Below are 71,762 nucleotides of genomic sequence, written 5' to 3' on the forward strand. Positions count from 1 at the left end.
GGAAGTGTTTACAAAGCTGAGCTACCAACTGGAGAAATTGTTGCCGTCAAGAAATTTCATTCCCCACTTCCAGGTGAGATGGCATGTCAGCAAGAGTTCTTGAATGAAGTTAATGCATTGACGAAGATACGGCATCGTAACATTGTGAAATTTTACGGCTTTTGTTCACATGCTCTTCACTCGTTTGTAGTTTATGAATATCTTGAAATGGGTAGCTTGGCCATGATCCTGAGTAATGATGCAGCAGCAGAGGAATTTGGTTGGACAAAGAGAATGAATGCGATAAAAGGTGTAGCTGATGCATTGTTATACATGCACACAAATTGCTTTCCACCAATTGTTCATCGAGACATATCGAGCAAGAATGTGCTGTTAAATTTAGAGTATGAAGCCCATGTTTCAGATTTTGGAATTTCCAAGTTTCTCAAGCTCGGCTTGTCCAATAGGACAGAACTTGCTGGCACGTTTGGATATATTGCACCAGGTTTGTACTTTATTCAAACTTGTAAATTATACGAATAAGAGATACAAGATTACCAGTTAAAAAACAAAAGTAATTCTTATCTATTTTTCTCTTCAGAGCTTGCATACACAATGAAAGTTACAGAAAAGTGCTATGTGTACAGCTTTGGAGTGTTAGCATTGGAAGTGATAAAGGGAAAGCATCCAAGAGATTTTATTTCCTCAATTTGCTCTTCATTATCTTCGAATTTGAACATAGCGCTTGATGAAATGTTGGACCCTCGACTTCCCACTCCATTGCGCAATGTTCAGGATAAATTGATTTCAATCATGGAAGTTTCCATATCATGCTTAGATGAGAGTCCAACATCTAGACCAACCATGCAGAAAGTGTCTCAATTGTTAAAGATTTAGTGCGTGCATGAATTGTTTATTTTTCTAAGTAATTGGTCTATCCCATATTTTTCGTTTCCCAACCTTTTCCATGACGAGGGATAAGGTTTCTAAACTTCATGTATCTTTTTCATTTTATGAATAAAGTCATCCTCATCTCATACGATTGTGGTTTAATTATTAACAGACTAAAGTGGTTACAATATAGAATCATGTATAAAGTGCAAAATCTTTGAATGGTGCCTTATGTATTCATTAATTGGCAAAAGAACATTCTCTGCTAATTTAAACTCTTACAATTATAAATACGAATATATCAGTGTTAGTTAATGAAGAACAATAATAAAGAAAAAGGATTTTGGCCTTACATGAATTAGAATGTACATGTATTAAAATATTCTTCAATAACTTCCTAAGTTCACAATCACCAATAGAGGATCCAAGCTTAACGTTTGTATTTGTGAAGGAATCAGGCCAAATTTATTCAATCAAACCCTAAGATCAGTTGATCATTGACCAATGTATCAAACCTAATCAAGATCACTCACAAATGAGTCTAAAGAATCAGAAGAAAGTAAAGCAAATTCAGAGCATTTTTTTAAAATTAGATGAACTTTACCAAAGCAAGGGATTTTACTAAGAAAGAAAAGAAAAGATACAATCAATTAGAGAGAGACGTAATAAATTTTAGTCCTTCATAAAGACATAGCACTCGAGAAATAGGCTCTTAAATAAGGAAAAAAAATTATAAATCAGGTCTAAGACAAAGTTAACTACTTCATGAAACAAGAATGAGCATTGTGCTCTTTCTCTCTCTCTCTCTCTTTTTCTTTCTAATTTTTAGTTACATACTTGCATTGCACCCACCCCTCCCCTACCCCAAATTAAACTTATCCCCTTAATCTTGCTTCCACTACGAGAGAAATAACCTCATAATAATTTAAGATTGGATTACAAGTTTAATTTACAAATGAGCCAATATTCACTCGTTAACTAATCACATTATACACAGCTTTAGTCGAAATTAGTCTAAGTTAGTTGAGTTAAATTTACAATCTAAACGACTCAGCAAATGAGTCCCACTGCAATGCCACGTTAACAAACTTGATAACAAGAGTTAGCGCCAAAAGACATGCGCATCTACATATCCAATTAACAATGGCCATAAAGATATGTATATTTGAAATATAATAATGTTAGGGATTCTAATATTTGAGTTCCAACTTCAGTTCCAACATTATGCGTCACTCATCTATTTAATGATAAATTTTATATCTTGTAAAATTATCTAGCCACTATCCAATAAATGAATGCCACATCAATTAGGAGTCAAATCTTTTGGATAAGAGTTTCATAAAGGTTCCATGCCGACCCTGGAATATCAACTGCACCTGTTGAAGATAAAAGAATCACTTTGCTTTATGAACACAGCCTCTGTTGATGAGCTACACATATGGGTTCTGAAGAATTCAGTCGAAAGCCTTTGGATTCTGAAACACAAGATCTCTCTTTCATCTGGTTGGTTCAATCCATGGCTGGTTGTAGAGGGTATCTGCGCTACATATATCATAGTAACTTTAAATGGTATATCTACGCTCCTATTGGTATAACTTGGAAACTGAGGAGCTGAGGCAAATTGCCCAGGATTGTAATAAATGGGAGGCCTGCTGTTTACACACTGTTTCGTTCATTGATGAGTTAGGAACAGACTTCCAAATTAAATTCACTGGATTTGTTGCTGAAAAACAGAGGCAAGAGAAGAAAAATAACAGCTTAGAGTAGAAGCTCTCTCAAGAAGGTCGTCAGAGCTACATCCGAAGGCGCCTGCATGGGGAAATACTTCCCATTGAACAAATCAAGAGAACAGTACAAAAAAAGTCAAGATGGGATGAGTACTTTTTCTTTTTAATTTAAATAATCTTGCCCATAGTTGTGATTTACATTTGAGACATTTTAGTAGTAAAAAAACTTTATTAAAATGTAAATTCCTCACCTAGTAAGAAAATATTGAATATTTTTGTATGTAATTGTCTTATCATTAAACGACGAAATATCCATATTCACATTGGAGCATATTGTTAATCACAAAACAGTCAATCAACACTATTCTTAGTGGATCGTCAAGGCCATAATCCACCAAGTAAAAGACATCACTCATGTGATGGGCGATGGTTTAAAAAGAAATCGAATTATATACCCAAAAAATTATCGTGTATTCTAAAATATGAATCAAACGGTAGTAACGGAACATAGGAAGCTATCAGCTATCAACGAGTATGTGCGGGGTGACCTCTTCCGGCACTAGCAACACATTTGTGCAATATAATATTCAGTGCACATGTTCTAATAATAACTACTAAACGTAAGGATGAAATGCTCAAGTTGAAACATGTCAAGACCATTCTAATGAACTATACCGCAGCAAGTTCAATTCCTGCACCAGATACAACTAGCTCATTACTGAAAGAGAGAAATTTATAAGCGGAGCACACGACTGGGGAGCCATGAAGTTGATATCTCTTGAAAAGCTCATATGACAAAAGCAGATATTTGTTAATTAGTTAATTCAGAGAGAATCCGTTAAAATAAGGGGAGAGGAAGGGAAAATAAATCTTAAATGCCACATGCCATAAATCTTAAATCCGTTAAAAAAAAGGGTAACGGAAACTTAGATAAGCACGTACCGGATTCAAACCCCAAGTCTATAATGGCATTTAAGTCGTACTAGACTTGTCACGTTGTTGCAACAGATTATCCAACAACTTTGAAAGTTTTTCCCTGTTAGAGTTTTAGATTCTTCAATGTCAAGGGAAAGATATCCATAACTTTTGCCACTCCATTGATAAAAGGCTTTGTTTTTACAATGTCTTTCAGTGGGGGATAGGGGATAATTTTGATAAAGAATTGATTCATGCAAACAGCTTATTCTATCTGGATTATGATTCATTGGGGATTTCTATATTTCTGATGGGGTTTCTGCATTTTTTTGGGTTATCCTCCTTTCATTCTGGATCAGTTCATTATGGGAAAACAAATATAAAAATATGAACAACGAATAACAACTAAACTTCTACCATACACTGTGTTTGAGAGGTAAAAAGTGAGCACAACCAGAGGTTGCCTCGTGCAAATCATGCTTTCCTTAGTTAAGGCACAATCGTGCTCTCCTTAGTTAAGGCACAAGGGGATTCGCTCGTGGAGAAACCTCCTCTTCTTCGTTTGCAGAAGGTCAAGCATACGTGGCCGGTTGGTTGATGCGAGGAGGAAACCTGCACCAAGTCAACTGTGAGGCTTGCTCAAAAGCCAACCCGCGATTTTTTCCAAGATATCTGGGCACGAAACCAATTCACCAACGATCATGTAGTGTATCCATGCACGATCATGTAGAACATCCACTTACTAACGTGCATCGATATTGGGGCGTTGGTTTTGGCTACTATAAAAGCCCCAACTAGGTAAGTGAGGGTTTCTTCTTTTCTTTTTTTAGCTGAACTTTCTCTCTTTCTCTATTCAACCCCTCTCCTTTCATTGTTCTCAGAGATTAAATAAAAGGCTTTCTTATTAAAAAAATCAAACAAAGTTAAGCTATGTGAGTAGTGGAAAAAGTTTTTTCCAAAGGGCCGGCAATTGATTTGAGCGTCGGAGGGTCACGCCAGAAAAACATCCGGCACCCCATCTAATTGTTTGTTGTAAACGAATGTGGATTTACTAGGAGGTGCACGTTGTCGAAACAATTAAAGCGTTGAGGTAAGGAGGTGCGAACAGGATCCGTCTTCCATCAAACTAATTCAAGCATTAAGGTGGTCATCTGGTCGTACCAGGGCTCAACCAAATTTTGCATCAACATACTGCTACTCTCTTGATGTCAAAACTTTAAAAAATTGATGTAAAAGTTGAAAATAGTCTGGAGAAACGTGTTGTCTGTGTGTGCATGTTTCCTAATTAGTTTTTTTTTTTTAATTTTCTTAAACAACAAATCTGACCATCCATTTCTCAGAACCGAATTCTCATGTGAGTGGGTTTGTTGCCATATCTCTTATTTTCAAGATAAGAGATTTTATTATCTCAATAAGATATCGCCCATCAATCTCAAAAAACCATCAATATGTTCTTATAATACCACATGTAACACACTTTTCAGTCAATATGTTCTACTAATTAGAGACGTACCCGATGAATTTGCTGGCATGCTGAATCTTTCAACGCAAGACTGAGAGCAAAACACACCTCCCAACTTTATTTATAGGCAGCTTTATTTATATTCAACTAATTAGCATTCACATCTAATTATAAGGGAGAATGATATTTTAAATCCTCTTAAAACTTACTCATAGTATTTTAAATTCTAAATAGATTTTTTATACCCTTTTAAAGATTAGCGTCTTGAACTTTCGTACGATTGTATTTAAATATTAAGGTTTTGAACTTTTTAAGGTCCGTTTGAGACTATTTTTGGGAGATTCAAAAATAATATTAAAATCTAAAAGTTAATTTTGATATTTAGTAAATTTTTTCATAACAAATTTTGAAAAGGGAAAGGAGTAGCTTTTCAAAATATGATTTTGAAAATCAATTAATGTTTTATACAATTCTATAAATTCTCATATATGTCATATAAATTCAAAATTATTCTTATTAATTAGGAAATAAAAGTATTAGCTTTAAAGAGATTATTATAATAAGATAACAAAATAAAAAAATAAATTAAGAATATAAAATATTTATTTTAGTTATCAAATATTATATGTACATAATAAAGAATATTTTATATACATGTTGTTTATAGATGTGCAAATAAATTTTATTAAACATTATATCTAATTCAGTTATTTACATTATTACATCAATTCAATAGTAAGTTTTACAAACACATATATGATTGCTTTTAAAATTTCTAACACTTTTGAAAACCAATTTTAGCAAACATGTAATTGATTCTCTTCATCATTGATAATTTTTACAGCACAACTAACACCAATTATTTTAAAAAGTTATAAATTACCAAACTGACTCGTAGATAGATTGTATTACTTCTACAGTTTTAAAATATGGAGGGAATGTTTGGACTTATGATTTTAACTTAAATCTAGACATCAAAATCTATCATTTATTAAATTTAATCTCAGGATTGAGAGAATTACTTATGTCTTATCCAAATTCTATTAAAAAAGACAATAAATGAAAATATGAACTGCATAGTTTTAGAAAAAGAAATGGAGAGTCTATTTCAAAAAAAAAAAATCCTCATACTGGCGAATCGCGTGTTTTTCCCTAAAGAAATCAAGTCAACAGATTATCTATTTCAAACCAGTATTAAAAAATAAAATATCATGCCTGCAGTTCATCTCTTCTTCGCTTTATCATTGTTATTGATCTCTTCTTCTCTTCCACTGCTTTTTAACCCCCACTCAGTTTTGGCCTTTCCGGTCTGATGGAATTTCTAGATTAATTGATTATTATTGCTGGACTTAATTTTAATAAAAAGCATTTTTAATAATTTGTTATTATTTTAAGTGAATTGTTATAGTAGCCTGAAAAAGTTTGTGCCACTACTTTGATTGATTGCTGGACTCTTTCTAGCCAAAACGCGGGGTCTTCAGTTGAACTTTGTTCAGATTCAATTATTTCATCACTGATCCATTCTTGCGCAACGAATAAGATTCTAAACTCATTCCCGCCCCCCCCCCCCCCCCTTCCTATAAAGAATGTCTAATTTTTCACGTTGGAAAGTTTTCTCTGGTTTGCATGACGTAGCATATTTTCCTGTTGAGGCCGTATCTCGTATTTCTGTTGCACTTACTCAATAAATGTAGATTGATTTTATGTAATCATGCTTCCTCCTTCAGCTCCTTGCTGTAATTATTCCTATTGTGTGTTCTGGAGCTTTTATCTGGTGGGCAAGTCGGGACATCGTTCAGGACTCTGTTGTCTTCTTTAACTTTTCGGTTCCTCGTTCCCTATTTTCTTCCACTGACTTTATGGAACCCTATAAACTAGGGGTGGACATATCGGGTTTCGGTTCGGATTGTTCGGTTTGGGTTTTAACCCGATCGGGTTAGAGAATTGAACTCAATCGTGTTGAAAATGCCAACCCAACCCGAACCGATTTAGTTCGGTTCGGTTCGGTTTGTAATTCGGATCGGATTGATTCGGGCTAGTTTGGGTTAGAACAATTCAATCTAAAAATTCAGATTAGAACAATTTAATCCATAAATTCCATCAAAAACTATTTAAAATCCAAAAATCTTAAATCCAAACATCCTTAACAACAAATATCAACTAAAATAATCCTTAACAACATTTCAACAATTTTTTTTAAAGTTAATAAAACATAAAACATGTAGTCAAAGAGATTTTTTTTTCTTATACACACACACACACACACACACACACACACATATATATATATATATTGGCTTAACAACAAACATCAACTAAAATAATCCTTAACAATATTTCAACAAATTTTTTTATGTTTTAATAAAACATAAAACATGTAGTCAAAGAGATTTTTTTTTTCTTTAATATATATATATATTATTTTTAAAAGCCAAAACTTAAAAAAAAAAATTCAATCCGAACCAAATTTTAACCTAAATAAATTGATAGTTTGAATCCATTTGTGTTACACAGTTTATCCAAATCAAACCGAACCCAAAATAAATTTTAAATTTGATTCGGTTCGAATTAACCTGATCGGAACGATGACCCCTACTATAAACCTTTTACTTTCATGTAAAAATATCATGCGTTGATACGTCACTCGCTTCAGTTTTATGCTCGGTCATCCTCTGACAAGTTCAATAAATGAAATAGTAAAATAAAATATTAACTTTTCTAGCCCGCATGACACTTATACTTCCTGTAGTGGGCTGTAGTGGATATTCACTTACGATAAACAGAAGCAGAAAATGTGGTAGCGGAAGCACAACAATAATTTACGAAATATCTCATGATAATGATAAATAGACAGATAATAACGCTTCATAGTGAGATTATGATAACACCTTACAGTAATAATGCTTTACAGCAAGATTATAATAATACCTTACAGCGAGATTAGATAATATGCTAATTCAAAGGATTATTCCACAAGAGAGATCTGGATAAATAATTTTAAAGAATTATAAAAAAGTGGTTTTTTTATTATCAAATGTTATCAAATAAATTAATCGAACAAATTACATAACCAACTCTATATATAGTTGAGCAAATCCAATAGCCTAAAAAAACTAAAATATGGAAATAGAATATTATCTAAATAATAACAAAAAAAACTTAGATAAAATAGGGTAAATGCTTGTTTAGTTCTTATAATTTGAGTTAAGTTTTCATTAAGTTCTTATATTTTAAAAAAAATATTTCTCAAGATATCTCTGCTTTTAAGCATGTTACACTCTTACCCTTGCATTTTTCTTTATTTTACAATAATACCCTAGCAATAAAATTCACGGGGATATTAATAAAAAGAAAAAAAAATTTATCAAATTAACCTTAAAAGTAACATAAAAATTTACACAAAACTTTTGTATTATTATTTTACCTTTAGGATTAAATTGGCAAATTATTTTTTTTTATATAAAATAGCTATTAGTAAGATTGTTATAAGGATATATAACATTGTTTTAAGTTGATTGATATTAATTAATTTATAAATAATTATTAGTAATATTATTGCACAAGCACAAAATTAAATATAAATTCTTACACATGATATTTATTGGTTAATTTATTAATAAATAATTATTGGTTAATTTGTTAATTAACTTTTTTATACATAAATTAATTAATTGTCAAGAACATTGTTGTACGTGTATTATTGTACAAGGAAATAAAAAGTAAGGGTAAAAATATAACATATTTAATTTTAGAGTGTTTTGAGGTAATTTTAAAAATATAGGAACTAAATGGATACTGAAGTCAAAATATAAGGATTGAACAAGTATTTATCCGATAACATGCTAAAATAGGATTATAATAAAATCTAATTAATAGAAATTAAAACACTTGCTAAAATAATTGAACTTAAAATAATTGAACTTAAAATAATTGTACTACATCACGGTTCGGCGCTGCACATGTATCTTCCATCAAAATGCTTCTATGTAAATTTTTCTTGTTTGGGAACAATTCCTTTAAGATGTCTTGAGCTAGCTTATTGATTCATGACTAACGTCCTTTCTTTTTGTTCCATCTTTTTCGCTGCATGGTATATGTACAGTGCCAATCTGTGGGATTGATTTTCAGATATATTCAAGAAAACTGTTGGCTGTTAAGTCGTGAATCGTGATGCGAATCAAAACAAGCTTCAGCAGAAACGGCATCATTTGACAGTGTCGGTTAATTTGAATTAAGAAGCACCGAAACGGCTCCCTTCAGCTGCGTTTTGACTTTGCATTTAGTCAATCAAACTCTATTCTTGGTGGAACTCCTCGCATTGTTGTTGTTCATTGAGGCTATAATCCACTAAGTAATATACATCACCTTATTTGACGGGCGATGGTTTAAGAAGAAATTGAATTATAAACCCAAAAACTTACCGTGTATGCTAAAATACGGATCAAACAGTAGCAATGGAACATAGAAAGCTATAAGCTGTGAACGAGTATGTACAGCAGGGGAACCTCTTGCCGGCACTAGCGACACATTTGTGCTATATAATATGCAGTGTACATGTTTAATAACAACTATCAAACATAAGGCTAAAATGCTCAAGTTGAAACATGTCAAGACCATTCTAATGAACCACAGCGCACCAAGTTCAATTCCTGTACTAGCTACGAGTAGCCCGCTACTGAAAAACACAAATTTGATTAGCGAAGCACGCGATTGAGGAGCTATGGAGTTGATGATATCTCTTAAAAAGCTCATACAACAAAAGCAGATAATTGCAACATATACCTCTTCTTTCTTGCCCTTCTTCCCACTTATAAAGAACTTGCACATCAAAATGGGAACGTGATTGATACTTTAGTCCATCCTGCACAACCCTATACATTCCCTTTCCCACCGGCAAACTAAAAGATGGGCGATAAAGAATTAGAAGATGCAGAAACAGAAGCGACTTTTAAATAGGACTTATCCACTGCTCAAAGTTACAAGTCCTAGTAGACCTATCATATGCCCTCGTTCGACCAGGTGGCTATGCTATGATCTCCACTTCAACTTAGTAAAGGTCATTATTTGTCTAAGTTGAGAGGCCTAATCTCCAATTTGCAAATGTAAATCTTCTCTCATCATTCTCAAACTTGGAAGTGCTATCGCCTGCTCTTTAACAGAAAGCTTACACATAGACAAGCATTTACAACCACCAAACAGATCGAATAAAAAGAAACTTATGACATTTTAGTTAAATTTTAGTATCTCGAGAAAAATATACAGATCATAGCGTTTCATATGGGGCCAGGGATCCCCCAGCGAACGATTAGGGACAGAGATGAAGAGCAAATGAACTGACTCAGCACATGCGTTTTAAACTTTTTGAGTGATTATATTTCTTAGAATGGCTTTGTATACTAATTATTCTGTGTCTGTTATATAGTTCTATGTTCTTTTTATACTCACAGAATTTGTAACGGTAAACTTGGAAGCCAATTTTACACGTAATAAAGATCTTGATAAAGTAAAGTAACTGGGCACAAGTAGGAATACTAATTAAAAATAATTATTATAATTAGAGGATGGGCAAAGCCCAAATCATTTTTCCCTTTTTTCTCCAATTTCCTACTTTCCTAAAATTCGAACTAGGGTAGCGAGTCCCTGTAAAGGTAGAAATACTAATTCAAATGGGAATATTCTTTCCTATATTATAACGGAAAATCTGATGTGTTACCGATATATAAGTGCACACAAACACAACTGCCTTCTGTGTGACGTTACCGAAAAAATAATTTCGCAGGAATGGATGAGAATGTGGAAGCAGCTCTAGTCACGGAATTGGCGCAACGGCTTAGTGTTGCTGAGATAGAAGGGCGATACTTGCCTCGTCACATTGTTCATTATATTCTGGAGCAACTTCCCCTGAAATCTCTTGCTAGATTCCAGAGTGTTTGCAGGAACTGGCGCTATATGATCTCTGACCTTGATAATAATTTTGCAATGGATGAGAATGTGGAAGCAGCTCTAGTCACAGAATTGGCGCAACGGCTTAGTGTTACTGAGATGGAAGGGCAATACTTGCCTCGAGACATTGTTCTTAATCTTCTGGCGAGACTTCCTCTGAAATCTCTAGTTAGATTCCAGAGTGTTTGCGAGAACTGGCGCGGTATGATCTATGACCTTGATGCCATCCTAGTTCAACAATCGATGTCTAAGGTGACGATTACGTATGGAAGTGCAGATGGTAGGTGCTTATTTTTCAAATTGAAAAATAACAACAGACAAGTTTGTAGTTTGAGCTTGAAAACAGAGTACATCTGGGCTAAGAAAGCCTGCAGCAACAAGTTTGTACTATTCTCGGCGGATGACAACGGTCGCAGGCTGCTATCCGTCTATAATGCCATCACCGATCAGTTTAGGCTAGTGCCGGAAATTCCATCAATATTCCAAACGACAAGATATGTCTACTCGTTAGTAAATGATGCATCCGCGGAAACATGTAAGGTAATCTTGTTTCATTGTGAAGATTTCATTCAACATTGTTGCATATATAGCTTCAATGATGATGGTCAGTGGGGATCCGGAAGTAGCGGAGATTGGAGGACGCTACAACTTCCTTGTTCACAGAAAATAATGAAGTCGCCGAATTCTGCAATAGATGTAAACGGTATATTGTATTGGGTTGCGAAACCTGATTTTGAAGATTATGGTGGTTTTATACAGCCGATGGACATTGCAGCAGAGAAGTTCAAGACGTTCATAGAGGTTCCATGCCAACCCTGGAAAAAGAATTGCCACTTGTTGAAGATAAAAGAATCGCTTTGTTTTATGAACACAGCCTGTGTTGATGAGTTACACATATGGATGCTGTTTGGGAGAAATACGTCGACGAGACTAGGCATGATGAGCAGATATCTGATGGCACAGTTCTGCGAACCGGTGTGTCCCGTAAGAGCCTGGTATCCGGGGGAGCAGGAGTAGGAATATTCTGCTCATCCACGAGCACGTCATCCGCGAGGCCAATTTCCTGTAAGAAGCATAAAGCCATTTCTGCTGTATTCCTGCTAAGTGTTGATTCGAGGAGACCCGGTCAATAACGGTTGGCGAGGCATGCTCTCCAATCCGAGAATCTAGGCACGATGGCCACGCAACCACCCATAACTACGAAAATGGGGAGTCCACGTTCGAGAGGTGGGAGGATAACGAGCGCGAATGGAGGGGAGACCCGAGCTCAGAAGTAGCCTATAAAAAGGTAGCCAACGAAGATAAAAAGGTTAGCAATTTTGAGATTATAACAGAGATTAAGGAAATTCTAAAGAAGAGAAAACTACCAAAAAGCCATAAGATTTGTGGCAAGCGTTCCCAGAGCCTTCATATCTGACTTGAGCGTCGGAGGGTTTACGCCGGGAAAACAACCGGCGTGCTCTGACTTGTTTCTGTGGACGCAGGAATACTTGGAGAAGAAAGCATACGAGGAGAGATCCTGGTCGAGGTGAGGTTGATCGAGCAGATATCCTGGTCGTAGGAAGAGCGTAACCAGAATCTCGCATCAACATTTTGGCGCCGTCTGTGGGGAGCTGAGCAAAAAGCTTCTGTTGATAGCAAGAAGATGAGGGAAGCAACCGAAAAGCAATGGAGACAGGAGGAAGTAGTGCACAAGGGGGTGATATGAGGCTTAACGATTCCGTGACGCTGAGGGAGATAGCCAGTGAAGCACGGGAAAAAGCCATGTTCGACCGGATGGAACGGATGGAAAAGCAGATGGAGACCTTGACAACCATCTTGCATGAGCTACGGAGCGAACGAAGGGTAACCCAGGAGGAAATGGTGAGAGGTAGTGGAGTGGCACCAGGTCCCGATAGTACGAGGAGAAGTCAAACCACCGGGAGATTTGGTGGTGAGAGAGGTAACATACCTCTACGGGGAGAATTTCATAGAAAGGAAGAGCAATCCCCGGCAAGACAGATTTTCGACGAGGACGATGGGGTGGCGAATGCAGAGGAAACAGAGTTGAGGCAACACTTGCATGATGTAGAGCAAGAGCGGGATCAAGTTGCAGCACGTGACCCTGGTCGTGCAATGCAGCTGGAGGAGGAAGTGCGCAGACAAGCGCAGATAATTGACGACATGCAAGGAAGGAGCAGAGCTCCTGGTTGGAGGATAATGCTGGACGGAGAATCACCGCTCGCAGCAGAGATCATGAGGGCAGTTATTCCGAGAGATTTCTGCCTCCCAGACCTTAGATATTCGGGAAGAATTGATCCGCTGGTGCACATGGAGCGCTTCAACGACATAACTGGGGTACAAGGATTATCTCAATCCTAAAGGTGCAGGGTGTTCCCACTATCCCTTGAGGGACGTGCACGAGAGTGGTACAGAAAACTTCCTCGGGGGAGCATTAAAACCTTCGAGCAGATGTGCCAGGAATTTGCAGAGCAATTTAGTGGGGCAATGACACCAGAAGATGACATGATGGAGCTGAAAAGCATGAAACAGGGGGAGCAAGAAACCCTTCGGGAATTCATCAAGAGGTTTCATCGTGCTGTCCTCGACTTGGGAGCCTTCAACCACCCTCAGGCGTTAAGAGGATTGAAAGAAGGGGTGAAGATAAGAAGGCTGTGGTACAACTTGAGAAGCCCAGTTATTCAGACGTATGCGGCCGCGTACGAGCAGGCTAAGAGAGACATCGAGATTGAAGAGGAAAAGGCAGCACGGATTAAGACAGACCAGTTGGAAGGGTTGGGTAGGAAAGAGAAGAAAGCATTACCAGGGAATGGGCCGATCAGGAGGAGGGACCACCAGGCCTCGGGTAGTGGAGCAGGAGGTCAGGTAACTGCTTACCAGCCTCATCAGAGGCCACCACAGTATCAGCACAGCAGGGCGCAACCTCCTCGTTCCCCAGCTAGGGAACCTTGGAGAAGGCATGATTCGGCATATAGTGGTCTTCATCAACACTCCCACGGTAGCAGAGGGAGCAGACCAGAAGTACTGCCACCGCCCCCAACTCAGAACGGAGCAAACAGAGAAAGAGCAGTGCACCTGATCGACCAGAACCAGGACTATGGGCAGTATACTTCCTTGAAGATGTCCCTGAATGAGGTGTATGAGGCCATAAAGGATCGAGGGTTGCTGTACCTCCCTGCCCCAATAACAAAGCTACCCAGCAGGAGGGATAGGGGACGCTATTGTAAGTTCTATGGCACTCATAGCCACACCACATCAGGTTGCAGGGATCTCAAGACCTATGTTAAAGATTTGGTGAGAAATCGGTATCTGGACGAGTTTATAGATGGGACTTTCCCGATGGTAGCCTCGACAAGTGAAGGGGAGCAGAGTGACAGGAACTTGAGGCGCGAGCAGCCTACGTTAAGGGTGATAGCTGGGGGCCCAACATTGGCTGGAGATTCCAACAGGTCGAGGAAGAATTATGCTAGATACGCCATGACCAGCAAAGAGGTGTTCTTCAACATCCCAGCAGCCAAACGTGCAAGAGTCAGGCAAGTGCCAATCATGTGGACATATGAGGATGATGAAGGGATTTTATACCCTCACGAGGATGTTTTGGTCATCAAGGCCACTGTTGCTAGCAAGAAGTTTGACAGGATACTGATTGACAAATGGAGCTCAGTTGACGTATTGTTTAAGTCAACCCTAGAGGAGATGAGGATAGCAGACCTGAAGTTGGATTACACCAATACCTCCTTGAAGGGGTTTGGAGGAGGAAAGCTCGTCCCTCTAGGCGTGGTCGAGCTGCCTATCACGATTGGGAGTTCCCCGACAGAAAGGACAATGATACTGGACTTTGTAGTAGTGGATGAGGAAGGTCCTTACCAGATGATCCTAAGCCGGCCATTTCTGAGGATGAGCAAAGCGATGCTGTCCAACCATTATCTGGCTCTCAAGTACCGGGTGAATGAGGTAGTTGGGGTGGTACGAGGAGACCAGAGAATCACAAGGGGCTGCTACTCCTCGGCAGCAAGGGAAACAATGCAGATAACATCCCTTGATACCCGAGTGGAAAATAAGAATGGCAGACAAGAACCTGTTGAGGAGCTGGAGACAGTAAGCCTGGGACCAGAGAATCCGGGAAAGACGATCAGAATCGGGTCGAGACTTAAGGAATAGCAGAAGCATGAGTTGGTGAAATGCTTACAGGCTTATGCAGATGTGTTTGCTTGGATACATAAAGACATGCCAGGGATTGATCCTGAGGTAGCATGCCACAAGCTGGCAATAAAGAAAGGTGCTCGAGCGGTAAGGCAGAAAAGGAGGTGCTTCAACCAGGAGAGGTATGAGGCTATAAATGGCGAGGTGGAGAAGCTCTTGAGAGCAGGGTTCATTCGGGAAGTCAATTACCCTGAGTGGATATCGAATGTGGTGTTGGTAAAGAAGGCAAATGGCAAGTGGAGGATGTGTGTGGATTTCACAGACCTTAATAAGGCGTGCCCAAAAGACAGTTTTCCTTTACCAAAGATCGATCAGCTAGTAGATTCAACGGTTGGACACAGTCTGTTTAGCTTCATGGACGCGTTCTCGGGATACAACCAGATCTCCATGCACGAGCAAGATGAGGAGAGCACGGCTTTCATCACTAACCAGGGTTTGTTCTGTTACAGGGTAATGCCATTTGGACTTAAAAACCCTGGGGCCACATACCAGAGGCTGGTGAACAAAGTCTTTAAGCCATTGATCGGGAGAACCATGGAGGTGTACGTGGACGACATGATAACCAAGTCGAAAATCCCGAAGGAACATGTCGGACACCTTGAGGAGACATTCGGGCTTTTGAGGAAGTATAAGATGAAACTCAACCCGGAAAAATGTGCTTTTGGGGTCAAGTCGGGGAAGTTCCTTGGATTCACGGTGAGTCATCGAGGAATCGAAGCAAATCCCGAGAAGATCCAGGTGATCGTGCAGATGAGGTCTCCTCGTAGCCTGAAGGAGATGCAGAGCCTTACGGGGAGGTTGGCGGCATTGAACCGGTTCATATCCAAGGCTACAGATAAGCGTCAGTCATTCTTTCAAGTGATAAGGAAGGAAAAGAAAACAGAGTGGACCCCGGAATGCGAGGAAGCTTTTCAGAACTTGAAGCAGTATTTACAGCAAGCCCCTCTGCTATCCACACCGAGGGATGGGGACAAGTTATTTTTGTATCTGGCGGTATCGGATCGGGCCACCAATTCTGTTCTGGTGAGAGAGGAAGAGGGAGTTCAATATCATATATACTACACCAGCAAGGCCCTGCTCGACGCTGAGACCAGATACCCACCGTTGGAGAAATGGGCACTTGCCCTTGTGGTTGCTGCTCGGAAGTTGAGGCCATATTTTTAGGCATTCCCAGTCACAGTAATAACAAACCAGCCATTGCGTCAAACTCTGCACAAGCCAGATGCTTCTGGCCGGCTCGTCAAGTGGGCTATAGAGCTGAGCGAGTTCGACGTAGACTACAAACCCCGAGCAACGATAAAGGCTCAGGCAATGGCCGATTTCGTAGCAGAATTCACAGAGCCTGAAGTATGTTTTGACCAACGAGATGCAGCAACAGACAGTGGCGAAGCTCAAGTATGGCAAATGTCTGTAGATTGGTCATCAGGGGAGTAGGGATCAGGAGCAAGGATTGTATTGGAAGGCCCGGAGGGAGAGGAGATCTCTTATGCAGTAAAGTTAGAATTCGCAGCAACAAATAGCCAGTCAGAGTATGAAGCCTTGATAGCAGGTTTGGAACTGGCTAAGGCCGTGAGAGCTGATAGAGTGAAGATCAGAATTGATTCCCAGCTGGTTGCGAATCATGTCAGTGAGAGATTCCAACCGAGAGAGGAGAAGATAGAGCAGTACCTGAAGATGGTCAGGCAGATGATGGGGAAATTCGAAGCAGTGGAGGTGGTACAAATTCCCAGGGAGCAGAATAGTCGAGCAGATATTTTGGCCAGGATGGCAGCAGTAGCCGACCCAAAAATGCCAAAGTCAGTCCCGCTGGAGGTGAAGTCCAGCCCAAGTATCGAGCAGAATTTGGGGGTGCTGCGGATAGAACAAAAATGCTCGTGGATGGACTCGATAATTTCATACCTCAGAGACGGGGTATTACCACCAGATAAGCTGCGAGCTCAGAAGGTTAGAGCCCAGGCCTCGAGATACACGATGATTGATGGGGTATTGTATCGGCGAGGATATACACTACCTTTCCTTCGATGTTTGGATGAGGACGACGCAGATTATGTACTGAGAGAAGTACATGAAGGAATTTGTGGGAATCATTCTGGTGGGAGGTCCCTGGCCCAGAAGGTTCTAAGGCAGAGATATTTCTGGCCGACAATGCACCAGGATGCACAGGAGAAGACCAGGAGCTGTGTAAGCTGCCAGAGTTTTGCAAGTTTCTCCAACCAACCACCAGAGAAGCTCACCTCTATGGCCTCCCCTTGCCATTTGCTCAATGGGGAATTGATCTGATCGGCCCGCTGCCAAAGGGACGAGGAGCAGCAGCGCATGCAATAGTTGCTATAGATTACTTCACGAAGTGGATAGAGGTCGAAGCCCTTAGCAGGATTACAGAAAAGAAAACGACAGACTTTGTGTGGAGAAACCTGGTTTGTCGATACGGGATCACTTATGCCTTGGTAACGGATAATGGCAGGCAATTCGATAATCACAGCTTCAGGGATTTCTGCTAGAATCTCGGGATAGAGCTGAAGTATTGCTCGCCTGCTCACCCTCAATCGAATGGACAAGTAAAAGCAGCCAACAAGACCATCAAGAGGCTTTTGAAAACCAGGCTTGGAGCAAAAAAGGGTGCATGGGTTGATGAGCTGTCAGGTGTTCTATGGGCATACAGGACAACCCACAAAACAGCAACTGGGGAGACACCATTCGCCTTGGCTTTCGGACATGAAGCGATCGTGCCAGCTGAGATAGGAACGACCACGCACCGGACAAATCATTTCAATGAGCAGGAGAATGACGAGCAGATATGTTTGAATCTTGATCTGCTAACGGAAAAGAGGGAGCAAGCAGCCGAGCGATCAGCCATTTACCAGCAGAGGGTTGCTCGGTATTATAACCAGAAGGTGAACATACGGCAGTTCAAGGTCGGAGATTGGGTGTTAAGGAGAGTGAATCAGAACACCAAAGACTCGACTCAAGGAGTGCTCGGTTCGAATTGGGAGGGGCCATATAGAGTCAAGCAGCTAGTTGGACCAAGAGCTTACAAGCTGGTTCGCATGGATGGCCACGAGGTGAAACGCCCATGGAACGCAGCACATCTCAGGAAATATTTCCAGTAAGAGTCGTTAATATTTTCAAGTTCTTTCTGTTCGTATTTGCTGTTATTTATTTTATGTCCAAACAATTTCGTGTAAGTTGAATCCTGCAATTAATGAAACGTCGAGGAATTTCATTCACTTGAAACTGTGAAAATTTTCTAAGGCATGCAAAGGCTCGCCAAGTCTCAAAGCCTGTTTATGGCGAGACAGAAGCCAAGCGTGCCAGGATTTGCTCGACCACGCGAAGGCGAGCAGAATCCCCAAGCATCGGAATATTTTCTAAGGCATGCAAAGGCTCGCCAAGTCTCAAAGCCTGTTTATGGTGAGACAGAAGCCAAGCATGCCAGGATCTGCTCAACCACGAGAAGGCGAGCAGAATCCCCAAGCATCGGAATATTTTTTAAGGCATGCAAAGGCTCGCCAAGTCTCAAAGGCTGTTTATGGTGAGACAGAAGCCAAGCGTGTCAGGATCTGCTCGACCACGCGAAGGCGAGCAGAATCCCCAAGCATCGGAATATTTTCTAAGGCATGCAAAGGCTCGCCAAGTCTCAAAGCCTGTTTATGGCGAGACAGAAGCCAAGCGTGCCAAGATCTGCTCGACCACGCGAAGGCGAGCAGAATCCCCAAGCATCGGAATATTTTTTAAGGCATGCAAAGGCTCGCCAAGTCTCAAAACTTGTTTATGGCGAGACAGAAGCCAAGCGTGCCAGGATCTGCTCGATCACGCGAAGGCAAGCAGAATCCCCAAGCATAAAAAAATTGTCTAAGGCATGTGGCAAAACCATATGCCAAGCCAGAACCTGCTCAACCAGACGAAGACGAACAGAATAGCAAAAGAAAAATAACTCATGATTACAACACAAGAAAGTTATAAAAAAATTTTTTTATTAATTTGTTAATAATTAACAGAGGAGATAATCTTCACAAACATTGTTCATTACAATACAAGAAATATATCAAGAAGATGGCGGATCAATAAGCCGAGCAGCATCGGCTGGCTGGACCTCCTCAAGTGCAGGGGGGGTATCACCAGTTGCGTCTGGGGGGGTGCTCGCCTCGCCAACGTTAGCAGGGACTGCACGAGGAGGAGAGTTTTCCTCCTCAATCACGATCGGCTCTACCCCTTCGGCATCTTCCTTGGCCGCCTCCTCATCTATATGTTGAGCAACACCAGCTGCAAGGTCATTCATCTTCAGATCAGAGTGCTGCTTCTTGAGGACGGCCATGATGCAACGATAGGAATGCCAAAGTCCCTGGTCGTACTGGTTGTCGGCCTCCCTCTCCAAGTTCTTGACCTGAGCTCGGTGGGAATCGCGGAGAGATTCGATCTGAGCCTCATACATAACCTTCTGTCTTTGCAGATCCTCCTTGACCTTGGTCAGCTCCTCCTCGAGGGTAATGGCTTTTGCTTGAGCAAGAGATTCTTGCTTTATCAGCTTGAGGTTCTCAACATTCAGCTCCCCTGCTTTCTTCTCGGTAACGTCAGCTCTGGTCGTCGCCGATTGAATATCCTCCTTCATCTTCCGATCGTAGCAGCTAACCTTAGCCTTGTAATAGGTGGTCATGCAGCTAAGGTGGAAAGCGCTATACTGCATGGCCCCCACCAGCTCCCCCAAGGTGCAGCCATCAAAGTCCTCTAGGTCCTTCTTGCTCACGAGTTTAGATAACTCATTGAGATAGGGGACCAAGTGTTCTGCTCGACTGTCAGGTAAGCGAGATCGAGGCCCGACAGGAGGAGAAGAGGAAGCAGGATCCGTGGCTGCTCCACTAGTTTCCCCGACTTTGGCAGGAGCAGGAGGTAAAGTCTTCAAGGGAGAGACTTGCTGCACGATGTTGGCCTGCTTTGCAGAAGGGGCGTCCTTGTTGTGGTCCCTCTTCGTGGTTTGAAGTCGAGAACATTTCATGTTCAGAGCCCTAATCACAGCGTCCTCCATCTTATGGCCAGGGAGTACCAAGCGAGACTCGAGCAAGTTGTAAACAGTTATCAGCTCTCGACTCGGGCAGGAGTTGGCTAGTACAGCCTCAACCCGTTTGAGCTGATCAGGTTGGAGCAGGAAGTGAACACCCCAAGAACTTGCAACACAAACAAACATTTGATTAGAGACAAACCAATAAAGTGCAAACAACAAGGAAGACAAGACATCTAATACGAGCAAGCAACCTGGGACCACGAAACGGGGTGGGACGCGGAAGTCCTGCTCATCAACCTGTGCAACTTGACCCCAGGGACCCCTTGCGAAAAAGAACTTCTTCTTCCAATTCCCACCACCACCAGTAGGAAGATCGGTTATGAGTTTCCTGGTCTTGGTACTTGATTGGAAGTAATACCAGCCGGCGTCTTTGGGGCTGCTTTTCAGCTGGTACAAGTGCTTCACCTCGTCGACCGTGGGCTCGCTTTGGCAACATCTGTCCCACAATATGAACAGACCAGAGAGCACTCTCCACCCGTTGGGGTTCAGCTGACCAGGAGCTAGGTTTAGCCTGTTAAGAATCCGGGCAAAGTAGAGTTGCAAGGGACACCTCAACCCGTGCCTAAAACTCTCCAAAAACAAGGTAACATATCCCCTAGGAGGCCTGCTAAGGGTATCCTTCTTTCCTGGGACTTTAAGAAGTATTTCACCAGGAATGCTATACCTAAGCCGGAGGTCAGCGAGCTCGTCAAATGTGGTCGTGCACGTCATATAATCAATAGCGTAGTCCCGCGATAGGGCTCTACCTCCTACTGTACTCCGCCCTTCTGGTGGCGACGCTCCTGATGGGGACACCTCATCAGAATCATCTCCTCGACCCTCACTCAGGGTGTTCTCCGAGCCAGAAGACTCCTCTTCATCGTTATTTCCGCTCGAGGAGGTTGTTTGGGGGGACATCCTCCTAGCGCTAGTGCCAACACTAGATCTAATGGGCTCTAAGGGGATCCCGGGGTCAAAAGCAGGATCGGTGAGCAGACTAAGCAGGAAGTCCAACTCCTCCTCGTCAACCTCAAGGACCTTCTCTTTGCCTTTCGACATTCCCTAAGCTCTAACCACAACACCACCACCAACTACTACCCAAACAAAAGAGAAGATAAATTATCTACAACTATCCGAGACCAAGGAGATAGAAGAAATACCTGAAGTAATGGTTCAGTCGGTGAAAGACAGAGATGGAGGCCTTTATGCCGGAACTTCTTTGCTGGAGAGACAGAGACGGAGACGAAGTGAATGATGAATTTGCCGTTCGAGAGGATTTGGGTTTCCTAATGGGGACTGACTCTTGGGTTGCCATCATTTAACGGCACCAAATCCCAAGGGCCTCGTAACCGTTGGTTTGAAATTCGAATAGAGGGGCAGATTTCTGCCACATCACCTCGTCCGCAATTAAATGCGACATGACTCTTGGCAGCCTTTTCCAATCCCACGCGAGCAAGTACTGTCAAGTTTCTACTGCTGGTCCACTACATTACCCAACACCAGAAACTGGGGGACCGATGTTTGGGAGAAATACGTCGACGAGACCATGCATGATGAGCAGTTATCTGATGGCAGAGTTCTGCGAACCAGTGTGTCCTGTAAGAGCTTGGTATCCGAGGGAGCAGGAGCAGGAATATCCTACTCATCCACGAGCACGTCATCCGCGAGGCCAATTTCCTGTAAGAAGCATAAAGTCATTTCTGCTGTATTCCTGCTAAGTGTTGATTCGAGGAGACCCGGTCAATGACGGTTGGCGAGGCATGCTCTCCAATCCGAGAATCTAGGCACGATGGCCACGCAACCACCCACAACTACAGAAATGGGGAGTCCACGTTCGAGAGGTGGGAGGATAACGAGTGTGAATGGAGGGGAGACCCGAGCTCAGAAGTAGCCTATAAAAAGGTAGCCAACGAAGGTAAAAGGGTTAGCAATTTTGAGATTATAACAGAGATTAAGGAAATTCTAAAGAAGAGAAAACTACCAAAAAGCCATAAGATCTGTGGTAAGCGTTCCCAGAGCCTTCATATCTGACTTAAGCGTCAGAGGGTTTACGCCGGGAAAACAACCGGCGTGCTCTGACTTGTTTCTGTGGACGCAGGAATACTTGGAGAAGAAAGCATACGAGGAGAGATCCTGGTCGAAGTGAGGTTGATCGAGCAGATATCCTGATCGTAGGAAGAGCGTAACCAGAATCTCGCATCAACAGATGCTGAAGAATTCAGACAGCCTTTGGATTCTGAATCACAAGATCTCTCTTTCATCAATGGTTGGTCGACCAATTTCTTTACGCAGCTTTCTTCACCACAACTTCAATCCGTGGCTGGTTGTGGAGGGTATCGGCACTACGTATATCATGGTAACTTTAGATGGTATATATGTGCCCTGTTGGTATAACATTGAAACAAAGGAGCTGAGGCATATTTCCATGGCTGGTAAAGATTTGCCGCCTTTCTGTGAACCTTTCATGCCGGGGCAGAGATTTGAACTGACTTTTAATATTTCAGAGGTCTTCTGTTTAAGGACTATTTCATTCATTGATGATTTACGACCAGACTTCCAAAGTAAATTCAGTGGATTTATTATTGCTGAAAAAGAGAGGCAAAGAGAGCGAGAGCAAGAGCACGAACAGCTCAGAAGCGAGGCTCTCTTGGGGAAATCATCAGAGTCTGAAACTGCCGCTCCCGCTGCACCTACCCCTGAGCGAACATCATCAGACCCTGAAACTGCCGCTCCTGCTGAGCCCGAAACTGCCACTCCTGCTGCACCTCCCCCTTGGGGAACATCATCAGAGCCCGAAACTGCCACTCCTGCTGCACCTACCCCCGGCAGCTATGTCCCCAGGCGCCTGCGTGGGAAAACTTCCAAGCCCCTGCGCGGGAAAACCAAATGTTCTTAATTGTTCAAGTAGATGATTAGGATTGCCATTGAATAAAAGTTTCCTTGGCTATTTTTGTTCTGATTGTGCTTAAATTTTTTTTTTTCCTATCATCGAAAGGAACTCATACTAAATTAACAAACCGTTCTCATATAGTTAATTCATAAATTTGGAATACGATCGATTGCTAGAATTACGCCATCAACATGGACTCTACATTGTTCCTCGATTTCTTTCGGCATTGATGGAAAATTATTTGCCGCTAGTTTGACAACTTCATACTCTGTTGTAAGGATTTGATTGATATTTCTTCATTTGTCAAGAGATACTTGCACTTCTATAAACAAAGATTGTTTTAATTTGAAGTAAGAAATTGAATGTGCATCAAACTGCTAGGGCCTTGACTAGCTTCCATCAAGATCCTTGTATTGCAATCTTCTGTGACAATAAAAAGTTAGAATGAGTAGCTATTGAAACTAATCGTCCCATTCATTATTAAGGACATACGGAATGGTGTACATGGTAATTCAAACGTTAAAACGACCACAAGAAAGAACTACAAAGTAGAAGCTGAGAATCATCATCCATCAATTTTCAGTAATGTACAACTAAAAACCACCCGCAGCTATACGGCCTCATTGCGTATCTTTATTTTGGCAGAATTTTTATGGATATGTGTCCAAGACTGCCGGAAGTCTAGTGTGATGCCTCTCCAACCTTCTGCCAAGAATTATGAGAGAAAAAGTCAGACCTGGCAAAATAATTTTCTTGCAATATTAGTGGCACGCATATTGTATCTCTTGGCCAAAACAAGAAAATATTGAATATTTCGTGTCAGTGAATCATTAAGCCAAGAAAGAGACATGTCAGCCATATTCACATTTCTGGAGCAGATAGATAATCACTAAACAGTCAAATAACCAATCAACTTTATTCTTGGCGGGAACTCCAAGCATGGTTGATGACATCCAGGCTATATTCCAAAAAATAACAGGAAATACTTGTGATGGTTTGACAAGAGATTGAAATATATACCCAAAAACTTATCGTCAAATTAAGTGTAAATAAAATCTGGGGCAAACAGTATTGATGGAACACAGAAAGCTATAAGCTGTCAAAGTGTGTGAGCAGATAAACTTCTCGCTGTGTTCAATAATCTTCTGTATACATGCTATAATAATAACTATTAAGCATAAGGCTAAAATGCTCAAGTCGAAAAATGTCAAGACCATTCTAATGAACCATGCCACATCATGTTCAATTCCTGCACTAAATAGTAAATAATAGCAGCACATTACTCAAAATAAGCAAATTTGATAAATGAAGCACGTGATTTGAGGATCTATGGAGCTGATATCCCCTAAGAAGCTCATATAACAAAAGCAGATAATTAAAAAAATACCTCTTCTTTCTTGTCCTTCTCTCCGGTGAAGAACTTGTAACCTCCATAAAAAAGTAAACCCCAGCCAGTTGCAGAGATGATCACGAACTGCAAACGACAAAAATTATAAACACCCTTGATCATATCATCTAGCAATTTAAATTATGGGTTACTTCTTGATCATGCCTGATCATGCCATATCAAAAATGCAAAAAAGCTAACTATTTCTACGTCATCACATGTGAAACTAACTGCATTAGACATAAAAATATAACAATTCAATTATATATTTATTTTTATTTTTATTTTATTTTATATATGAAACTGAAAATGTCCAACTTGTACCAATAATGAAAATGGCTCATTTACGATTTTTTTAACCCCCTTTTTCACAGACCTGCCTAATTTTCATAATTTTTCTTTGCAATGAGTGGCAGATGCTGGCCAGCATAAACCCACAAATACAAACAGATAATCCTACAATGATAAAATCATATTCAATCTCTGGCTACCTCAACTTCTTTAAATATTGAACCATGAAGATGAACTCAAAATACACCACAATAGATCATAATAAGTTCGTCTCAACTTACACAATTAAGAAATTACTAAGCTATGATTGACAAAATGAAGTACACAACATAAATATGGGAATCTTAATGAAAATTATTTCACAATGTAAACGGCGAAAGATGGCTATCTCATCATCAACCATATGATAACCATTTCATAACATACAAGACCTAGCTTACAAAAACCTTCTTACATGTTCTTCTTTCCATTTAGATGGACTCAAAGGGTCCTCCCAAAAATTCACCTTCGGAGGTCCATGATGGTCTGCAATTCAACCAAAGCATGCAAAGCAAACAACTATCAGTGAAAATGATTCATTTTCTACCGAAACGATATTACATTGTCAATAGCAATTTTTTTTGTTTTCTAAATGAAGGGCATATCTTCCACTAGATCTTTAAATATCAAAAACTAATAATTCCAGATTCCAGAAAAGAAAAAGAAATGCTTTTGAAGCAATATAATATTTTTGTTATTATATGAATCAAGCTCAATAAAAATACGCCTTTTTAGAACATAATAATGAAAATATTAAATACGAAGTAGAATTTGGCATTGATTCCCAAAAACAAAAAAAAGGTGCAAATCATTACCGCCGCCGCCGGCAAGACCGCGCCGATGGATGAGAGAAGCGGCTTGAGAAGATGATGCTGAATTGGATTTTGAGGAGGAGAGCCGAGCCAAGTTTGCGGCTTGGCGAGCCGTTGCTGTCCACGCCGACATGGAAGAAGAGAGCTTGAGACTAGAGAGAGTGTCTGTGAGTCTAGAAATTGCGAGAAGAAAGAACGACGATGAGTGAAAATGACAAAATGTAATAAAACTGAGGAATTACGAATTGTCGAGATTGCCCCCAAATGTTGCTGTTATTACATGGAAGATCTTGCAGTTCCTCGCTTGAGTAGGAACGCTTTCGGGGCGGACAAAAAATAAACCGATCCTTACCAAGGAACCGGTTTGGTTCAGTTCAATTTTTTACCTTTTCGTAAGTATTTTTAATTTTGATTCGTTTTTATGAAGAGCCTAAATTCAACATCTCAAGGATGAAACTGATTCCGACACCGGCTTTAGAATTTTTAACCCATCATTAATTTGTGATAATATTTTTATTTATTTATTTAATATTAAGTAAAAAAATAAATATAAAACCTAGAATCATTCAATAAATACATATCATGTGTTTTAAATTACTTTTCTCCATCTATTATTATTGGTCCATTTCAAAGTGTATACATCTGAAAATACTACTTGATGAACAATCGAATAATTTAATGCACCTGCCCACACCCAATATAAAATTTTCTCGTTATTTTGTACCAAGTTATCATGATTTAAAATTTTAAGCAATTGAGTTTTGTATTATGTATACAAGAAAAATAAATTATCTCACGGTTGATGTTGTTCAAAGAGTACCGGACCTATACAAAGCATTTCTATTTAAATGCACCTTATTAAGAATTTCTATTTAGAAGCACCTTATAAAGGCATTCTCACAAGCGCAAACCCAAACTAAAATTACAACATTCAAAACATACTATTCCCTTTTCTTTTGGCGATCTTTCAAGAATCACATGCTTAAATGCCTACAGCATTTTGGTCTCCATAACTTCCAGTTTTAGTTCATAGAACAAACTTGTTTATGAAACAATAAAAATAACAAAAAGTGTGAGAGAACAAAATGCAAAGTACCAATATATCATTAAGGCTTCATATATAATCAGTGATCACTGTAACATGATATATCTGCAGTAAACAGTTTTACATATTGCATTAATTATGCAATATATCTGATTTTTCTTTATAGCTAAGGTTAGTCAACTCAACCCCATATTATAGCCTAGATCGAATGAAAATTCTTTTCTCCTTGGTTTTCGGAAGATCAGATCCCTTGATGCCTTCATTTGGTTTCTTCTGCTGAGGCATTGATCCTTTATTTAGTAGGTTTCACTGATGTCTTGTTTTGTGGCTTTACGTTGTTCATGAGTTCCTGCATTTCTTCCATCTTTACTTGCATCTCCTCTGCTGATTCAGTATCTCTGCATTTCTTTTTATCATCTAACAGAAGGGGCTGTGGTTGATACTTCAATCCATCCAGCACAGCCTTATACACTTTCTTCCCGCCTGCAAACTCATAAATGGGCAAAACAAATTTTTATGAATTATTTATCAATGCTTAAAGTTCCAAATCCTAGTAGAACAATTGTATGCGCAAGTTTGACCAGGTGCCTATGAGAAGGCCTAGTCTCTAATTTGTAAATGTAATCCATATTTAGAGAAACAAACACCACACACATTTTGCAGTTCATCTATCAGGTTCTGCACTCTCAAACATATCACCTGCTCTTTCACAGAAGCACAAAAACAAAGCATTTGCAATGTAAAACAAATCGAATATAAAGCAAAGTGACTGAAGAGCTATGCATTCTGCTCCACACGACAGATTCCAAAAGTCCAACATGAGGATGTAGTCATATAGCTATCAATTTGTATATGAATAAAGATATTCTCATATTGTTATTGCCTCCCAAAAGGAATATATAAACAAAAACTAACAAGCGAGTATGTGAAAATTTCATAGCAAAACTGCTAAAAATTCCTTAAACTGTTACACATGTTCCAGGCAAATAACTGCGTATTAGCATCTAATTTTCATCATCATTTGATTACTTTCTTTCCTTGTTAAGATAGTTTCCCAAATTCAGAAACAATGCAGAGCCATCCTTCCTGCACTTAAACTAAGACACACTAAAAACCTAACCTCCTTAGAAAATTACAGTATTGAATTTCAAAGAATTACAATGAATTTCAGTCAGAATCAGATCTCAACAATCATTGTAAATTACAGAGAATCTGAAGTTGAACCGTACAAATATGGATCTGTATAAATTCAACAAAATGAATATTTATGTTATGACCATAAAGTTTCTACTCTAGACTGTTAATTAATTAAAATACAGAAAAGTACAAAATTCTATCAACCTCCAAAAAACTAACTTCATCACATAATATTGAAATGCAGAACGGAATAATACGAAATTTATTGAAAATAAATCAAATTAGCTCAAAAGTATAAACAAAGAAAAAGTAACACTAACCAGTGAAGCCTTTGAAAGAGACGTTGACGGCGGAATCGAGGGCGAATTCGGTGAAAATTTTCAGGAATCCCCCGATCTTCGCTCGACGATCCAAATTGCTGATTGGATGTTGATCTTTATAGACTTTAACGGCGTCTGCCATGCCGGTGACGGAGAAGATATACGCGCCTTGTACTGTTTGGTTCTAACAGTTTCGCGACAGATTTTGATTTTGCTGTTTACAGGGGAACGCAAATCCTTAGTCTAATAAAAAGTATTTAAGTCAATAGGCTTTAGCTTAACGGTCAACCTCTGCTCACAATTTTTCTAAATTGTGAGGATCAAGTTCTCATTAATTTAAAATTTTTTTTAATAAAATATTATATATAATTGGTAAAATTTATTTATAATTTTTTCTCTATTGTAAAATGTGAGTGGAGCACAGATATTTTTCAAATTATTTGTCTAAATATATATTTTATAGATTGTAAATATATGTATAATACAGTAATATGATATGTAATTAATATTAAAAATAAAAAATATTTAAATACTTCTTTCATTTATCTAAGAAGTTCTAAAATATTTCTCTCTTTTTTTTTCTTTTTCTTTTTTAGGTAAAACAGGGGCTCTAAACAGAGGTAAAGAACAACAGAACGAGGATGGGCCCTCCCATAAGCATCATGAAACAAGAAAGATCTAACGCCCAACGGGAGAGTAGGGTACACAACAAAACCAAGAGGACTGGAGAAAGCTAGCCTCGCCATATAACCAGTCGCAAATTTAGCTTCTCGGTAAATATGAGAGATGGAAACTTGCCAATCAAACTTTAAATAATCCTTGATAGCTTGAATAAGCGGGGCATAGTGATTGATATCAAGGTCGGCTTAGTCACCAACTGAAACACACAACGACTATCTGTTTTAACTTTGAGCCTTCTTATGCCAGAGTTCCAGGCCAGATGCAACCCTTGATACAAACCCCAAAGTTCTGCTACTGTAATAGAACATGATCCAATCATCATCCCAAAACCACTAAGCCAGTGACCCATGTGATCACGAATTAGGCCCCCAGCAGTAGATATCCCATTCCTGTTATGAGCACCATCAATATTCAAAGTACACCAAGGCCAATCCGGAGGTTTCCAAGAGATCCATTGATTCACCCTTGTATGCCCTGTGGTAAGTAGATGGGTATGAAATTTATGCATCTCCGCAGTACGTGTAAGAACATCCACTAACACAACATTCGGATCCATAGAAGCTTAATTAAAAAGGAATTGGTTCCTCCAAAACCAAAGTCTCCAGAGCGCAATACCAAAGAAGGTTGCCCAGTTAGAAACACTCCCCAGCTTTCCAGCAATCCCCACATTCGAACTAAGCCACTCCCGGAGCCGAGAATTAAAGAAGGACTCACGTTTGTTCTCAAGAATTATCAGGAGGTAAAACCTCTTAACCAAGATACAGTCCCGCAAGGCATGGATAACATCCTTAGTCATAGCCCCACACCGGTCGCAGGCTGTTGAAACAGAGATGTGACGACGACCCAACTCAGCCTTGGTTTTCAACCAATCATGAAACACTTGCCATAAGAAAATACGCACACTTTGGGGGCCTTTCCAGCTCCAAACCATGCGCTAGAGACGGTCATCATGCATAGGATTATCATCCAAAATCGCCAAGTATGTAGAATGAGTAGTGAACCGCCCAGACTTTGAGTGGGCCCAAAAAATTAAATTTGTACCCTTAGCAGGGGACGGGGGATGGAGAGCAGCAATTTGAAGGATAATATTAGAAGGAAGAAAATGTTCAAAACAATCCTAGTACCATGAGCCATCCTCTTTGACGAAATCAGCCACCTTGACATTTAAGATATTACTGGGAATAATGTTGGTGGCATACGCAGCAAGAGGGACATCATTGGTCACCTAAAGGTCCCACCAAAACTGAACGGGCTAACCATCACCCAAACACCAACGTCTACTTGCCAAGACCTCATTCCAAACACTACCGAAGGATTTCCACAAATGGGAACCATAGCGGGTATGAAGCACAAAGGGCGGATTATGAGTATCAACCCCATACTTAGAAGCAAGAATCTGAACCCAAAAACTGTTAGAAGAGGAGATGAGACCCCAGCAAGTTTCATATGGAGAGCCCGATTCATCATAACCAAAGATTTAAACCCCAGCCCACCAGCTGACTTCAGTTTACAAATATCCCTCCAATTAATCATGCTAAGACGTTGATGAGGTGAAGAGCCACTCTAAATAAACCGTATGCATGCCCTATCAATCCTCTCTCTAACCCCAATAGGAAGAGAAACAGTTTCCATGATGTAAATGGGAATAGCCTGAAGAACCGATTGAGCCAGAGTAATGCGACCGGCCAGAGACAAATGGGAGGTATTCCAACTAGAGAGCCGCTTATCAACTTTATCAATAATATCCTGGAACATATTGTTGGAGACTCGTGTATGGTGAAGGGGAACCCCCAAGATATTTACCAAGATCTTGCGTAACTGAAAAACCAAGAGCGCCCGAAATCCTGGCCACATCTCTATCTCCTACATTTTTGAAAAAATATAGCAGAGTCTTATTATCATTGACTTTAGCTTATGAACTGTAACAATAAGATTCAAAGACTGCCGAAATAACCCGAGCTTGCTCCATAGAAGCTTCAGCCAGCAAAAAAAGATCATCTGCGAAGAAAAAATGAGAGAAAGAAACATCATTGTGAGCCAAATGGATCGGTTTCCACTTTCCAACAGTAACAACATTATGAATCTCCTGACTAAGGCATTCGATGCAGAGAACAAATAAGTAAGGAGACAAGGGATCACCTTGGCGAATTACACGGGAAGGCGAGAATTCATCAGTCACCTCACCATTCCACAAAACCCTCATTTTAACTTAGGTAATACAAGCCATAATAACCTGAATGAGATCCGAAGGAAGACGAGCCTCACACAAAGTATCATTAATGAATTCCTAACTAAGGTGATCATACGCTTTCTCAAGATCAACCTTAATCGCCATAAAGCCCTTTGCACTAGTCTTTTTTCGCATTGAATGGATAACTTCTTGAGCAATCACAATATTTTCCATTATATAGTGACCAGGAACAAAGCTAGTTTGGTGGGGGCTAATCAGCTGAGGTAAAACCGATTGGAGCCTATTGGCAATAATTTTGGTAATGGTCTTGTAGGCTACATTATAAAAAGAGATAGGACGGTACAATTTCAAAGAAGAAAGGTTCTCAATCTTTGGAACGAGAGCGAGCAATGTAGAATTCAGATCCTTAGGGATGCATTTATCCTGAAAAACATCTTTCACCAAACAGCATAGAGATGAGCCGACCGTATCCCACTAAGTTTGATAGAAAATAACGTGGAGGTCATTCGGACCCGAGGCTTTGAGGGGGTACATGCCAAAGACAGTTCTTTTAATTTCATCATCGTCCACGTGCCCATGAAGATATTGAAGCTCGTCATCATCAATAATAGGAAAAGAGTTCAGAGGGTATGCCTGAAAATCTAAAGAATCGCAAGAATAAAGGGAAGAATAAAACTGAATAGCATGGGCCTTTATTTCATCGTTATCATAAATCCAAGTACCCGTATTATTTTGTATGGCTGTGATATAATTTCGACGCCTTCTAGATAAAGTTTTCTGATGGTAGTAGGAAGTGTTAAAATCACCTAACAAAAGCCAATCCTTGCGCGACTTCTGAAGCCAGATAATCTCTTTCTGAGTAAGCACCTCTTCAAGTTCTGTTTTCAATTTTAATTCAAGCTCAAGGAGCCCTTGAGAAGAATACTCCTCCAAAGCCCGCCGAATCCCCCTCAGACGAGCCAGTAAATGCCTTTCCTCCAAAAAATATTCCCAAAACACCGCTTAATCCATTCCATGACTTTAAGCCGAAAAAGATCAGCCGCCTTAAGGTAGTTGATGTTCCGGTCCCATGAAGTGGTCACAAAATCCTTGAAACCATCATTCGTGAGCCAAGCTGCCTGAAACCGAAACGGACGAGAATCCAAGTTCCTTGGAGGTAAAACATTCTCTTTCACTAGAAGCGGTCTATGATCCAAAATAAATTTCGGGAGATGAAGTACAGTTGCAGCGGCATAATTCTGAGCCCAATCACTATTGCAAATAATTCTATCAAGGCGTTTAAAAAGGTTACCGTGAGACCAAGTGAAGCGTGGCCCATGGAAATGAAAGTCATGCATGCAATGAGTATAAAACCAAGACTGAAAAAGTCTACAAGCACCTATGCCCGTCGGAGATCCTCTTTTCTTTTTAGAATTATACAAAATAGTATTGAAATCACTACCCAAAAGCCAAGGATCATGGGCAGTAAGAGCAATATTCGCCAACTCATTCCAAAGATATCTCCTGATGCTTGGATTAGGACTAGCATAGATCATCGTCATCTAAGTTAGCAAGCTATTGTTCTTGAAAATATTGAGATGGATGAACTGAGTATGGTTCCCAACAATCTCAACTTTAAATAAATCTTTCCAAAGAATCCAAATACCGCCAGAAAAATCATCTGCTTCCACCTGATGAGATTTGTCAAAACCACTATTCTTGATGAAATTATCCGTCTTAGACCTACTGATGCAATGTTCCATTAATACCGCCATTACGGATTTGTAATTATTTACCAATGCAGAAAAAAGATGATGAAAAGATGGTGAACCTTAAGCGTTCCAAAACATAGTCGTAATACACATAATAAGTAGTTTAAAAGGAAGATGGAAGGAATTACGGAGAAAGCCCCAAGGCTTCAGCTTCATCGTCCATAATAGTGTCAGGAAACCCTGAACTATCATCGTCAGTTAAAGGAAACCTGTCCCGACCCATAACCGCTTAATCTAGCTCCCCAAGATTTTCCAACCTTGTATTAAGATTATTACTTCTGTAATCATCAGGGGACTCTCTATCAAAACTCTGAGCTAAACTGTCATCAGACGGATGATCATGGTTAGGCAAAAAATGAGAGGATTGTAAGGGAGGGTTAGGGAAAGAAACGACACTGTGATGTAAAGGATTAAGGGTTACAGGAATAAGAATCGGGGAAGCAACCTTGTTATTAGGATTAGCATGCATGCAATGCATGGAACTAGAGGGAATATCAGGGGTAGCACATGGTATAGACGTGGTTAAAACCTTTGGGTTTACATGCATGCCTTGCATGGCTCGGGTTGGGCTATTAGGTTGGAAAGTTTGAGCGTGGCTATGAATATTTGGGTTAATGTTTTCAGTTATGGACTTGTTTGATGGAACTGGAATCTTTTTGGTAGGATATTTTCTCATTAGTTGACTCACGTGCTTCTTTTTCATGCTTCTGGGTTTAGGGGCTAAAGCATAAGGATTTTACAAGGCTGGCTCCGTAATGCCCTGATGAACAGCCGAAATATTTTCTTAATTTTGAGGGACAGTTTCCTCTTTCACCACTTTACGTAAAACATCGAACCGTGATTTCTGAACTTTCGACCCATGTTGATCCTGAACTGGAATCTTAGGGGACTCCATTTCTAAAGGTCTACGAGGGCAAGGTTTACGAGTTACCACCATCCACGATCCAAACTTAGACTCATTCCAATCAGAAACCTCCCCGACCATTATAGCCCGGTTTACGGCATCAGGACATGGAATAGGCAATTCAGTTGCCAAGGGAGTAACACCACCATCAGGGCAAGCATCTTTATAATGGCCAAATTTGCCACAGCAAAAGCATATCAAAGGCAAATTTTCATACTCTACCTTCTGGATTCTTCCCTCAAAATTAAACTAAGAAACTAATGGCTTTTCAAGATCCAACTGAACCGCAATGTGAGCAAATTTTCCTCTTTGGGTCGCGACAATATTATAGTCAATCTTAATAATAGTTTTATAATAAAAATGAATGTTCATACCTGATAAGCGAATCCAGGCCACAATACAATCAATTTTATTCGTAGCAATATCAAAATCCGATGACCATTGTTGAACAGTTAGATAATGCCCTATGACAGTCCAAGGCCCCTCAGTGAGTGCATACTCCACATCCTTCTCATTCCTATAATGGACCAAGTAGTAATCATTAGCCAAGTCGATGATGGAAAATCCCATTGTAGAGCTCTAGATTCTCTTCAAACGTTCATTGATGACTCTATAACCCAAATTACGCCCAAGAGTTTTAATGACAACTGAATTCTCCTAAGGTTGGACTAACCGGTCGTGAATTCTCTGTGAGAATGCAATATAGAGCATAGATTCATCCTCCTTAAAAAAGACATCATCCTCTTCTAGCTCCCACTTGTCCTTCGTGCCAAAAACTACATTCGAAGAACCTTCTTGCGCTTCCATTGCTATGTCACGGTAGGAAAAAGGGTGTAGGGTTGTCTCGATCATCCCCTTCAGCCCTAAACTTTGCCTTTTTGGTGAAACTGTCGCTCACCAATGGCGATGGAGAGACTTTCTCAGAACTCATTAGGGTTTTTTTTGAAATATGGAAAAAAAAGTTAACTCTTTATCCTCTTCTTTTCTATTTTTTTAAGAAGTTCTAAAATATTTCTCTTCTTTTTATTTTTTAAAAATATTTCTATAATTTTCTGAAAAAATAGAAAAGAAATATTTTAACAGTGATTAGGTAAATAAGTTTTACTATTATTTTATTTTTGTTGATTTTTTTATTATGACCTGACCACTGTGAGATTTCTTTTAAAATCAATTGACATATGATATTATTAATTCAATGGTCAGGATTTGTTTTTAAATTATTTTGACTAACCTCTTAAAAGATGCATTTTTTTTTTGTCTGAATCATGAGGTGGTCCTGAGTGGGCCCCAACTGTGGGAGACACCTTTAAGCCCGTAATACAACCCAGACTAATCCTCGTTCGCACCGGGTCAACCCGTAAGGGGTAAAGTGCTAGCTAAAGTGGTGACTCCATACGAAAGCGGAACTTGAACCCTTAACCTCTCTTAAGGAGTGAAAGTACCGAACCACTCACACCAACTAACTTTAGTTATAAAAGATGCATTTTAATTCCTTAAAACTCTTCGTCATGACTGATTTTTCCCGCTTTCACTCCATAATTTTTGCTCCTGTCAATTTATTCTCTCATCGTCAACTTTTCTTCTCCTGGTAATTAGCCATCGAATTTAGTAACGTCACATGTCAATAAATTTTTAAAAGATCAAAATCATGAGAGGACTTTTTAAAGTAAGAATATGTTAAACTTTTCTCACAAATAATTTTATATACTTTATTTATTGTCCTTTACAATATCCATACCATCAAATAGTCATATTTTATTATTTTTGTTTATTTTTTATTATATGTTAAAACATAAGTACAATATTTTAAAAAATATTGTAGCTGACCGTATTTTATAAGAATTTTGGCAACATTATTTAAAAATTTTAGAAATAAACCATTTTAACTTTTAAATTAGAAAATCTTCATGAATTAATATTAGTTAATTGGAGCTGCGAAACTTTTGTTTTTGGCTTTTTAAATGTCACGGTCCTCACGGACGCCAAGCAGCAGACCTATATAATAAAAATTCTGCAGCAACGGTATAACTTCCCAGTTGATTCTCTTGCTTTACTCTTTTGAGACTGAGAGAGAAAGAAGAGAGGAGAGAAAGAGATGGGAATCTACGATTACATTTCTGGGACAGTGGATTCAATTAAACGCAACACACCGGATCTAACTGCTGTTAAGGGCATATGCTGGTATTCCTACGTTTACAGTCGTGCTGCTGTTACGAACATCCATAACGCCGTTACAGTCAACGGCAAAGCCGTCGTCTAGAAAGTTAACCAGCACTTGCCTGATCAAGAAACAAGGTCAAAGATCGCCACCAACTTGATCAAAAGCTCCGTCCATTTCGCCTTCAAAGAGGGGCTTTAGCTCACTTCCCAAAACCCCAATACACCCAAACTCTCAGAACACTGATCACTCAAGAGTTTATTAAACTCTTAATACTCTCAACTCTAAAGAAGGCAATGCTTCTCTCTCGATGGAATTGGATACAAGCTCTAAATTGAGAGCTTGTATTTATAGGCAAAACGTTGCCTCAAAAGTCAAAAAAGTGGCCATAAACTTCAAGCCATACAGCTCAAAAATTTCAAACTTTGAATTTTTTAGCTTTGAATTTTTCTTTTTCTTTTACCAAACATTACGGCATCTAGAATTTCAAAGCCATGTGCCAACCATTTTGCTTTGCTTCTTCAAACCTTCTAGATGCAGCTTCTAGATGCTGCAGCCAATTTTGACATTCTCCCACTTAGAGATTAGATTGAAAATCAATCAATCTCCACACCATCCTTTCTGTTTCGCCATAATCATATTGCCTACGTTTCTGCTAGGCCACAAGAGGATCTACTCCAGATAAACTTGTCAGCATTTATCGACTTGGTCAAAACATCTGTTAGGTTCTCCTTCGTATGGATTTTCTGTAAATCCACACTTATGTCTTCCACTACTTCTCGAACGAAGTGATACTGAACTCTTATGTGCTTTGTCCTGGAATGAAATGCTAGATTCTTTGCAATGTGCAAGGCACTCTGACTGTCACAAAACACATGAATTTTTTGTTGTTTGTGCCCAAGCTCCTCCAATAATCTTTGTATCCAAATAGCTTCCTTGCAAGCTTGTGTAGCTGTCATGTACTTTGCTTCTGTTGTAGATAAGGCCACAACGGTTTGCAGTTTCGAAACCCAACTTACAGCTGCTCCAGCAAGTGTAAACACATAACCAGTAGTGGATTTCATTTTATCAAGATCTCCTACAAAATCTAAATCCACATAGCCCTTGACAGAAAACTCTGATCCTCCATAACATAATGCAACATCAGAGGTTCCTCTGATGTATCTCAGAATTCTCTTCACAACTATCCAATGCTCTCCATCGGGATTCGCCATGTATCGACTGACTACTCCCACTGCTTGTGCAATGTCTGGTCTAGTACATATCATAGTGAACATTAAACTTCCCACTGTTGATGCATACGGTACTCGAGACATCTCCTTCCTCTCTGCTTCATTGCTAGGACACATACTTGAGGATAATTTGAAATTAATAGGAAGTGGGGTAGAAATTGACTTATATATCTTGCATGTTGAAGCACCGCAAGATTTTTTTCAAGTAATTCTTCTGCGAAAGCCAAATCTTCTTGTTATTTCTGTCTCGGTGTATTTGCATCCCTAGAATCTTGTTTGCTGGTCCCAAGTCCTTCATTTCAAACTCCCTAGTCAACTGTGCCTTCAATTCTTAGATTCATTCTTTGTTGGGGCCTGCTACCAACATGTCATCCATATACAACAGTAAAATGATGAAATCATTATCTTCAAACCTCTTGTAATATGCACAATGGTCTGAACTGAGTCTGTTATATCTAAGGCTCATAATGAAGGAATCAAATCTCTTATACCAACACATCGGCGCCTGTTTGAGACCGTATAGAGATTTGTTCAACCTGCAAACCAAGTTCTCATTTCCTATTTCTGCAAAACCTTCTGGTTGGAACATATATATTTCTTCTTCAAGTTCTCCATGAAGAAATGCAGTTTTCAAATCTAATTGCTCAATATGTAAGTCAAATGTAGCACACATCGCCAAGACTACTCTGACTGTCGTGAGTCGAACCACCGACGAAAATATCTCATTGAAGTCAATACCTTCTTTCTGAGCATATCCTTTCACCACCAATCTCGCACGATACCGCTCCACTTGGTCATTGCCATCACGTTTGATCTTGTAGACCCATTTGTTTCCAATGGTTTTTCTTTCACGTGGTAGTGGTACAAGTTCCCATGTCTTCTTCTTGTGTAGAGCTTCAATTTCTTCTTGCATTGCTGTCATCCACAAAGCAACATCTGAGCTTTCTAAAGCTTCATGGAAAGTTAATGGCGGTCGTCTTTCACGAGTTGACCGACGAACTTCTGGAGCCTCGGATTCGACTGGTTCTTGTTCCTCGTGCTCTGGTGCTGCTTCAGAAGAATCTCATTCTTCTGGATTATTTTCCACATATACCGGTATAGTCTCTGACTTTTCTTTTACACTGTTATCATCTTTATCTCTCCTTTGCAGTTGATCTTCTATAAAGATAACATCTCTGCTGATGACGATCTTGTGGGCAGTGGGGTCCCACAGACGATACCCCTTTACTCCATCAGCATATCCCAAGAAGATACATCTTCTAGATTTTGGATCCAGCTTTGTTCTTTCTTGGGCATTGTACATCACGTACACAGAACATCCAAATGCATGTAGGTAGGAATAATCAGCTGGCTTTCCAGTCCACATCTCCGTCGATGTCTTCAGCCCAATAGCTGTAGATGGCGACCGATTTACTATATAACAAGCAGTTTTGGCTGCTTCTGCCCAGAATGAATTGGGTAGATCAGCAGTCCTCAACATAGCTCTTATTCTTTCTGTAAGAGTTTTATTCATCCGCTCCGCCACTCCGTTTTGTTGAGGAGTGTATGCTACAGTGAACTGTCTCTGAATACCTTCTTGCTTACAGAAAGCAAGAAACTCGCCGTCTGTATACTCTCCACCATTATCCGTCCTCAAGCACTTGATCTTTTTACCAGATTCAAGTTCCACCCGTGCTTTGTATTCTTTAAACACTGGAAATACATCTGACTTTTTCTTAATTGGATACACCCAATATCTTCTAGAATAATCATCAATGAAAGTCACTATATACTTTGCACCTCTCATGGATATATCTGGTGATTCCCAAACATCAAAATGAAAGTCTAGAATACATTTGCTTCTAGCAATAGATCTACTAAATTTTAATCTATGCTGCTTACTTATAACACAATGCTCGCAAAATGGTAAACTTATCGATTTGAGCCCTGGAAGCAATTTTCGTTCAGAGAGAATCTTCAAACCTTGTTCTGACATGTCGCCAAGTTTGAGATGCCACATCATCGTTGACTCTTCTTCATTTGAAGCGACACACGCATCAGCCTCCTGTAGTGTTTCGCCTTTAAACATGAATAGATTAGCACCGATCTTTCCTGCCTTCATCAATACAAGCGCGCCTTTAACGATCTTCATAATTCCATTCTCTACATGAGTTTCGTACCCATGACTATCCATTTTTCCCAAAGACAATATATTTTTCTTCAGGCCGTTGACATGTCGTACTTCCCCAATTGTGCGAATTGTACCATCAAACATTTTTATTTTAATAGTACCAATACCAGTGATCTCCAAGGCATGATCATTACCCATATATACAGATCCTCCTGAGATAGGTTCATATGTGTGGAACCATTCTCTTCGAGAGGTCATATGCCAGGTAGCTCCTGAGTCTATAAGCCAGACATCAAATAGTCGTTTTCTGCCTTTTGAAATAATTGTTGCCTCGCTGTAGAGAATTTCACCATCATCTGAGGTATTTGTTACACACCCTTGAGCATTTGATGACTCAGGTTCTTTGCCATCTCTTCTCTTCTGGTTACTCCAACACTCTTTCTTGACGTGCCCTTTCTTGCCATAGCTGTAGCATTTAACATTCTTCTTACTTCTAGATTTTAATCTACCATGATTTTGACTCCCATTGGGGCCACGTTCCGTTGATCTCCCTCTCGTCACCGATAGCGCCTCCGCTTGCTGCAAACTTACTTGTTTGTTTTCCTTATTTTTACGCCTACTCTCCTCATTTAATACGGAAGCTGCAACATCGTCGAAAACTAGACTGTCCACTGGATTGTTATTCATCAGGTTGATGATGAGCTGATCATATGAATCTGATAGACTTTGAAGTAGAAGCTCTGCACGTTCATTCTCCTTTATATTATGACTCAACGTTGTGAGTTGTGAAAATAAAGTCTTCAAGATATTGATGTGGTCGGTCACCATTGTAGATTCCGCTATTCGAAGAGTATAAAGTTTCCTCTTCAAGAAGATTTTATTGTGTAGTGACTTGGCCTCGTACAATTTTGTGAGAGTATCCCAAATTTCTTTCGCTGTATTTTTCTTTGCCACACTGGATAATACTCCATCTGCAAGTACCAAGTGTAGATCAGAAATGGCGTTGCCATCTATCTCGTTCCACTTGTCATCAGTTATTTCCATGGGCCTTTCTCCAATTGCTGCCAAGCAATTATTTTTCCTCAATACAACTTTCATCTTCATTTTCCACAATGAAAAATTGTTTCTGTTAAATTTCTCAATTTCATACTTTGCCGCCATTTTGTTAATAATACCGCACACAAGCTAGTGTACCACCTTAAATAGTTGTGAGTATGTGGGAGAATGCACACCAGGAAAGTTCCCAAGAAAGACTGGAGGGGTCACAATGGTCCCACTTAAAACCCAGACTCCTTAAGCTCTTATCGCCTTTGTGACAGAACTTTCCTAGACATGTACAAAACCACACAGTTGTTTTACTCACACCATTATTCCTTGCTTTGCACCGCAAAATTCTTGAATCGCTCCTACCGTTTCACGTGAATAGTACAGTATACGTAAACAATACCGTATACGTGAATAGTACCCCTTACGTGAACAGTACCCGACTCTAAAAATACAACCAATAGCTCTGATATCACTGTTAGAAAATTAGTGGGTGAAGCAGACATGCAGCTCAAGTGAAATTGTAAAAAAATAAAGAACAAGCACAAAAGAGGACACCAGAAATTACGTGGTTCGGCTTTTAGCCTTCGTCCACGGGCGAAGACAGAATGAAATATTTTACTAGTGAAAAGGAGTTACAAGTATTGTAGTATTTTAGCTCACTTTCCAAAACCTTAATACACCCAAACTCTCAAAACACTAATCACTCAAGAGTTTATTAAACTCTTAATACTCTCAACTCTAAAGAAGGCAATGCTTCTCTCTCGATGGAATTGGATACAAGCTCTAAATTGAGAGCTTGTATTTATAGGCAAAACTTTGCCTCAAAAGTCAAAAAAGTGGCCATAAACTTCAAGCCATACAGCTCAAAAATTTCAAACTTTGAATTTTTGGGCTTTGAATTTTTCTTTTTCTTTTACCAAACATTACGGCATCTAGAATTTCAAAGCCACGTGCCAACCATTTTGCTTTGCTTCTTCAAACCTTCTAGATGCAGCTTCTAGATGCTGTAGCCAATTTTGACATTATTTGCTACTAATTTCAGCTACATTTCTTTGTTATCAAAATATTTCATGCAGTTCTGGCTGTCATTTTTAGATGATTCTATGTTAGTTTGCCATTGCAATGCCCCAAAAAGGGCCCCAGTGCCACTCGATAATTCTTTAGAGATTTTTGGGACTTCAATTGGTGGAGTTCTCATCATACCCCGCACCAGAACGCCAATGGCATCAGAGTTTATAAGTTCTGTAATTACTTGTAACTTCAAAATGCCTTATGTATGGCGCACACGCTGTCTGTAAAGATAGAAAGTGTTAGCATGATGTGACTTGTTAGTTTCCCTTCTAAATGGATTATTATTTTCAGGTGGATCCGCAGTTTTCAACATTGTAGATCGATCCCTCCCCAGTGATAAGAAAAAGCTGCAAAAGAATAAAGATCTGCTAGAACTGAATGATAAGGTTGAAAGACTGGAGAAAGAACTCCGTGATTATGAGAAATTTCTTGACAAAACTGAGATACAAAAGGCAACAGTGGAATTAAAGTCCAAGAACCCACTTGATTTGCATAAAAAACCAGAAGACGTGATCAGAGCTTTCATGATGACAGAGTTTATGGGTAATCGTTTCTTGGATGGCCTAATTGTCCTAAGATTAGATCAAGGAACCACCGTCAGTATTAAGTATGTTAAACAAAATGGTCCCTGAACAAGTCACTGTATGCTGTATTTGTATAATTAGATATCCTTCTGCACAATCACAGATTCATTCTGTGTGAACTTGATTGTCTTGTTGAGTCTTCTTGCTATATAATTCAGGGTACTATGTTAATGTCAGCATGTTATGTAATTGTAAACTTTCAGCTTCTGAATGGTCTGGCTTTTTAAGTCAATAGATTCGATGTTTTGTTGTTAATTATACTTTATTCAACTTGAGATCCCTGCAAGTTGAAGAATGTTTCTGAAAATCTTGCTGATGGATGATTGTAGGGAAATGAGTTAGTTGAATGCAAGGAAATAAGTTAGATATGCCAAGATTGCAAGACTTTTGATAGGATTATTTAGAATATCTAAAAATTACATCTTTTCCCAAAATGTAAAATTAATAACATTATATTTAACAAACTTTTAATGTTTGTTAATATTTTCTTTGGCTCAAGATTTGTTTGGAATTGAAATTGGACAACTGCAACTTAAAAGTTACGGTATTAAAATATTTGGTAAACACTAATTGTTATAACTTTGAAGTTACGATCAAAAATTTATTAAAAGCCTTAGTACCTTAATTCTGACCGGAACTTTAATGGATAAATTTCATTCAAAAAATAAAATGTGATCACAAAAAATTCAAAATTTGATTTGAAAAATCCTCCATCAAAACCGCTAAATCATGAACCTTTAACGCAATTTTGGCTAGACTATAAGCCGTTTGATTTGCATATCTAATAATATGCTTAATATAAGAGACAATGCTAGATACTTAGTACATCATGTATCACCTTCACCAAACAGAAGAGCTTAAGCCTCAACATGATCAACATCAGTTGTTTAAGCACACATTCACATATTACAAGTTGTTTATAACTACTCGGACGTTTTAGTCTTTTCAAAAATTTTAAATCAAATTTTTTTATTAAAGTAGCTTTGTTGCATACAATTCTGAAAAGTAATCAGTAATCTTAAGAAATTGTGAGAAGTTCTTTGCCAATTCGATTCCTATCAATATGGTGCACCTCTCATAGAACTTTTACGATTGTACACTCTTATTTATTTATTTACTCTTAACTTTTTAAGATGCATAACATGGAGTTCAAGAAGAATTCAATAACAGCATTTATCCTTAATTATTTGTTGATTTTAGAAAAATGACCTTGAAAATCTAAAGCCTAGTTAAAGCTTTTGACGTTTAGTAGTTGATTTACTTAAAATGAGTAAACATCTCGGGAAATAAAACTGAGTTAATGCAATCACGTCTCCAGAAGTAATTGTTGATTTAAGCAAGATTAGTATAAACGTCTTGGGAAATCTAAAAGCGTCACACACACACACACAAACACACACACACACACACACACACACATCAAAACTTCTCTACAATCATACTCAATACAGGACTAATCTATAAGTAGTCACAAAAAAAATTATAGTCTTAGTTTTAACTAGTTATAAATAAAGATAAACTCTATATTATAATAACTTATAGTATTTTTAGAGTCCATCTTTAGAAACTTACCTCCATGTAATAATAATTTCTCTGAATTTTGCAAAAAGATTTATGTTAATTTTTTAAAATTATACCTATCTCTTTTATCAATATCTATACATTAGATTTGACATATTCCGTTAATTAATTATTATGGTGTGTTTATTTCTTGGAATGAGAAATGAGAATGATGAATCATTTCCATTGTGTATGTTTACTTTGCAAAAAGATTTGTGTATGTTTACTTTGCAAAAGTTGAATCAAATAATAGGAATGGAAATGATGGGATCTACCAAATTTAGGAATGAGAAATGGAAATCTCATTTCCTTAGAGGATGGAGAGAGAATGAGATTCGAATTCCTTGGAGTGACTTTCTTACCCCTAGTAAAATATGAAAATCCTCATAATAATAATAATAACAACAACTGAGGACATTTAAATAATTTATAATCCATTTGATTTCAAAACAAAGTAAACACATTGATGAGAATACATATAATTCCGATTGCGATTGCGATTTATGCACTCAAGTAAACAACTTATTCTTATCCCAATTTATTCCAATTTTAACACATTTCAATTTCAGCTCATTTTAATTGTCACCAAATAAACAAACAACTAACATAGTGCATGTTTTATCTCTTTATCACTTACACTGAGGATGAATAAGGCAAAACAATAATTTTTTTTTTTGGATATATCTTATTAAGTTATAACCACCTCATAACAATAACAAAAAAAATTATTCTCAACATTATAATTATAGAAAAGGTTTATTGTATCTACAATTTGCTACGCTGTGTATAATTAGTGTAGAATTTCAGTCGTAAAGCAATGAGATTCACATTTCTAATTAAAAAGAAGCAAGCGAGATGGGAATTTACGATGACATTGTCAATATCCATAAAGCTGTCCATAACACTATGGACTAAGGCAGTCGACGGCATAACTGTCTTTACAAATATCCATAATGCTGTCACAAATGTCCGAAAAAAATTTATATATAGTACTGAGGTGGTGGGAAGATCCTATCAAGTGGCAGAGCTGTTGGGATTAGTTTCATAAATCATATTGCTGTCAACGAAGGCCTTAAGCACGTCCCTGGTTTGCATGCAATAAGCCCTTGATTAATTTTTATTAAATTATACTGAAGTGTTTAATATACGAGAGTAAATTATACTTGCACGTGAAGTTTTATATAAAATTGCACTTGACAAATAGAATAAACACAATAATGAGTTTGCGTTATCAGAAATATCTTTTTATGGTCAGTGATCGAGTTTGTTATTTGAAATGTGCCCGCGACTTGCCGGATTTTGCCGTCTAAGTTGGTTAAATTTTTTCAGGTGAATCTGCAGTTGCATAGATTGTATCTAGATCACTCCCCAGTGAAAAGAAGAAGTTCAAAAAAAGATACAAGTGATAGATGAGATGGAGAAAGAACTCGGGAGATTATAACAAATTATTTTAGAATTAACTTTGAGACCAAGGCCTAACGAAAGACCTCGTATGTATTTAATTAGTAAAATTTGAAAAAAAAAATGTACAATTCTTGTCAATGATCTTGTTTCTAAGGAGACAATGTAAATCACATAACGCACATAGACAATATCAGCTACCCTTCTTTTTTTTTTTTTAATAAATCAAATCAAAATAAATACAAAATTGGGGTGTCCTTGCGATCGCGCTGAGGCTGAGAAATAACGGAAAGCCATTATAAAAACTGGAACAAGGAGAAGCATCCAAGGCGTTGTTGGCAATGGCAGCAGAAATAGTGGCAAAAATAGAAGCGACGGTGTGAAGCGAAAGAGCGCAGCCATAATCAGGAGAAGCATTAAAGAACCGGGCAACGGCAGCGCCAAAAATGGCAGCAACAACAGTGACACAACCATGACCACAATTTATGTAGAGGGGAAATAAGACTGCAAAGGACTTGAACTCTCTCAATAGCGCTTAAGATTTTGTTTATGCCTTGGCCTTGTATATTAGTCACTTTAAATAGGGCAAAAATCAAAAGTATATTCAAGATAGGAATCCCCTAATTTGTAGGAAAACTCCTTTAATACCCAGGAGTTTCGAGAAAATTAAGACTCCTTGTGGCTGGTGGGGTAGTGGGTAATCTATCTAGACTAGGACACGTTAAATGTCAGTATACAGTATTCGCGGAATACATGTAAATCAAGTGATATTAAAAATAATAGCTGAAATTAAAAAAAAATAAAAAATAAAAAAAAAACCCTGCTACCGCAAACAAACTTCAAAAAATCAACACTATCTGAATACAGAAGTGAAAGCAGGAGCAACTTCCAGGCTCGAAGGATCTCAGAAACATATCATCAACTTATACTGTTTTGTTACCACCAGATTACACAACACTGGCAACCGAAGATGACCACTTAAAACAAAAATGGCCAAGGAAAGCCCTCAAAAACCTAGCATACAGAGCACGCCAAATGACAAAGCAGCAGAAGACCTATACAAGCACTAAGTTTCATCATCCTAAATACATATTGACATTTGTGTACAAAGTATGGAGTCAGTTGGATCATTTTTGTTCAGAGCAGCACTAGTTCGCGGTTGACGCACTGCAACGATATTCGGAGACCTGAAAGAACAACGGTTCACAATCCTTTAAAAGAAACTAATGAGTATTTAAATTCACCAGATTTAAATTGAACAAATTGAATAAGGCAAATATAAATAGAGTTGAAGCTGATTCTAAAACTTCACCACTTTGACAATTGCGTAAAGAAAAATATTATTTATCAAGAAATATATTTATTCATGCTCCGAAAGTGCTTGCAGACATCAGGAAACTTCTACTCATCCTCACTGAAAGATAAATTCTGTAATTCTTATAAAGTTTATAATCAGATTCTGTAATTCTTAAGGAGCAACACTTTAAGAGAAAAAATAGAAAATCACAAAATGAAGGCAGTGACTACATATTGTAAAAAAAGCATAGTGTAGATTAAAAAACATCTGCAGTCATGCCAAGGAAGGCAACTGATCGAAGATGAAAACATTAATTACATTACCATTTGAGGTAGAAGGAAAAGGAAAGACTAATATTGCAGTTAATGAACAATATTCAGAAACATCTTATAATGTCAGGATAAACTGCACACCAATAAAATGAGAGGACATTCAACATAAAGTGGGTGATGAGGTTGAGCTTTTGTTGCATTCACTTTAAATGAGAAACTTGGAAATGAAAGGCAGAAGAAAGTTTCGGAGGCTGACCCTAATTGCTTGGTGAAATTGTCATTGAGAAGTGCAATAATCTAACCTTTGAATAGTTTGCAACAGATACATCCTTTAGATACATACGATAGACCTGGAAATAAATGAAAACATATTGACAACAAGAATGTAGAGCTGCTAATCTTTTGCTAGGCAAAGATTTGCACCTAAAACCCATTGCGACTCTAGTCCACCCTTAAACAGCTAAGTTAAAGACAAAAAGACTAAGGATGTTAAGACTTTTATGCAGCAAGAACATTTGGTGTCTATGTGTCTATCTGCTCAAAAAATACATAATGGAAGATGATCTGCAAATGGGCATATTAAATAATCATTGAACAGAAAACCGAAAGCCTTGAGCAACCAATCCTAAAGAACAGGGAAACTATACCCACTAAATAACAAATGCAAACCGTACAGACATACAGACCATCCCACAGCCCTTCCTACAATAAACATGAGTGGAGTTTACCACTGAAAAGAGAAGCTAGTTCACAGGGACAGTCCAGCAAAAAGCAACTCCAGCTCCTTTTCCTTTGAAGAGGTCCTCTGACATAAAGAAAAACAAAACAATGAGAAAATGAGCATCAAAATTCTATTACACACGCAAAATAGCTTTCATATCTAACAAAACCATAGAGTTAAAATTACACAATTCACTAAAATACTCTAAACCAGCACGGTAAACTTCAAATAAGTCAGACTGAGTCTAAACAATTGCATGAGCAAATTATTGTATACCGGCTGAGACATCAGTTGAAGAATTTTGTTGAGTACACGCAATCGATGACTAGCATAAGCACTGTTTGCAGGAAGCTTGTTCATTCGTTTCACTTCTTCTTGAACAGCCGCCTTCTTCTCTTCATTCCCCATTTTCGGCCATATATCTCCAAACTGGGTAGGAGCTGCAGTCCCCATAATCTGTTTAAAATGACCATACAATGGCAATATTAGTCTAAAAATGAAAATCAAAGCACCATTTGGCAACATGCGAATTTTATGAATGATCTACAATTCCGAAACAATTCTTTGGGCTAGAAAATTAACAATGAACGGGTAAATTTTACTAGTAGTTCATTAAGTTACTTTTAATTTTGCAAGTTACTACTCAATTTTCTCAAAATTCTATTTTTTTTTTTTTTGTTTCTTCACATTACAAACCAAAAATCTTCTTTGTCACTATCTATACTTCCATTCAGAACTAATGATTAATGGGTATGGGCAATTGAATATAATCAAACACAATGAATGAATTCAAAACACCAACAAAGAAAGCAAAAAAGAAGATTTTTTTTTTCCTTCAATACTTAAAAAGATTATGGCAATAAAACAAGACTGGCCATGGAATCAAATCTCAATTATGACTTGGGATTTTATGAAGAACCTAAATTCAACATCCCAAGGATGAAACTGATTCCAACACCGGCTTTAGAAATTTTAACCCATCATTAATTTGTGGTAATATTTTTATTTACTTATTTAATATTAGGTAAAAAAATAAATATGAAACCGTCTCAATAGAACCATTCAATAAATACATATCATGTGTTTTAAATTACTTTTCTCCATCTATTATTATTGGTCCATTTCAAAGTGATTAGTATATATCTGAAAATATTACTTGATGAACACTAATAATTTAATGCACCTACCCACACCCAATTTAAATTTTTCTCATTATTTTGTAATAAGTTATCATGATTTAAAATTTTAAGCAATTGAGTTTTGTATTATGTATACAAGATAAATAAGTTATCTCACGGTTGATGTTGATCAAAGAGTACCGGACCTATACAAAGCATTCCTATTTAAATGCACGCACCTTATTAAGCATTTCTATTTAGAAGCACCTTATAAAGGCATTCTCACAACCGCAAACCCAAACTAAAATTACAACATTCAAAACATACTATTCCCTGTTCTTTTGGCGTTCTTTCAAGAATCACATGTTTAAATGCCTACAGCATTTTGGTCTCCATAACTTCCAGTTTTAGTTCATAGAACAAACTTGTTTATGAAACAATAAAAATAAGAAAAAGAGTGAGAGAACAAAACGCAAATTACCAAGATATCATTAAGGCTTCATATACAATCAGCGATCACTGTAACATGATATATCTACAGTAAATCATATTATATATTGTATTAATTATGTAATATGATCAATTTTAAGGTTAGTGAACTTAACCCCATTTTATAGCCTGGATCGAATGAAAATTCTTTTCTCCTTGGTTTTCGGAAGATCTGATCCCTTGATGCCTTCATTTGGTTTCTTCTTCTGAGGAATTGATCCTTTAGTAGGTTTCACTGATGTCTTGTTTTGTGGCTCTACGTTGTTTATCAGTTCCTGCATTTCTTCCATCTTTGCTTGCATCTCCTTTGCTGATTCAATATCTTTGCATTTATTTTTATCATCTAACAAGAGGGGACGTGGTTGATACTTCAATCCATCCAGCACAATCTTATACACTTTCTTCCCACCTGCAAACTCATAAATGGGCAAAACAAATTTTTGTGTAATATTTATCAATGCTCAAAGTTACAAATCCCAGTCCAACAACTGTATGTGTAAGTTTGACCAGGTGCCTATAAGCAGGCCTAGTCTCTAATTTGTAAATGTAATCCATATCTAGAGAAACAAACGCTAAACACATCTTGCAGTTGATGTAATCCATATCTAATTTGTAAATGTAATCCATCAGGTTCTCCACTCTCAAACATATCGCCTGCTCTTTCACAGAAGCACAAAGACAAAGCATTTACAACCCAAAACAGATCAAATATAAAGCAAAATGACTGAAGAGCTGTGCATTCTGATATAACTGAATTGACACAAGAGGTCATACAAGACGATTCCAAAAGTCCAAAACATGAGTATATGGTCATATAGTTATCAATTTGTATATGAACAAAAATATTCTCATATTTTTATTGGCTCCCAAAAGGACAATATGAACAAAAACTAACAAGCTATCATATGAATGCTTCATCACAAAACTGCAAAAAAATCCCTTAAACTGTTGTACATAATCCAGGCAAATAACCGCATATTAGCATCTACATTTCGTCATCATTTGATTACTTTCTTTCCATGTTAAGATAGTTTTCCCAAATTCAGAAACAATGGAGAGGCATCCTTCTTGCGCTTAAACTAAGACGCACTACAAACCTAACCTGCTTACAAAATTGCAACATTGAATTTCAAAGAATTACAATGAATTTCAGTCAGAATCAAGTCTCAACAATCACTGGACATTACAGAGAATCTGAAGTCGAACCGTACAAATACGGATCCGCATAAATTCAACAAAATGAATATTTCAGTTATGAGCGTAAATTTTCTACTCTAGAGCGTTAATTAATTAAAATACAGGAAAATACAAAATTCTATCAATCTCAAAAAAGCTAACTTCATCAGATAATATTGAAATACAGAACGGAATAATGCGAAATTTATTGAAAATAAATTAAATTAGTACAAAAGCATAAACGGAGAAAAGGCAGTACTAACCAGTGACGCCTTTGACAGAGACGTTGAGGGCGGGGGCGGAATCGAGGGCCAATTCGGTGAAAATTTTGAGGAATCCTCCGATCTTCGCTCGACGATTCAAATTGCTGATTGGATGGTGATCTCTGTCGACCTTAACGGCGTCTGCCATCCCGATGACGGAGAAGATATACGCGCCTTCTACTGTGTTAGTTCTAACACTACTTAAATACTTCTTTTTTTTACCTAAAAAGTTCTAAAATATTTCTTTATTTTAAAATCTTTCAATAATTTTCTGAAAAAATAGAAAAGAGAAAAGAATAATGTTGAAAAATAGAAAAGAAGTTTTTTTTAAAGTTATTAGGTAAATAGGTTTTACTGTATATTTACTTTTGTTAATTTATTTCATTACATAAAGATATCTAAGTTGTAGGTTTAGATCCTTTCATATTCTGATCAGATTTTGTTAAAATCAATTAACATGTAATATTATTTAATTCAATGGTCAGGATTTGTTTCCAAATTATTTTGACTAACCTCTTAAATGATGCATTGTAATTCCTTAAAACTCTGTATCATGACTAATTTTTCCCACTTCGCTCTATAATTCTTGCCTCTATAAATTTGTTCTCTCATCATCACCAACTCTTCCTCTCTTCATAATTAGTCATCGAATTTACTAATGTCAGATGTCAATGAATCTTTAAAAAAATTAAACAATAATCGAATCATGAGATTGAGAGGATTTTTCAAAGTAAGAATATATTGAAATTTTCTCACAAATAGTTTGTATACTTAATTTGTTAGTTGTTAATATAGTATCGATAGATACCATACCCTAGAACTTAGACACCAACAAATGATCATATTTTATTGATTTTTGTTGATTTTTTTTATTATATACTGGTATCTAAGCACATAATTCTAAAAATATTGTACCTAGCTGTATTTTATAAGAATTTTGGCTATTAGGATTATGTGTTCTCTAAAGTATATTAATTTATTTATTTTCTAATTAATAAAATATTTGAGATATTTTTTGACATCTTAATTGTATAAATATTTTGAATAAATTCTGTTTAATCATATTTTATGTATTGTATGTGATCATCATATGTATTCACAAAAGACAAAAATAAAAATTATCTTATAATTAAATAAATTAAGTTCGCAGTTGATAAATAGAATTGGATGTTTTATTATGTTTACAATGTAGTAAATTTATTAAATAATTTATCTTAATCATGTATGAATTTACAGACGTACGTCAAATTAGATCACATATGAAATTTAATATATTACGAAAAAGTAAATATACAATTTGTATATTATGATAACTTTATATATTGTATGAGAAACGCGATCTAAATATTTCCGGTGAAAAAAATTTTCTTTACCAACATTGGCAACATTATTTAAACATTTTAGAAATGAACCATTATAACTTTTAAATTATAAAATCTTCACGAATTAACATTAGTCAATTGGTGTTGGGAAATTTTTGCTTTTTAAATGCCACGGACACCAAGTAGCAGACCTATATAATAAAAATTCTGCAGCAACGGTATAACTTTCCCAGTTGTTTCTCTTGCTTTACTCTCCTGGGACTGAGAGAGAAAGAAGAGAGGAGGGAAAGAGATGGGAATCTACGATTACATGTCTGCGACAGTGGATTCAATTAAACGCAACACACCGAATCTAACCGCCGTTAAGGGCCTATGCTGGTATTCTTACGATTACAGCCGTGCTGCTGTTACGAACATCCATAGCGCCGTTACAGTCAACGGCAAAGCTGTCGTCGAGAAAGTTAACCAGAACTTGCCCGATCAAGAGACAAGGTCAGAGATCGCCACCAACTTGGTCAAAAACTCCGCCTCTTTCGCCGTCAACGAGGGACTTAAGCTCCTTCCTGGTTTGCATGCAACCTTTTATTTTATGATACTATTACTACTCGCTATTTGTTTTCATATTTTTTTAAAAAATATTTATTTGCTTTTGTTTTCTTTCTATATGCTAGATGATTAATTGATGTCTGAAAATAGTTTAAGGATAAGTGATTTCTTTTTTGATATTGTTACGACTTACGAGGATGTTTCGTCCGTACTATAAGGATGAATGTGACCAAGTTGTTCACTTGGGATTTTTCAATCTCACAAACTGCGGTATGTGATCTCATTATGAATTGGTTTACATCGTAATTGGTTGGTTCATAATGCTGGATATCTAGCAATAGTTAGTTATTCAGGTTGTTTCTAGGAAAGACAAGACGAACCTCTTGGCTTTGGCATAGGTCTTGTCACTTCCATTTGTAAGGGGACTTTGTGCCTGCCTTTCACCAGAGAAGTGAAATATGCATGATAGAGGGATTAGTTGCTACTATTTCAGTTACATTTCTTCGTTAGCAAAATATTTCATGCAGTTCTGGCTGTTGTTTTTAGATGATTCTATGTTAGTTTGCCATTGCAATGCCCCCAAACGGGCCCCAGTGCCACTCGATAAGTCTTTAGAGATCTTTTGGACTTGGATTGGTGGGGTTCTCATCATACCCTGCACCAGAACGCCAATGGCATCAGAGTTTATAAGTTCTGTAAATTAGTTTGTGTTTTCACTTGTAGCAAATGCTGTCTTAATTACTTGTAACTTCAAAATGCCTTGCGTATGGCGCACACGCTCTCTGACTCTCTGTAAAGATAGAAAGTGTTGGCATGATGTGACTTGTTAGTTTCCCTTCTAAATGGATAATTATTTTCAGGTGGATCCGCAGTTGCCAACATTGTATATCGATCCCTCCCCAATGATAAGACAAAGCTGCAAAAGAATAAAGATCTGCTGGAACTGAAAGATAAGGTTGAAAGACTGGAGAAAGAACTCCGTGATTATGAGAAATTACTTGACAAAACTGAGATACAAAAACCAACAGTGGAATTAAAGTCCAAGAGCACACTTGATTTGCATCAAAAACCGGAAGATGTGATCAGAGCTTTCATGATGACAGAGTTTATGAGTAATCATTTCTTGGATGGCCTAATTGTTCCTGAGATTAGATCAAGGAACCACCGTTAGTATTGAGTATGTTAAACAAAATGGTCCCTCAATAAGTCATTGTATGCTGTATCTGTATAAATTAGATATCCTTCTGCACAATCACAGATTTATTCTGTGATGAACTTGATTGTCATTGTTGAGTCTTCTTGCTATATAATTCAGGGTACCATGTTTGTGTCAGCATGTTATGTAATTGTAAACTTTCAGCTTCTGAATGGTCTTGCTTTTTAAGTCAACATATTCGATGTTGTGTTGTTAATTCTACTTTATTCAACTTGACATCCCTGCAAGTTGAAGAATGTTTCTGAAAATTTTCCTGATGGATGATTACAGGGGAATGAGTTCATTTAATGCAGGGACATGAGTTGGATCTGCCAAGATTACAGGGCTTTGACGAGACTACTTAGAATATTTAAAAATACATGTTTTCATATAATCTAAAATTAAGAACATGTTATATTTAATAAAATTTTAATATTAGTTAATTTTTCTTTGGCTTAATGGATGAATTTTATTCAAAAAGCAAAACGGGGTCACAAAGAATTCAAAAATTGAGTTCGAAAATCCTCCAGCCAAATCACTAATTCATGAACCTTTAATGCAATCTTGGCTGAGACCATAAGCCGTTTGATTTGCATGTCTTGTAATATGCTAAATATAATAGACAATGCTAGATACTTAGTACATCATGTATCAATTTCACCAAACAGAAGAGCTTAAGCCTCAACATGATCAACATCAATGGCTTAAACACACACATTCACGCATTACAAGTTGTTTATAACTAACTTGCGTGTTTTAGTCTTTTCAAATTTTTTGTCAAAATTTTTTAACTCAATTTTTATCGAAGTAGCATTGTTGTATACAATTCTGAAAAGTAATCAGTAATCTTAAGAAATTGTGAGAAGGTCTTTGTCGATACTTATTTTTGTAATTTACTTTTGACTTGTTAAGATGCAAAACATAGTGTTCAAGAAGAATTAAATAACAGCATTTATCCTTAATTATTTGTTGATTTTAGCAAAATGACCTTGAAAATCCAAAGCCTAGTTAAAGCCTTTATCCTTTAGTAGTTGATTTAAGTAAAATGAGAAAATGTCTTGGGAAATAAAACCTCAGTAATGTAATCACGCATCTAGAATTAATTGTTGATTTAAGCAAGATAAGAATAAATGTCTGGGGAAATCTAAAAGCCTAATATATATAATTACATCCATTAAAACATCTCTATAATCATACTCTATATGGGAGTAACCTCTAGGTAGTCATAAAAAAATTATAATCTCAATTTGAGCCAGTTATAAATAAAAATAAACTTTACATTGTAATAACTTACGGTATTTTTAGATCCCATCTATAGGAACTTGACTTCACGTAATAAAAATTTATTTGGATTTTACAAAAAAAATATATGTTATTTTTTTAAATTATACCTATCTCTTTTATGATATCTATACATTAATTTTAACATGCTCCATTAATTAATTATTATGATGTATTTATTTCTTGGAATAAGGAATGAGAATGAGGAATCATTTCCATTGTGTATGTTTATTATGCAAATCTGAATCAAAGAATGGGAATGGAAATGATGGGATCCACTAAACTTGGAAATGAGGAATGGAAATCTCATATCCTAGGAGGGGTTGAGAATGATATTCTAATTCTTTGGAGTGACTTTCTTACCCCTAATAAAATATAAAAATTCTCATATACATTAAAATAACAACAACAATAATGATAATAATAGTAATAATAATAATTATAATAAGATTAACTGAGAACATTTTAATAACTTGTAATAGTCCATTCGATTCCAAACCAAAATAAACAAACAACTAACATAGTGCATGTTTTATCTCTTTATCACTTGCACTGAGGATGAATAAGGCAAAACAATAATTTTTTTTTTGGATATATCGTATTAAGTTATAACCACCTCATAACAATAACAAAAAAAATTATTCTCAACATTATAATTATAGAAAAGGTTTTATTGTATCTACAATTTGCTATGCTGTGTATAATTAGTGTAGAATTTCAGTCGTAAAGCAACGAGATTCACATTCTAATTAAAAGAAGCAAGCGAGATGGGAATTTACGATGACATTGTCAATATCCATAAAGCTGTCCATAACACTATGGACTAAGGCAGTCGACGGCATAACTGTCTTTACAAATATCCATAATGCTGTCACAAATGTCCGAAAAAAATTTATATATAGTACTGAGGTGGTGGGAAGATCCTATCAAGTGGCAGAGCTGTTGGGATTAGTTTCATAAATCATATTGCTGTCAACGAAGGCCTTAAGCACGTCCCTGGTTTGCATGCAATAAGCCCTTGATTAATTTTTATTAAATTATACTGAAGTGTTTAATATACGAGAGTAAATTATACTTGCACGTGAAGTTTTATATAAAATTGCACTTGACAAATAGAATAAACACAATAATGAGTTTGCGTTATCAGAAATATCTTTTTATGGTCAGTGATCGAGTTTGTTATTTGAAATGTGCCCGCGACTTGCCGGATTTTGCCGTCTAAGTTGGTTAAATTTTTTCAGGTGAATCTGCAGTTGCATAGATTGTATCTAGATCACTCCCCAGTGAAAAGAAGAAGTTCAAAAAAAGATACAAGTGATAGATGAGATGGAGAAAGAACTCGGGAGATTATAACAAATTATTTTAGAATTAACTTTGAGACCAAGGCCTAACGAAAGACCTCGTATGTATTTAATTAGTAAAATTAGGGGAAAAAAATGTACAATTCTTGCCAATGATCTTGTTTCTAAGGAGACAATGTAAATCACATAATGTATTTAATTACTTTTTTTTTTAATCAAATCAAAATGAATACAAAATTGGGGTGTTCTTGTGACCGCGGTGAGGCCGAGAAATAGAGGCAAGCCATTATAAAAACTGGAACAAGGAGAAGCATCCAAGGCGTTGTCGACAATGGCAGCAGAAATAGTGGCAAAAATAGAAGCGATGGGGTGAAGCGAAAGAGCGCAGCCATAATCAGGAGAAGCATTAAAGAACCGGGCAACGGCAGCGCCAAAAATGGCAGCAACAACAGTGACACAACCATGACCACAATTTATGTAGAGGGGAAATAAGACTGCAAAGGACTTGAACTCTCTCAATAGCGCTTAAGATTTTGTTTATGCCTTGGCCTTGTATATTAGTCACTTTAAATAGGGCAAAAATCAAAAGTATATTCAAGATGGGAATCCCCTAATTTGTAGGAAAACTCCTTTAATACCCAGGAGTTTCGAGAAAATTAAGACTCCTTGTGGCTGGTGGGGTAGTGGCTAATCTATCTAGACTAGGACACGTTAAATGTCAGTATACAGTATTCGCGTAATACATGTAAATCAAGTGATATTAAAAATAATAGCTGAAATTAAAAAAAAAAAAAAAAAAACCCTGCTACCGCAAACAAACTTCAAAAAATCAACACTATCTGAATACAGAAGTGAAAGCAGGAGCAACTTCCAGGCTCGAAGGATCTCAGAAACATATCATCAACTTATACTGTTTTGTTACCACCAGATTACACAACACTGGCAACCGAAGATGACCACTTAAAACAAAAATGGCCAAGGAAAGCCCTCAAAAACCTAGCATACAGAGCACGCCAAATGACAAAGCAGCAGAAGACCTATACAAGCACTAAGTTTCATCATCCTAAATACATATTGACATTTGTGTACAAAGTATGGAGTCAGTTGGATCACTTTTGTTCAGAGCAGCACTACTTCGCGGTTGACGCACTGCAACGATATTAGTAGACCTGAAAGAACAACGGTTCACAATCCTTTAAAAGAAACTAATGAGTATTTAAATTCACCAGATTTAAATTGAACAAATTGAATAAGGCAAATATAAATAGAGTTGAAGCTGATTCTTAAACTTCACCACTTTGACAATTGCGTAAAGAAAAATATTATTTATCAAGAAATATATTTATTCATGCTCCGAAAGTGCTTGCAGACATCAGGAAACTTCAACTCATCCTCACTGAAAGATAAATTCTGTAATTCTTATAAAGTTTATAATCATATTCTGTAATTCTTAAGGAGCAATACTTTAAGAGAAAAAATAGAAAATCACAAAATGAAGGCAGTGACTACATATTGTAAAAATAGCATAGTGTAGATTAAAAAACATCTGCAGTCATGCCAAGGAAGGCAACTGATCGAAGATGAAAACATTAATTACATTACCATTTGAGGTAGAAGGAAAAGGAAAGACTAATATTGCAGTTAATGAACAATATTCAGAAACATCTTATAATGTCAGGATAAACTGCACACCAATAAAATGAGAGGACATTCAACATAAAGTGGGTGATGAGGTTGAGCTTTTGTTGCATTCACTTTAAATGAGAAACTTGGAAATGAAAGGCAGAAGAAAGTTTCGGAGGCTGACCCTAATTGCTTGGTGAAATTGTCATTGAGAAGTGCAATAATCTAACCTTTGAATAGTTTGCAACAGATACATCCTTTAGATAAATACGATAGACCTGGAAATAAATGAAAACATATTGACAACAAGAATGTAGAGCTGCTAATCTTTTGCTAGGCAAAGATTTGCACCTAAAACCCATTGCGACTCTAGTCCACCCTTAAACAGCTAAGTTAAAGACAAAAAGACTAAGGATGTTAAGACTTTTATGCAGCAAGAACATTTGGTGTCTATGTGTCTATCTGCTCAAAAAATACATAATGGAAGATGATCTGCAAATGGGCATACTAATAATCATTGAACGTTGGTGTCTATGTGACTATGTGCTCAAGAAATACATAATGGACAATGATATGCAAATGGGCATATTAAATAATCATTGAACGGAAAACCAAACGCCTTGAGCAACCAATCCTGAAGAACAGGGAAACCATACCAACCAAATAACAAATGCAAACTGGACAGACATACAGACCATCACCATCCCACAACCCTTCCAACAATAAACATGAGTGAAGTTTACCACTAAAAGGAGAAGCTAGTTCACAGGGACAGTCCAGCAAAAAGTAACTCCAGCTCCTTTTCCTGTGAAGAGGTCCTCTGAAAATGACATAAAGAAAAACAAAACAATGAGAAAATGAGCATCAAAATTCTATTACACACGCAAAATAGCTTTCATATCTAACAAAACCATAGAGTTAAAATTACACAATTCACTAAAATACTCTAAACCAGCATGGTAAACTTCAAATAAGTCAGACTGAGTCTAAACAATTGCATGAGCAAATTATTGTATACCGGCTGAGACATCAGTTGAAGAATTTTGTTGAGTACACGCAATCGATGACTAGCATAAGCGCTGTTTGCAGGAAGCTTGTTCATTCGTTTCACTTCTTCTAGAACAGCCGCCTTCTTCTCTTCATTCCCCATTTTCTGCCATATATCTCCAAACTGGGTAGGAGCTGCAGTCTCCATAATCTGTTCAAAATAACCATACAATGGCAATATTAGTCTAAAAAAGAAAATCAAAGCACCATTTGGGAACATGCAAATTATATGAATGATCTACAATTCCGAAACAATTCTTTGTGCTAGAAAATTAACAAAGAACGAGTAAATTTTATTAGTAGTTCATAAAATTAGTTTTAATTTTACAAGTTACTACTCAGTTTTCTCAAAATTCTATTTTTTTTTTCTAGTTTATTCAAATTAGAAACCATAAATCCTCTTCGTCACTATCTATACTTCGATTCAGTTCTAATGATTAATGGGTATGGGCAATTGAATATAATCAAACACAATGAATGAATTCAATGCACCAACAAAGAAAGCAAAAAAGAAGAAATTTTTTTTTTCTTTTCTTCGATACTTAAAAAGATTATGGCAATAAAACAAGACTGGCCATAGAATCAAATCTCAATTATGACTTGGGTTTTTGTTTGTCTTCTTTAGCCAAATAAAAATAAATTAAGAACACAAAAAAGCAAAGAGAGAGACTTACTGGTTACAGGAACTGTTTCTTCCGAACGAAGCTAATCGGAAGTGGGGGGGAGAGGATTCACAAGTATTTTTCTTCCGATGAAATACCACCGCTTTTAAAACGCGGCGTTTTAATTGGCGATTCGAGTCTTCGCACGAACGCTGCGTTTAGATTAGATGTACTTCGTATAGAATCTAAAAAGAATCTAGAAAGAAAAACTACATAAAATTATTGTAAAATCACCTAGTTAAACCTCTGGAGTAATAATTTTTTATAAATAATTTTTATGTATGTGACCTAGGGGTGTTCAGAATCCAATCCCATCCGCTCAATCCATTTGATCCGTGAAAATCCGATCCGTAAATCTGTGGATTGGATATGCATTGAAAATTTAAAAATCCGCAGTTGATGGATTGGATATGGATTTACTTCTGTAAATCCTTAAAAATTCGTGAATCCGCAAAAAAAAAAATTATATATATATATATATATTTATTTAGTTAAAAAATTATTATAAATTTAATTAAAGAATATTATAAATGTGACATTGCATAGTTACATAAAATATTATAACATATCTTAGCCATTACCCAATAATACTAATAAATAAAAAATAATTAAATAATCAAATATACAAATATACCTTGTAAAAATTGTAAAACAAAATAAAAGCAAAGTCACACGTACTAGCAAAAGTAAAGTAACATAACGCCAAGTTACCAATAATTTGCTACGTCACCCAAAAGTAAAGTAACATAATGTCAAGTTACCAAAAATTTGCAAACAAAAAACTCTAAGCTTCCTCGTTGTCACACGCACTAGCAACACCCAATATTGATTCGATACACTCTCGACACGGATTTGAAGGACGTCGACTGCGTGATTCTAGCAAGTGCAAGCCATCTACTTTCCCAAGTCCATCGAGCCACTTCACAATCATTGGTTCCAACCAAACAATTGCACTATCACAACCTTTAAAATCTCCACTCGTACTTCTCTTAGTTCTCATCGTTGACGACTTCGTAATCACCACTTTTCGACAAGTGCAATATCCCTGGTGAAGGATCATACTGTGTTTGGTTTTAGAAACTTCACCATTTCAATTAATTGTGGCTTTATTTGTACAATTAATTTCGATGTTATATTAATATATTATTGTAACTTTATTTGAACAATTAATCTTAATATGTTATATTTTGAAACTTTAAACGTATTATTGTAGCTTTATTTGAATAATTAATCTCGATGTGCTATATTTTGAAACATTGAATGTATTATTTTAGTTTTATTTAAACAATTAATTTGTTTAAATTTTATTCAATTTTAAATTTAATTAGTAGTAAAATTATTTTTATATTAGATTTTTTTAAAAATTTCATTAGTTCATGGATTGGGGAGAACTAAAAAATTTTAATTCGGAAACTAATGCGCAAAATAGTGTATTGGGTATGAATTAAGTTAAATCCGCATCCGATCCGCAGACGTATAGATTCGATATGGATTGAGTCAAATTCGCTTTCCGATCCGCAGATGAATGAATTGATTCTGGATTGAGTTTAATCAATCCGTAGATTGGATTGGATTGAAAAATTATAATCCGTAAAATTATAGATCGGATATGAATTGATGTCTAATCCGTAAAATTCGATCCACGAACACCCCTAATGTGAGCATAATGATTGCTTATTTTTAGATATAACTATATATAGATATTTAAATAATAGTTAGTAAATATGCAGGAACGGACCTTGCTCTGACCCGCTAAGGCTTAAAGTGTGGGTGGGGAAAAAACATTGAAGGGGTAAAGAAAAATGTCTTGCGTCATTAATTAGCCCCTAGTAAATTCATTCAAATTGCCCCCATTAATCTACAAAAGTAGCCTAGTATCATGATCTATATAAATAGGTAAGACAAAATATTCCATGGGTTTAGAGTTTCATAGGGTTTTACTCTAAATTGGGTTAATTTTGAATAATTTTTGGAAAATGAGATGAGAAATGAGAGAAAAATAATCCTTAAATTCTTAATGGGGTGGGGTATGGTTTTGTACTCCCCACCCCACTCTCACCCCAATCCCTATTATATATAAATATTTTTTTTCTAATTTTTATTTAATAATTTTTATTTTATCAATTACAATGTTAGTTAATAAATTTTCTTTTTATTTTTACTTGATATAAATGATTTATAACTAAAATAAAACCTTAAAATATAATTTTTATTCAATCATAAAATATTGTTATGTTTTCTTTCATCTCTTAACATACTGCTCTTTTCAAACATTTTTTAATTTTGATATCATTTCAAGATATTGTTTCAAATATTTGGAGTTTTTTAAAATAATATAAATACTTTATAATAGAGTAATGATTTTATTTAAATCTTTAATTTTTAATTTATAAAAATCATATATCCACATCTACTATAAAATAAATAAATAGAGAATGAGGTGGGGGTGGGGAAATCATTCTTCACGTGGGGATTCTCCATCCCCATCCCACAAAATTTATTGGAGAAGGGGTTGGGGAATTGAGGCGAAATTTTTAATGGGGTGGGGAATGGGGTAAGCCCTCCCACCCCCACCCAACCCCATTGCCATCCCTATATAAATTGAGTAATGCTTTTCACGCTAATTTAATGTCCCTATAAAACTCTATTTTTATAATCATAGTTCTATTACTAGAAAAAATTGCGTGAAAGGATAAAATATTTTTACAAATAGTCAGCTCTACCTATCTTTAAACCCTAATATACGATATATTAATTCTTTTGATAAAATCAAAATAATTTTCAAATAATAAAGAAATAATTTTTTAATAAAATAAATTTTTATTATGAAAAATATGTTTACAATTTAATTAATTTATTCTAGATGATAGTAAGTTTAATTAAGCTATTTTTTTTATTTTTTGTCCATATTTATAATTTTATTAGAGAAAGAACTATAAATATAAACGGTAGGTTTCATAAAATTTTTAATAGGGTGTTAGAAGCTACACTTCCATAAGTTTTAAATTCATAAATGCCCACAAATTTAAACAAGAAAATAAAAGTCCCATAAAATTTTTAAAATGCTCAAAATTTTAATTTTTAACTATTATTTATTTATTTATTTGACAGAAAAACTTAGCTTTCAATGATTCAACTTTGAGAATAAGTACAAAAGATGAGATGGACAATTATCGATCCACATTGCTGGTTCTGCAATGTTTAAAGTCATTTTTGCAAAATGGTGTTCTTCAGTCTTCTTAATCCTTCTTGAACGTCTGAAATGGTCTAAAATATTTTAGGTTTGCTGCATTTCCTTCTTATAACAAGGTGCACAGCTTCTTGACAATTGAATTCAATTATCAGCAGCACACAACCAACAATTTTTGCAATTTCAACTCCCTGTTTAAGTGCTTTTACTTCTGCAGCAAGTAAATCCCCATCGAACTTAGCTTGCATTTGAGTAGCTAATATAAAATTTCCTACAAAGTCTCTAACTACTACTCCTAAACCCGTCATCTGAGTTTTCACTTGTGTTATTGCATCCATATTACTTTAAATCACCTATTGGAGGAGGTTTTGCAGGTTTGATTTACCGAGTGACTCTGACTTAAAAGAGGATGGCGGTGAGTTTTCCTGTATGATTCCACAATTGCTTCTACTTTAGCCAATAGTACTTGAGAATCTTTTTTCTTTCCTTCGAAGACAAAATGATTTCTTGAATTCTAATTAGCCCAACAAAGTACAATTATAAGTTCCATATCTGCTTTGCTTTTCTTTGCTGTTAAAATTTGAACTACACTCAACAGGTTTTGGTCTGCAAAAGAATTCATTTCATCTACAAAAAGTGTGATCTCCATGTCTTCTGTGATGCTTTACAGTTAAGAAGATCACGGGAGGTGTTCTTTCCTTGTTTGCCACATAAGAGTCAGTAATTTATATATTATTTATATATTTTCTTAACTTAATTTTATGTTAAATTATAATTAATTTATGTTAAATTATATTTAATTATGTTAATTTTTATTTTTATTTTTATATTTTGTTATTTTAGGTATAATCTAGCATTAAAGAGTAATTAAATCGGAACATTCATGAAGAAATTTACTTGAAGGATTAAGGAATAAAAAGGGGAAAGAAATAAAGATATTTAATTAAAATAAATTAAGGAAGATTTAACTAAATTAAGCATCATGTATGCAATCATGTGGGGCAAGCTTTGAAGATTTAGTTGACATTTAGTTGACAAATATGGCATGCACGTGAACAGTACTTTGACAATTTAAATGGTAAGTTCAGCATATATTTTTATTAAAGAAAGCAAATATTTTGCATGGTTTTTAAATGGCAAGCATGTGCATGAAAGATTGAGGCGGCTGGCTTTGGTTTTACGTCTTTCCATACCAGGCTAATCCTAAGTTACATGCATGTAACTTAGCATTAGCCTTAAGATGCCCTTAAGTTACATGCATGTAATTTACAACCCTCTCATATGAATAGTGAGTGGGCCTACACCATTCACTATTCATGTAACTTAGGGGGATCCTCCATACAAAGATTTAAAGGTCACCGATTGACAATTATAAAAAGAAGATAAGACCGGCCGCAAGAATTAGCAGCCAAGAAGAGAAAAAAGAGAGAAGAGAGCAGCAGCCGCACTATTAAGTATTAAGCTAAAGCCGAGAGTGGCAAGAACAATTTGGAGAGGGAGGAAGACGTGTTAATTATTTTATTAGGGCTACAATGTAGCCTAAATATGAAAATTTAATTCTACAAATCTGTGTTATTTTTAGTTTATTATTTCATGGTTGAGTGCTCGTTATTGTACTTAATGCTTTTAAATATCTGGTCAATATTTGAATGATTCGAGTATATATGATGAGACCGAGAGGAGATTTATATATTTTTGCTCTATGAAATGGATGCCATGAATTGAATGAAAGATAGAAATGTGCCAACGTAATTCATGCAGTTTTTTTTTAAGAATTTCCATAGAGCTTAATGAATCTCTGGATATTTAAATTAATATAGAGTTATAGATTAGTGGGTTAATATGTGAATGTATTTTTGATATTACTAGAGAGAGGATATTGAATAGATTAGGGAAATTCACTGTCAACATGAGTGATAAACTTTAATAGAATAGATGAAGGATTAAATTTGGATTTTGTTATGGTGAAATCGGATGTCCTAATATCTTAATCTCTTGATGATTTCTATTACTGCTTGCATAATTATTTAAATTTTAGTTATTTTATTTTATTTTAATCTAAATCTAAATCCGCCTATTTGATCGTTCAAAAAAATTAGGGTTAGAATAATTTTGGTAGCTAATAGGATATACAATCTATGTGGGATGATTTTTTACTTTTCATTATATAACTTGTGCAGACTAGTACACTTGCTAATTTATGCAACTGCCACACTTTTGACACCAAGGCTATTGTAACACTTTTCTGTTAGAGATTCTATGATGTTGGAAGTAAATTCTAAGTTGCCTCTACATAAAGATCTTTCCTTTTTCTGGTGAATCAAGATTCCAGATTGCATGCCACTTTGATGAACTTCTCTTTGATATACTAGGAAAATGTGGAAATTTAAGTCTAAAAGCAACTTGATAGCCACTCTTTGCCGAATAGTTTCCATGATTATCAAAACCCCATAAAGGTTAATCTGGTCTTAGACTTCTTGATAATATAATCTTTGAAATGTGATCAACATCTTCAGGTGTGAAATGTTGCATGCTTAAGGTTTCATTCCACTTATACTCCTCATAAATCAGCAGAGAAATTGTGGTGTCCAGTAGTAAAGTCGGTGCTGGCATGATCTTGAAAGTTAAGGGCTTAAGAAGCTAGTTGCTACTGTAGATTCTTACTTATTCTCTAGCTCAGTCCCTGGTGAAGCACTTGTCCACCCCAAAGAATGCTCCTCCATATGAATGATGGCTTTTACCCCATTCAAAAAATGATTTTTTTTTGTTAAATAATGCACCTATAGGACTTTTGCCAATTAAAGAATTAGGGAATTCAATCAACCTGCAACCTTGCTTGGCCATTAAAGCTCGATTAAATCTAAGGAAATTCTAGAATCCCATTCCTCATTTTTCTTTGGATTTGCACATCTCTCCCACCTAGCCCAATGAATGTTTCTGTGATCTTCTTTTGAGTTCTACCAAAATTGAGTTAATGCTCTTTGGATGTCAGCATATAGTCCTAATGAGATCCTGAAAACAGTCATAGCATAGGTAGGGGTTGCTTATGCAATTGCTTTGATTAGGACTGTTTTTTGTCCACTTGAAAAAAGTTTGCTCTACCAATTCGATATCTTACTAAGCATATCTTACTAAGCACTCTTAACTTGATATCATTGAAAAAGCTCAGTTTTTTTTTTCTTCCCACCACGGATGGCAGCCCCAAATACTTCTCATGCCTAGAGACAACATTAAACTTAAAAATGCTTTTAATTTCATCAATTTGCCTAGCTTGAGTGTTTTTTATTAAAAAACATAGAAGACTTTTCATAGTTGAAGATTTGGCCTGAGACAGCTGTATAACTGTCAAAAATGTGCTTCAACTTAGTATAGTCTTTAGTTTTAGCCCTTGTGAATATGATGCCATCTTCTGCAAAAAGTAAGTGAATGATTGACATTTTGTTGCTAAATTTTAATTCATGGATAAGCTTCTTTGATTCTGCTTGTGGCAACATATTTGGAATTAAAGTCTGCACTCTAAATTCACTGCACCCGCACTCGCTGATTCACTCCTAATATCCCGGCGACTTCCCTCCCTAGCTATTTTATGAGTGTTGCATATAACTTAAACTCTGCACTATGATTTGTCTTGTTTGGTTGCAATATATCAATTATCAATTGGAAGCTTAAAAAAAAAAGGAAAGGAAATATGTTTGTTTAGAGGTAAATTTATAAGGATATTTTGGATAATTAAAAGGACAAAATAAGTAGAATACTTGGTGCAATATCAAGATGTCGTTTGAAAGACTTTATTATATTGAATTGGCTTTGAAATCAATGGTCAAAATTGGACACGTCAATATATTTATATGAAAGAATAAACATACTACAAAAGGAATATTATTATCATTTTTCCCTAAATACGACATAGAGCCCTAAAATCATTCCTTTTTTTTTTTATCTAACCATGACATGTAGCCCTAAATTTTGTTTATTCTCCTTACCATTAACCTCCACTATATAAATATCTTTTTCACTCATTATGAGGGCTCTCCTCTTATCTTATGTGACTGCTATTAGGCCTTCACAAAGAAAGGCCAAAAAAAAAAAAGATGATTAACACTTAAAAGTGTACATGTAATAAGGATAAAATTATTAGTTTTTCACTTAAAGTGTTGATTAATACACTCATTATTCATAAATTATTTTAGCACTTCCCAAATGTATTTTTATGTTAAATTAATTCGTAATATGTTAATTTTTATCTTGTAAATATTTTTCAGTAATAAAGATGGAATTGGAATTAAAAGCGTTAACAAAAAAGAACTGCTGGAGCACAATTGAGAATATGTAATTAATAAAATAAAAAAATAAAAAATAAAAAATAAAAAATAAAAAGGGTGAGCAACCATGCTCGTGATGGTCAAGTGGCTATCTTGCTACCTGACCATCACACCTCTCAATGTATCTATCTCTCTCTCTCTCTCTCTCTCTCTCTCTCTCTCTATATATATATATATATATATATATATATTATAAAAATAAAAATAAAATAAAAAATAATAAAAAGGATGGATTCCTTGTCTATAAAAGGCAAGTGGATGCCAGCGGGAGGGGGAGCCCACACGAGAAAGGGGAGAAAGTTGAAGAATTCTTTCTTTCTTCTTTCTTGTTTTCTTTAGTAATCAATTTTCGTGTAATAGATTTTAGAAATTTGTTCAATAAAATAAGTGTTTTGTTTTCCAATATGAGTGGCTAAATTTTCTAAGCATCCTATGTAAATAATATTGAATAATAGATAGTCAAAGTTTCCTTAAGCATTTTAAATAAATAATTTAACGAAAGACACAAAATTAAAGATAATAACATATAAACTTTATAAACCAAATAAAAGTTTAAGTAAATATTAATTTTAGCGATCAATAACACATAACAAAATTAGTGAAAAGATATGATGACATCCAAATAAATATATGAAATAAGAACCATAAACGTTAAAGGACACCCATAAGAAATTAATTAAATAAAAGACAATTTATTTCATTAAAAAGGATTTGATCGTTATATAAAAAAAATTAAAAGACAGAAGAATTGAGAACAATAGAACCGGTAGAAGTCATTGTCAAACCGCCCTCTTCTCTGTCTGGCTGCGTCTCTGTTGTGTATCTTCATGATTTCAATGGGCTTAATTTCAAAGTTTGCTATTATAACGCCCCAAATCAGCCAGACAGCCACCGAAATTTTAAATCCTAAAGTCAAAAGGGCTTGCCCTTTTAATTTGTTTTGATTTGGTCTTGCTCACCTGCCCTCCGCCTGGACTTCTAATTAAGCCATTTAATTTAGCTATTATTTCTCATGTGATTTGGTTATAAATTAGGCTAATAAATTTAATTGTAATATGGCCATAATCTCAGTAGCGACGAGCTCAAATAATCTTTAATTTTCTCAAATTTTTATATTTTGTACTTAACTTTCAATTTATTATTCTGGTCAACAAAAGTAAATTAATTAATTAAAATAATAAATAAAAAAGATACTAACAAAATAATTAAAGGTGAAATATATCAATAATGTCCATCACTTACCAAGTAGAGGAATTCATTTGAGTAAAGTTTATTCCCAGCTCGCAGTCCGCACAGCACAGTGCTATTAAGGAGGCAAGGCAGACCATTGTTGCAACCACAACCAAGCTCAGTAAAATGTCCTCTTGGATGTTTCAGCAAAACTAAAATAGAACTAGTCACTGAACCTTCCAGATGTTGAGCAGATCTACAATCAAGATTCAGTAGCAGCGTAAGTAAATAGATTCAATAGAACTATCAAACTGGCGATTGAGAATGTCAGGATTCTGGATCAAATTTTATTCCTCTAGATGTCAGTGGCACCAAGCAACTATCTCGTTTATGAACAGTTAAATTCCTTCAGCTTCGAAACTAGCTAGCTAAGGGAAAATGTTAAGAATAGAGCAAAAACGAGAACTTCTCAGAAAATATCAGATAAAAAGTGCCACTTGCATATTCAACCCAGACTATTTGCAAATTATTCAAGTCAATGGATTAAAAGAAATTCTAACTAAATAGTACATAGATTATTAACATAGAGCCATTAGTCATCTTTAAATACACTGAAGAAGCACATAAAATGATGCGTAATAGTAATACATCCACCAAACATATATTATGTTTCCATATTTCCTGTTTTCAAAGAATTCTGCAGTGGATTGAATCAACTCCAATATATTAATCATCATTACTGATCACTCTTCACCTGCATTTCAATAATTTGCGTATCTAGTTCAATGATGAAAAACGTGCATTGACTATAACAAAGAAGTAACAATTTAATAGTATTAAAAGATATTCAATAAAAACGAATAAACTATATCTTTCATGGATTTCATCAAATGTTTCCCGTCGCTAGTTTTTCATGGTCACAGCAGCCACTAAAGAGCAGAGCTACACTAGCTGTGGTCTTGGATATGATATAAAGAGCAGATAATGGAAAACAAGTTCTCTGCGTTCATCAATTTGGATGATTCTGGAGACAAGATCAGATCAAACCCTAAGATTGTTGTACTGATAAGCTTGATTTGCAGATCATGAATATAAACAAAGTATATCATTCAACCAAAAACCAGGTCAAACTGATTGCATATAGTCCAACCCTTTTGTTTGATAAACCCCGGATCATTCCCTCTTCAATTTTTTAATTTTTTTTTCCCTCAACGACCAATCTTCAAACCTGTTGTTTTGATTGCCCTTACTCTAAACAAACAAATTCAGCCGGTTTCCCTCATATTACAGCTGTTGGACAAATTAAACATCGTCTGTTGGATTAAATTTTAGCACGTTGAAAGGTCGAGATTCTCCATGCTGTACATAACGTTTAACGTAACTTAGGAATTTTCAAAGAGAAGAACTTTCAAAGCATGCAGGCAGAACTTTCTTTTGTTACCTGTTGATTTCATGTTTGAATTTTTTTATTAGTGTCGTGGACTCTTAAAAAAATATATATTTTAAATACTTATACTTTAATAATATGCAGCCCTCATGGCGAGACAGTTGAGTCCCAGCCAGTGCCAATTTTGTTTTACATAAACAGAAGAAAGCTGTACGAAAGCAAAACACCGAACCATCCCCATCCCCATTCGATCCCCATTCCCATCAAATGGACATGGATTCTCCGTGGCTGTCCAACACCAACATTAGCAGAAATTCAATCTCGACCGTCCATCCTGATATCATGGAAACTCATATCTTTAAACTTTTAGACGCTTCTGCCCTCGCCTCCGCCTCCTGCGTCTCCTTCGGCTATACTCCCTCGCTTCCGACGAAACTCTCTGGACAAACATTTGCAACTCCACATGGCCATCCACAGACACACCACGCATCCGCCACGTCATCTCCTCGTTCCCCAAGGGGCCCCGCTCCTTCTTCTCCGACTCCGTCACTAACCCCGACACGATCAGTACTACCACAACCAATTCTTCCACTTCCTCTCCGGTCAATCCCGACCGTACGTCTCGATTAATCTCAGCCGTTGATATATACCACCAGAAGAGGCATGTGTTCAGTAAAGTTGTCGAGACCGAATCATTCGGAAATAGGTCTCCGTTTAGGGTCGAATTACTCGACCCCGAGGACACGGTGCCGGCCCGGATACCTCACCCGGTGGACGAGCGGATGATGCTTGAACTTGGTGACCGTTTCACGTTGAGTTGGATTTTGATAGATCCGATCAGACGGAGGGCGATGAATCTATCGAGTTACAAGCCGGTGATCGTGGAACGCCGCTGGTTGCCCGGAGAACAAGTGCACATGCGCTATGGATGGGTCTTCTATTCGGGGCCCGGGAAGGAGGGGTCGGCAACGGAGTACGTCAAATTTGGGATTTCAGTCACGTGGGAGGAGTGTCAGTGCGGCGTTATGCACGTGACTGGAGTGAGCTTGGACTTGGAGGACATGTATGGGAACCAGATGAGCGGGAAGGAGAGTTTGGCAATTATACAGAAGGGAATGGCGGGAATTAGGGGGAGCGTGAAAGGGAGGGAAGAGGAAGGAAGACGGAGATACGAAGAGTACATGGAAATGAGGAGGGAAAAGATACTGAGCGTGATTAGTATTAAAGAGCCGGAGAGATTTCATCATTCGCTGTATGGGGCTTTTAGGCTCTTCATATTTGCCACTCTCGGATTGTTGCTTTTCAGAAGATTTTTTTAATTCTCTCTCTCTGTCAGTCTTGTCTTTTTTCTGGAAATTACCTATTTAGTTCTGCCTGCTTTGTTTCAAAATAATTTGAGGAATGATATCTCCTACTAGGAAACATAGATAGCTTTTGTTTTGTTTTTGTTTTTTGTCTAAAATCTAAATATGTGAATTTGGGTGAAGTTTGAATAGGTTTGAATTACATATGTCTAAATAACATGTTCTTTTTTTCAATGTCTGAATATAAGAGGCATCTTATTTGTTTTTATAGATCACAAACATCTTAAATATAATTATTTAACATTTATATCCTTGTAAGAATTATTTATACTTGTTACAAATTTTAAGAGTTAAATACATGCACATTACAATTAAAATCAAACATATGTAGGATTAGGTAGTGATTGATCTCTAAATAAAAATATTATTATATTACTCCAAATGCAAAATTTAATCAAATTTATGAATTAAAATTTTTAAAGATAATTAATTAAAATTCAACAACTGCTGTGCTTGAAGCATTCTAATGCTACTGAAAAAGAGAATGAATCCAAAGAATTGAGAAATGTGAATTTACAAAGAGAAAAAAAGGGATTAGATTTTATAATATGCGAAACATGTATATTTAATAGAGAAAATATCGGAACGTAGTATTTAATTCCTATTTAAACTTTTTTCGTTCAAATAAAAATTACGAAATTTTACTTTTTCTATTCAGATGTAAATATCTAAAAATTAGATATAAGTTACAAAAAAAAACAAGTAAATTTAAAAAAATCTGAAATTAACAAATTTTCATATTTTAGATGTTTAACAAGCAAGCTCATAGTTTCTATTCGATGTAGTTATGAACGTTGAAACTTTTATAATAAATTTATGGTGAACAAAAATCTCTGTTGTCGTGGTAATTATGTCATTGCGTAACTTTGATGATAAGAATTCATGATAGTAGTTAATAGTAGTTATCAATGACGGTTTGATACGAGTAATACGAGTAATTTAGAAGATGAGAGAAGAGGAAGACGGAGGAGTTGAAAGAAAAGAACAATATATATATATATATATATATAATAGTGAATTTAGAAGATGAGAAGAAATTGAGGGTAAAAAAAAAAATGTTATCGAAAAATCTCTTGACCCTTTATTTTTTATTTTTTTTTTCTATTTTTTTTGGCTATTTCTAGCCTTACAATACTTCACAAATAAAATATTAAAAATAACTATAACAGCAAAGTAAAATACAAGGAAAAAAACAAGCTACCACTTGTGTTAAAGATTAACAGCTTATTTATCAAACGGCTTAATTA

At 36.6% G+C, this 71,762-nt stretch overlaps 6 protein-coding genes, 1 long non-coding RNA gene and 1 pseudogene across 8 annotated transcripts in view; 4 read left to right on the plus strand and 4 right to left on the minus strand.

The window, feature by feature from the left end:
• Positions 1 to 876, plus strand: part of LOC18054191 (probable leucine-rich repeat receptor-like protein kinase At1g35710) — a 3,409-nt gene extending 2,533 nt beyond the window's left edge. Inside the window, exons 2-3 of the mRNA XM_024177806.1 lie at positions 1 to 484; positions 581 to 876. The exon at positions 1 to 484 is cut by the window's left edge and continues 1,240 nt beyond it. Of these exons, the coding sequence (XP_024033574.1) occupies positions 1 to 484; positions 581 to 876 (780 nt within the window). The remainder of the gene's footprint in view (positions 485 to 580) is intronic.
• An 11,817-nt stretch (positions 877 to 12,693) lies between these two features.
• LOC112095699 lies at positions 12,694 to 18,230 on the plus strand. The gene is made up of 8 exons (XM_024177807.1): positions 12,694 to 13,105; positions 13,514 to 15,015; positions 15,109 to 15,336; positions 15,502 to 16,143; positions 16,285 to 16,467; positions 16,555 to 17,103; positions 17,220 to 17,537; positions 17,622 to 18,230. Exons 1-8 carry the CDS (start codon positions 12,694 to 12,696, stop codon positions 18,228 to 18,230), a joined length of 4,443 nt encoding a protein of 1,480 aa, XP_024033575.1.
• A 5,183-nt stretch (positions 18,231 to 23,413) lies between these two features.
• On the minus strand, positions 23,414 to 25,804 carry LOC18054192. 2 transcript variants are annotated; one of them, XM_006451913.2, is made up of 4 exons: positions 25,581 to 25,804; positions 25,181 to 25,251; positions 24,436 to 24,522; positions 23,414 to 23,750 (listed from the first exon to the last, which is right to left on the minus strand). In XM_006451913.2, the coding sequence occupies exons 1-4, from the start codon at positions 25,708 to 25,710 to the stop codon at positions 23,730 to 23,732; spliced, it is 309 nt and encodes a 102-aa protein (XP_006451976.1). In that variant the 5' UTR covers positions 25,711 to 25,804; the 3' UTR covers positions 23,414 to 23,729. The 2 variants fall into 2 exon arrangements, with proteins under 2 accessions (XP_006451976.1, XP_006451974.1); XM_006451911.2 differs by having other exon boundaries at positions 23,414 to 23,753; positions 25,581 to 25,800.
• Positions 25,805 to 26,654: 850 nt separating this feature from the next.
• Positions 26,655 to 28,386, minus strand: LOC18054193. The gene is made up of 2 exons (XM_006451914.2): positions 28,080 to 28,386; positions 26,655 to 27,105 (listed from the first exon to the last, which is right to left on the minus strand). Exons 1-2 carry the CDS (start codon positions 28,219 to 28,221, stop codon positions 26,915 to 26,917), a joined length of 333 nt encoding a protein of 110 aa, XP_006451977.2. The 5' UTR covers positions 28,222 to 28,386; the 3' UTR covers positions 26,655 to 26,914.
• A 17,245-nt stretch (positions 28,387 to 45,631) lies between these two features.
• LOC18054537 lies at positions 45,632 to 50,277 on the minus strand. Its single transcript, XR_002903894.1, has 5 exons — positions 50,106 to 50,277; positions 48,783 to 49,075; positions 47,336 to 47,515; positions 47,067 to 47,143; positions 45,632 to 45,956 (listed from the first exon to the last, which is right to left on the minus strand). It is a non-coding gene; the product is annotated as an uncharacterized LOC18054537 (long non-coding RNA).
• Positions 50,278 to 51,633: 1,356 nt separating this feature from the next.
• LOC18054538 lies at positions 51,634 to 53,306 on the plus strand. Its single transcript, XM_006451917.2, has 2 exons — positions 51,634 to 51,993; positions 52,834 to 53,306. The coding sequence occupies exons 1-2, from the start codon at positions 51,720 to 51,722 to the stop codon at positions 53,142 to 53,144; spliced, it is 585 nt and encodes a 194-aa protein (XP_006451980.1). The 5' UTR covers positions 51,634 to 51,719; the 3' UTR covers positions 53,145 to 53,306.
• Positions 53,307 to 56,594: 3,288 nt separating this feature from the next.
• Positions 56,595 to 59,236, minus strand: LOC18054539. The gene is made up of 4 exons (XM_006451918.2): positions 59,095 to 59,236; positions 58,392 to 58,571; positions 58,117 to 58,193; positions 56,595 to 56,919 (listed from the first exon to the last, which is right to left on the minus strand). Exons 2-3 carry the CDS (start codon positions 58,566 to 58,568, stop codon positions 58,137 to 58,139), a joined length of 234 nt encoding a protein of 77 aa, XP_006451981.1. The 5' UTR covers positions 58,569 to 58,571; positions 59,095 to 59,236; the 3' UTR covers positions 56,595 to 56,919; positions 58,117 to 58,136.
• Positions 59,237 to 69,415: 10,179 nt separating this feature from the next.
• Positions 69,416 to 70,470, plus strand: LOC18054540 (annotated as a pseudogene).
• Positions 70,471 to 71,762: the final 1,292 nt, after the last annotated feature.

This window comes from Citrus clementina, unplaced genomic scaffold (assembly GCF_000493195.1).
Source record: "Citrus clementina cultivar Clemenules unplaced genomic scaffold, Citrus_clementina_v1.0 scaffold_1, whole genome shotgun sequence".
NCBI classification, from domain to species: domain Eukaryota; kingdom Viridiplantae; phylum Streptophyta; class Magnoliopsida; order Sapindales; family Rutaceae; genus Citrus; species Citrus x clementina.

What these genes read in the sequence shown, in the direction of transcription:
- LOC18054193 (XM_006451914.2), bottom strand. Translation starts at nt 28,221, where the DNA reads ATGGCAGACGCCGTTAAAGTCTATAAAGATCAACATCCAATCAGCAAT. An exon ending in CTCTTTCAAAGGCTTCACTG is followed by an intron (nt 27,106 to 28,079) that starts GTTAGTGTTACT and finishes ATGAGTTTGCAG; the next exon opens with GCGGGAAGAAAGTGTATAAG.
- LOC18054539 (XM_006451918.2), bottom strand. Translation starts at nt 58,568, where the DNA reads ATGGAGACTGCAGCTCCTACCCAGTTTGGAGATATATGGCAGAAAATG. An exon ending in TTCAACTGATGTCTCAGCCG is followed by an intron (nt 58,194 to 58,391) that starts GTATACAATAAT and finishes TGTCATTTTCAG; the next exon opens with AGGACCTCTTCACAGGAAAA.
- LOC18054192 (XM_006451911.2), bottom strand. Translation starts at nt 25,710, where the DNA reads ATGTCGGCGTGGACAGCAACGGCTCGCCAAGCCGCAAACTTGGCTCGG. An exon ending in CGGTCTTGCCGGCGGCGGCG is followed by an intron (nt 25,252 to 25,580) that starts GTAATGATTTGC and finishes GTTGAATTGCAG; the next exon opens with ACCATCATGGACCTCCGAAG. An exon ending in AGAAGGACAAGAAAGAAGAG is followed by an intron (nt 23,754 to 24,435) that starts GTATTTTTTTAA and finishes AATTCTTGGCAG; the next exon opens with AAGGTTGGAGAGGCATCACA.
- LOC112095699 (XM_024177807.1), top strand. Translation starts at nt 12,694, where the DNA reads ATGGAACGGATGGAAAAGCAGATGGAGACCTTGACAACCATCTTGCAT. An exon ending in AGGAAGGAGCAGAGCTCCTG is followed by an intron (nt 13,106 to 13,513) that starts GTTGGAGGATAA and finishes TCGACTTGGGAG; the next exon opens with CCTTCAACCACCCTCAGGCG. An exon ending in GGATATCGAATGTGGTGTTG is followed by an intron (nt 15,337 to 15,501) that starts GTAAAGAAGGCA and finishes GGATACAACCAG; the next exon opens with ATCTCCATGCACGAGCAAGA.
- LOC18054538 (XM_006451917.2), top strand. Translation starts at nt 51,720, where the DNA reads ATGGGAATCTACGATTACATGTCTGCGACAGTGGATTCAATTAAACGC. An exon ending in GGGACTTAAGCTCCTTCCTG is followed by an intron (nt 51,994 to 52,833) that starts GTTTGCATGCAA and finishes AATTATTTTCAG; the next exon opens with GTGGATCCGCAGTTGCCAAC.